The 67,183-nt window shown below is 47.2% G+C and overlaps 2 long non-coding RNA genes across 2 annotated transcripts; one reads left to right on the forward strand and one right to left on the reverse strand.

Moving 5' to 3' along the window:
* The first annotated feature begins 8,979 nt into the window (after positions 1-8,979).
* Positions 8,980-21,379, forward strand: LOC142564972 (uncharacterized). Its single transcript, XR_012824720.1, has 3 exons — positions 8,980-10,570; positions 10,772-11,693; positions 19,555-21,379. It is a non-coding gene; the product is annotated as an uncharacterized LOC142564972 (long non-coding RNA).
* An 8,624-nt stretch (positions 21,380-30,003) lies between these two features.
* Positions 30,004-56,998, reverse strand: LOC142563106 (uncharacterized). Its single transcript, XR_012824301.1, has 3 exons — positions 56,575-56,998; positions 31,584-31,704; positions 30,004-31,490 (listed from the first exon to the last, which is right to left on the reverse strand). It is a non-coding gene; the product is annotated as an uncharacterized LOC142563106 (long non-coding RNA).
* Positions 56,999-67,183: the final 10,185 nt, after the last annotated feature.

Consider the following 67,183-nt stretch of genomic DNA (forward strand, 5'->3'; position numbering starts at 1 on the left):
ACTCTGCAGCCGGAATTAAAGTGACGCCGCGTCGAACAGCCTCAACAATTATCAACCACATCCATGGCTAGTTCGCTATGCGGCTGTACGCAACGTCAAGGTGGAGGAAAAGAATCATTTTTAGTAGACGTTCCCTTTAGAAATTGCTTGTTCCAATTATAAACATTCCCTGCTGTGTCCATATATCCTTTAATAAACGTTCATCAGAACAATTAAAATTCACGATTCGCTTTTGCAAGAGTTTAGGTTAATCTTTATATATTTTTACCTGCTCTTGTGTGAGCTTGTCTACCCCACCCGGTCCTTGCCCACTAACTCACAGGCTGAGTGAGTGAGTGCTAATTTGCACAAGTACCACAACGTCAACAAAGTGAGGTCTCAGGCACCACAACGTCACACAAGTTGTCATAGATAAGTCGTGTGATGCAGCTGCTTCAGTATGTGTTGGCAGCGGTTGATTATATATACATCTTCACTGTACGCAACTTCGTACCGCGCCCTCTAGCGCGACTACTTCTACTGCTGTGGATATAAAGCAGAAGTTAAACAGACTCGGGACACCAACGCAGCACCGACAAGGCTACAGTTTAGTGCAGCATGTGTGGCACCTGTACTGGTTCGCTTCTCTCTCTCTGCTTTAGTCAATTGCATTTTAGTTTGACACAGTCCTCGTATCACGCCCGGATCACGCGGCAGACACGTGACAGACGCAGAATCGCGGATTGTCTCTCCACACGCAGTCTCTCCGCAGAAGCGAAAACAATAGAATACGATGCTTGATACATAAGGTCAAAAGCCCCCGAGCTGACGTGGCCTGAGATCCCTCTCTCTATATTCTACGATTTCGCGAACTTCGCTCTCCTCACACCACCAGAGTCGCTTTGTAATGTCGCGAGCAGCCTTGGTGCTTCATATTCAATTACGCCCCTGCAGAATGCACACTGAAGGCAACAAAATGCCATGACAACAAAATGCTTTACAATTCTTGTAAGGGCCACCAACACGGACTCGCGGGCTATACCTAGCAAAATATAAGGCCGTTCTTGCCTTTGTCATTGCAAGCTGTTACAAAAAAAGGAATAAAAATGCAGATGGAAACGCTTATCAAGACTGTCCTAGAGAACAGATCACGATTCGAAATGGCTAAGGCAAATGACCTTCTTTCCGAAACAATTTTGGCGCTAGGCAGTAACACCTAGTTTGCACCGCAATGGGATTCGGAGAGAACAAATAGGCTTTGGCGGTTGCCGCGGATGTTCAAATCTCCCTTAATGGACAGAGAAACATGTCCCATAAAAACAGTGTTTCCCGTGTTTGCATACGCTCTTTATTTAAAAGGCAAGCGAAACACTACCAAAATGTCGAGACTAAGCAATACTTTATGGCGACCGTCAAATTAAGGAATGACAGCGGTGGGGAGAGGGACAAAAAAATAAATCGTTTAGTCGCCTCGTGACACATGGAAGGTATCTCCCTTGTATTGCCAGTTTCCATTCTCTATTGCTTTCAATAATTCGCCATGCCGCCAACCAACATATCTTTGCACAAAAATATTCTTATCGTGTCACTCCTCTCGTGGGGACGGCCGATGGGCATGAGTAAGCTAACTCGGCACCGTGAACTGACATACGCTAAGCGGGGCGCCAGACTCGATAAACTACATTCACGCACGGCGTTCTGTCGGGCACATCGTGTCAGGACAACGAAGATGTCCCCTATTGGCTCCCAGCTTTGAAGACCGACGATTCGATTCGAATTAGCAACCCAGCAAAGCAGCAGTTTGCGTGTTCCCTTGTGTTTTTGTGGTTCTTGTGCCCATGTACACAAGCGTCGTGCTTGGGCTGGGGCACTCGAGGCCTCATTTGCAAATGTCCAATTTTATAAACATTTATGTAGCGGGAACACTCTATAGGTTCTGTACGCGACCTTTAGAAGCGAAGCCCCTGTGTCATTATTTTTTTTTCTGCTAATCGTTGTTCGTGTTGTGACGATGATGCGCATAACTATCGTGGCAAAGAAAGAGAGTAACTGGCTCCACATACAGGCACCAACCTCTGTTTAAATACAGCTAACAATGCATTAAAGTCTGGGGTTTCCCGTGCCAGAACGACATGATTACGAAGCTCACCGTAGTGGGGAACTCCGGAATAATTTTGACCACGTGGGGTTCGTTTAAGGTGCACCCGAATCCATGTACACGAACTTTACTGCATTCCACCACCATCGCAACGCGGCAGGCATCGAACCCACGACCTCTGGCTCGGCAGCGCCATAGCCACTGGCTACCGCGGCGGGTTTAATCAAATACGGTTAGAGACAATAAAACAACGGCCCGGTCGGAAGCAGTGTACCACCGTCCGTGCAGGCGAGCCCAGACTAGACGCAGTGCTGGAAAGGAGTAAACGGAGAGAGAATGACCCGCGCTTCGAGAAAGAACGAAGGGGATAGAGAGAGAGAGAGAGAGAGAAGGGTTGGCGAAAGCAGCGCCCCAAGAAGTGCACCGGGAGCGCGCCAGCCGAGAGCCTCCTCCTCCTCCTCAACTTCTGGCGGGACGTCCGACGCCGGGATCCACTTCCAACAAGTGTCGCGAACACCCCCTCCCCCCACCTTTCCCTTCCCCCTCTATTTCTTGTCCCGGCAAAAGCGGCCCTCCTCTTTTTTTTCGTGCGCAGCAAGCAGACGGCCGACGACGACAGGGTCCCTCGCCTTCCCACTCTCCTTCAATCAAAGATGGCGCGGAGCGTGCCCGGCGCCGGCGGCAGCCACGACGGCTCGCCCACACCGATCACGTCGGCGAAACTCAGCGGTCGGTCAGCGCGGAAGCTCGCGTCCCGCCTGCCCATTCCCTCGAGTGGCCTTCGAGATCGGAACATCTTGAATCTTGGAGGCCGGGCTTTGCTCGATTTAATGACAAAAAAAAAAAACGTATACACGTGCGCCGCGGCGACTTCGGAGCCGGTGCGTCAGCGAGGTTTTTCCAAGTCGGAACGATCGGGAGGAAAGCGGTGACCAGAGTTTTCCCACAGCGTTTCATTGGCAATGCACTGCCGGCACCGCGTGGGTGCCGGCAGTACGTGTGTATATTTCTTTCAAACGGGATAGCATTGTACACAAAAAAAATTAATATAACCATCCTTGGTTGGTGTCGACGCAAAATAATGCGCGCCGATCCAGAAAGAAGTGTAATATAATTTAGATTTGATTTTAAGTGGCATCTGCAAAGACTTCCATATAGTGAAGCAGCATGCTGTCAAACGTTACCAACCTTGCATCGCCTCTCAGACAAATGCCACAAGCGTACTGTGTGCACAATCAAGAATGTCACTTTTGTCTCTCTGTCTTTAGGCTCTAAGAATGTCACCTTTTAGGCACTCTCCCGCTGGTTTCTGTTTAATACTTCTTTTTATTTATTGTGCTGCCGCCGTCACATGGACCCTGCCGGTGGTCATTTAACATGCTGCTTGTTTGGTGTGGCGCAACAAATTAGCCCAAGTACAAATAACGGGTTCAGAATGCGCATGCGCAGAACGCTGAATAGCTACCTTTCGGATCTAGCGTAGCGGGCAGTGCGTAGCTCGCGTAATAATATGGCGGCGCCGAGGTCGCTTGCTTCGATGCGAATTCGGCCTTGTTATTTGCTCTTCGTCGCAACCGCAAAACATATGTGATAAAATCTGCTTTCCTTTAGTGCCAGCTCTCCGTGAGGACAAAGACGTTCCTGTCGTCATCGCCGCCGTCAGTCGTCTGCTATGAGGCTGTCACGCTAAATAAAAGGCGCTGCCGCGAAAGTGCTTTGATTTTCATATACCAGATGGCGCCCAAGCGGTTGACGTTGTCGATCCGATCACCGTGGAGAACTCTCCCCTAAGAGACTTATCGAGGACGTACGTAAAGGGTGGCGGCAGACTTTCCGAACAAGACGTGATTTTATGCAGTCATGCACAAGTCAAGCAACGGACGCTTCCACCTCCCCACCTCGTTCTTCGAAATTGGTTGCCCGTGGTGACAACCACGGGCAAAGTCCCAGGAAACTGCCGAACCCGCTCCGTGAGTCGAACTGAGGACTCCGGGGGGCACACAGCACCACGACGAATCCACTGGCTGCCTTCAGAATTCCACAGAACTTCTGACCCTTGCCGTGGAGACCAGTTTTATGCAGCTTGGACTTCTCCTGGAAAGTGACACCGTTGAACGTCCGCATCGGACCTGCCTCGTTCCTGCCGACGATGGGACGCCCAAAGGGATTTAAGCCAGAGCCGGCCCATTGTTAGGGGGAGAGTTGTGACCAGCCGCCCCGTAGGTATGGTGCGCTCTTCGGCTTCGCTACTTGTTTGCTATTGCCTGCTGTATGTAAATATTGTATAAAGAAAGCTTTTCGTCTCCTCCTCGTCCGCCTCACGTCTACGAGCCCGAGTCGCAATAATTATGCATTTCAATATTTTTTTCTTGCATATAGTATCCGCCGCGTCGAGTAGGCCACCCCGTGAACTAGAACTGTGCCATCTGCCATAGACAACCTTTGAGAATTTTTCACTATTCGCTGAAACACACGGCATATACATATATCAAAAGCGTTCTCCATAAAACAGCATATCACAACAGAATTACGACACTCCAGCTTCAGATTTCTTAAAATCCACGACGAATGAGTTTCGCAGAATACGTTCACTAATGGCACCCTCCATATGATGCCATATCGCTATGCGAACGCGGCCGACAGCTCATGTGGCCTTCTCCAAACAGCTCCCTGTTTACTAAGCACAGCGCAGCAACACAATTAAATGACCACGCGCAGAAAAGGACGTGCCTTCGCTTTGGAGGAGAGTCGCACCGAGGGGCAAGGTTAATGGCATTAATGGATAAATGCCTCAAAGTTTCCTTAATGCCATTACATCCGCAGAGCCACTGCCGCAGGTTCACATTGTCTGATCAAGTGCCTTAATGGCGATACTCGCATATGGTCGATGCAGCACTTGGATGCGAAATTGAAATATTAATAATAGTCCTGCCATAAAGCACCCACCCTCGTCTCCTCATTAGAGGTGTGCGCGATAGCTTATCACCGTTGTGGGAGCACTCGGTTTCTTTATATACAAGAACTGCGTGCTGCAAGAAGTGTATGCACTGAGAAGCAGCTGCAGTCGCATACACGGGCTTAACCACAGCTAATCAGCCTCTGTGAATGACGCATCGCCACATGTTGTACGATTTAACATGCACAGTCGGTCGGTCAGGTACTACGTCACACGTTTATGAAACCACCGCCGAATACGGGCCATACGAACCCACATTTTTTTCTCGTTTTAGTAGCACCCTTGAGTTTTCCACATGTACGTGAGGTTTACAATGTGCAGCGAAGAAGACGTGGACAATGAAACTTTACCAGCCCCAGCTTCCGTGTCTGCGCTAGCACACAGGCAGCAGACACTAGAAGACATACAAGCAGCTAGAGTGGCACACAGCGCGGACAAAAATCTAGATATAAACCAAAATGTGATAGAGAAGGCAAGTGTAAGAATAAAATTCTAGTTTAAGCGCATCATCCACGTGGGATGCTGCAATAAAACCAGAATCGCCTATTCACGGGACCACCATCTTAACATTGGCGTAATGGTATTTTCTGTTACGGTCTGTCGTATTCGTGGCACTCTTTGGCTAACGATGTCTTCGCACCAATAAAAGCTGTCAATCATCCCAATAAATGAAATACAAAGAAAACTTCAAATGCCTCGGTGGCTACGGCCCGCTCTGGTTCAAGCGCTGGCAGCCATCAGAAACTTAAACCGCACAATATCTGACCATCGCGGCAAATTAAAAAAAAAATCCAAGAATAATTACATAACGAAGCGTACTCTCTGCCATCTGTGTTGGCTTCCAGAAACGCATTGTAAGCCCGCTGCGTTCGCCACAGTTTGCTTCAGCGGGGACAATACAGACCTATCTATCATAAACACAACAATTTCTATTGCACACTATCTGCTGTTATAGGGAGGTCGAGCCCCCTCCAGTAGCGGGTGTTTGCAAAGCGACACTAGACGTAGGTGCAGCAACCGTTTTCAATGGCAGCTGCAAAAAAAAAAGGAGGAACGAGGCAGGGTTTTTAAAAAAAGGTGTTTGGCCTTTAGAGTTCTTTGCCTTTGGCTGACCATCGGAACAGTAAAAAAATGCGTTTGTTTCTCTTTTAAGAGGAAGTTTGCAAGGTCAGGTGACTCATAAATTTCAAGGCGGCAGCCTGGAAAGATGCCCCCTCCCGCTAAGCAACGAACCGAACAAGCAGACGATGTCATGCTGCACGTCTGTTGCGACCTCCGGTGATAAAAGCTTAAAACCTTGAGAAGTACTATCAGAATTTATTCGAACGCGAACAATTTCGAAACTACTCCAATGCATCGTTTGGTTTCCAGGCCAAACTACATTCTCAAAGCGGGTTAATTCAGGATCAAGAACGTAACACTTAGGACTGCTCAATACTTATAAACCGGCAGCGTAGCTAATACACGTCACACTTCCATGTAATTATACGTAAAATGTGTTAGTTCTTGTTCTCGTTTCAATTTATGCGGTTAGTGTATTATAATAATACCAGAACTGAGTTTCTTTCTTGTGGTCCGGCATTGAGGGACGTCCAGGCCGGAACATCCAGATACAATCCAGACCATTCGGGGTTAAACTCGAGCGTACCTCGGCCATTCCTCGCAAATCCGCTTACCGGTGGGGTAGCGAACCCGGGACCTCATATTCAGGAACAGGACGCCACTGCCACTGAATCAGCGCGGCTGGCGCACTACAGTCAGGGAGGCCCCAACCAGTGAAACATTCGCATGCAAAACAAGACAAAAAATGAATAACAGCGTAATACAGGAGGGTCCTACTGAACAAATACTAAACCTGTCCTAACGATCCATTAGCTGCTGGCTCCTGACTACATGACACGAAGTCGCGCATTCGACTCCCGACAACGGCGGCTCCATTCCGATGGTCAGAGAGTGCAGAAAGACTGGTGTATAACGGTAGAACCGAACGTTCGTCGAAGGGGACACAGATGGCCTGATGAACACGTAGCCCGCCAACACTACCTCCGCTCCTGACTGAAACAGACGTAACACTTGTGACACGTAGCCCACACTATCACTATGTTACTAGACCGACCACAAATGGAACACCAAACGACAACTCTGCGCTAGCTGAAAAAGATATCCACGGGCGATAATTCCACGAGCAATAAAACAGCACGTCATCACTGGATAACCCCGATGCCCACTCCTCACAAGGTCATCGTCAAAAGAACACTCCCGAAAGCCTTTCTTGCCGTCTTCCACAGGTCGTCTGCACGGGTTCAAGCAACCGGGAACACGAACCCGCAGAAAAAAAGAAAGCTAAAAAAAAGGGGGGGGGGGTTTAGACCAACTCAAAAGCAAACAGAGGCAACGAGGGGGATCCAACGCGCACTGCAAGAGAAATGTGCACACAAAAACAAAAATAGCGTGGCTAAAGCGAGCGTGTCCCGCACAGAGTAGTGCGGCCAGCAGAGAAGCGCTTTCTCGCAACCTCGCCAGCGCAGCTGCCGAGGCAGTTGGCTTGCGTGGGTGCAGACGGCAGCCGACTCGTCCTCCCCCCTCCCTCCCTCCTCTCCCTCGGACCCTCACTTCCAGCCTAGCCGCCAACGAACGTTGGGGGAGCCATAAAGACAGCACGTCGGGCGGGCTGGCGGCGCAGATAGTCATCGCCCACGGTTGCCAGGCAACGGGTCAACAAACAACCCGACCGAGAGACGACGCCGCGGCGACACATATGAGTCTAGCAGGTCAAGACCCCAACAGTAGCTTTTGTGTACGGTCGGAAGCGACTGTATAGAATAAACGAAAAACAATATACAAAACGATCCGACCACGTCCGTCCTGGGTGTACGACGGTGAATACCACCACAACGGCACCGTACGGCTGAAGTTTCACGGTCAGCGTGAAAGAGTACGGTGAAAAGTCCCGCGCAAGGCTGTGGGCCCCGAGAAACGTTGCGTAGAACGGGCCCAGGAAGGCCGTTTTATGCGATATATAACCGGCTGGCTACCTGGAGGGGGTACCATGAAAACATCTTCTGTGTACTACAAAGTTTGTGTTGCGATCAAACCGTAAAACATTGCACTCTCCGTTAGCGGCTTGGGCCGACAGACTGCAGTGATTCCTTTAGATCGGTTATATTCATTTTTTATCAACCGCTCACAACTGCACATTCGCGGTGATAACGTAGACGGATCGCCGTACGGACCATAGACGAAGCGCGAACAGGTAACGAATTGGAATAACATCGCTACATTATCCCGGCGCTGAATGCGATCGCTATGAGTCAACATGGCTGGGCAAGCTTCTTCAAGCTGATGATCCAGGGCAAAAGTGACGCTTTGAACTCCAGCCTCTCAGGGCCCTTTGCCCGACGGTGTACCGTAATCGTCAGGGTTAATGTTGGCGACCGTTGGGTTACGTCCCGTTGAGTGGACGCTCCGCGCTGATCACGTGCAGTTCAAATCTTGTGGTCGACCCGAAGCACTGCTTACAGGCAGTAGCAGAAGCGACATCCCTCGCCCCAGACTAGCGTTGCAAAATAAAAGAACCCTCTCTCTCAGATTAGCAGCGGGGGGGGGGGGGGCTACGACGACTGGAGGCACGAGGAACCGGAACTCTAGTCAAGGTCTTCTCTCTCTTTCCACCGCAATCCCGCGACTCGCCAACCCTCGCCCGATTACCGTATCGCGCAAACTGTTCTTCGCACTGTGCCGCCCCGTTGCTGGCAAGCTACGGGCGCGTGATGTCACGATCGCCGAGTGGTTATCGCACCATTGTAACCGCGAGCGCGCGCGAGCGAACAAGCAACAACCAATCGCAGAGGGAGGGGGGAGGGGGGCAAGCGACAAAAATAAACAGCCGACGACGGCAACACGCTCGAACCGAGCAAGCCTTTCAGTCTGCGCAGACTCCGGTGCGAACCTCCCAGCGATGGCTGCGCCGCTAGCAGACGCCACAGACCGCGTTTTTTTAGCAGACGATGGCCAACAAACGAGAAAGACCTTCCAGTCCTTTACTGAGTTGTACGAGTGTCTGCAACGGTCACTAGAACGCGAAGTACTCGGTCAAGGCGAAGTCCAACTGAACTGTTAACAGCGGGTGTGGATGCCCCAAGTTTGCAAGCGGGATTTGGAGAAAAAGAAAGAGAAACGTTGAGGACTCACCTCACTTATAGCAGGCGTCAACTCCGGTAACCAGAGGAGGTCCGGTCCTTCACTGTACGACGCGGCGAAATGAGGAATACAGAAGGTGGCAGCACACCAAAGTGACGCCTGTGATGACAACAGTCGAGGTGTTTTCCTCGGAAGGTAGATCCAGCAGAACACAAAACTCACGAAGGAGAACGATGAACACAGGGGGAAAGAAAAGCCAGCCGGCCACTGAGCACTGAACAACAATCGGCCACGGAGTGGGGTCAGAGCGATTTGGAACTGAAGGAACAAAAAGCAGCGTCAGCACTCAATTCAAAAACGTGGAGAGTTGTCGTCGACGGATCACGTAAAGTCCAGCGGTCCGTCCAGAGCTAACTTCTCTTTTTTTTCGGTGGCGGAGAAAACGCGCGTACACACACCAGAAGAGCTCTCTCTCTCCCTTTTTATCGCTTTTGCTTTCGTCAACGGTGCCCCCCGCACACACACACACACAAACTTCTCTTTCAGATGCGGCGGCGGCGGCCGTAGAAGAAGAAATCGACGGCCACAAGAAAACTGGGACGGACAGCCGGTCGACGGTTCAGGCAAGGGGAAGGCGAGCGGCCGCGGCGGCGTTACGACGTCAAGAAAATTCCACGCACACAAGCGAAGCGCGCACGGACCGGCGCTCCTCGCACACGCTCCGGCACAGGCGGCAGCTGCTCCCGCGGGCTTGGAATGCGAAGTATGGCACAAAGAATCCCCAAAACGCGGACGGCGGCGGGCGCCCCTAGTGCGCAGCGGCGCACGCGCATGGGTGGGGCGTAACGCGTCACTTCCGCCGCTCCGCGTGACGTCACGGCATCAGATGCCGGTAGTTCTTGCAACGTTCCAGGCGTACATTCGCGGCGTCGCTCGCATTTCTGCTCCAGGAGGCCAAGAGCACCCGTCGCGACTAGAGAGGAGGCGCAGCGGGTTGCTCTGCCCAATCAGGAAAAGAGAGAGAGACAGTAAAATATAAACAAGAAATGGCGGGAAAGAGAGCGACGCCGGCGCTGTGACCAGGGTGTGCAGACAGAAGCGGAGGACGGTGGAAAAACCGGCTGCGAAGCAAGCGACGGCCGCCGGCGCACGCAGCGCCGCGTGGGGTCGGCGAGCGCAGTTAGCGTTTTCAACTGGCGGGCTGGCTCTGCGGAGAAGCGGTGTGGAGGTCCGTTGAAAGTGCTCGCTTTTGGACTGCACTATGTTCCGTTAGTTTTGCTCTTAAATGTTCAAGGTCACCGCAGAACACCAATAGGCGTGTATTGTGGAAGGGCCAGCGCTTGATTATTCCAGGTGCCAGATGATTTGGGAGACCAACACGCGCAAATCTTCGTGCTGTGAGTATCGCTGCGAACGTATCTTACACCGGTAGAGATATGTAGTTCGTGTAAAAAAAACTTCCTCCGAAGTCGCGTTTGGTGAGAATGAATTTAAAAGCCTGCAATTAACGGGGACGTGTTTGTGTGTGCGTGATTTGATACGCTTGTCCTTGTATTTTAGTTTTAATTATTCTTTAATTTTTGTTTGTTCTCCGGCAGGACCAGCAGAACGACTAGTCTACAAGCCGATGACCACAGGTCCAGTCCGAATTACGTCGACAAGTCAAATGAATCTGATGAACTGCAACTATTATTGTTATTAGTATTTTTTATCATGCTTTCTTCGTAATTTGACCTCTTCAGACAAGACTAGGCTCTGCGGCTTCTCTACCCTCGATGTCTGCTAACGTATTCCAGTTGCTCTGGCGGCAAATGTAAAGTGTCACACTAGAAGAAAAAAAAATCACTTTCTTCAGTGCGGCGAGCACAGAAGTCGCAGCTACGACATATTCGCCATGAGCAGCTGGGAAAATTTCGTGGGGTGGCTGCTTTTTACGAACGCTTTTCAAGCGAATAAAGTGTATCCGCATGCTATTTACATATGTGAAAAATGTCATTTCGGCGTTCAGAGTGCAAACTCTGATTCTGATTTTCCGGCGAGCAGATGTGCCCAAGTGAGACGTGCGTCATCCTCACGGCTTGCATGCAGTCCTCGACATATCATGACCGCTTTTAAGACATACTGCTGTGACATTCCTTCTCTGCAGCTGGGTTGTCCCTCCGGTCATTGTTTTCGTCGCGTGCGTTTGGAAGCATTATTGTCACAGCTGAAATGAACATTCTCCGTCTATTTTTTTCTCGTTCACTCCTCGACGGAGCTTTTCCATTGTCTTCGACTTCATACTACGTTGGCAGCAGCTGGAACTCAGTAGGTGTGTTCCTAATGCATCGAATCTCAGAACGTCAAAAAAAGAAGCTTTATAAATGATGACAATTAGAGGTCAGCTTATTGATGCATATTCGCCTTGCGTCCATGTCGTACTCTTATACCGTACGTACTTCTGTAAAGCCGGCACTTGCACTAACTTGGGGAAAATGTCATGTTTCAGTAAGAGCCACTCTCATAAGCCTGAACCATCGGGTAAGGCCTGCGTTCTGCAGAAGTTTCGAAAATATCAGAATTCGTTTTTTTTTTGGTTCCTGCAGGTAATTTTCATATTTACTTGTAACTGAATGGCACTACCCGAGACAGACCGCCTTGATTAGACGACATATCGTGACGTTCATTTTAGCCGATTGATGTCTCATGTATACTTTTCGTACAGTTAGGATGAAAATTTGGGTAGGTTGGTTTAGCATATCTATGTAATAGGGACGGAAACGACAGCACACATGAAGGGCCACTTCAAACAAATTCATTCAGAGAAAAACCAAGAATATTCACAAGGTGCTGTCACAGTGTCTAAGTGCGGAGTGGGGTTCGAATGGTACGGTTCTTTAGGTTCTGATGACATGGATGCTACTCTCACGCAACTCTTGCCTTGCACCCACTTATTGCGACTTCTAGCAACGACAGAACATGCGCCAAAAATTTGACGTGCACGTGCAATCTCGACTGCAGTCTCTGCCGTTCTTGAACTTGTATTAGTGCTGCCGTAGCCTATCATTCAAACGTTGCCCTGTTTGACCTACGTATTTCCAACTTCACGACGAAGGTATTTCATTTACGGCGCCCACTTGACAGCAGACTTATTTGCTCTCGTGCTTGAGACGCAAAGTGGTGTTTTGCGGGGACAAGAGTCGGTGATGCTGCGCACCCCAGAAAGCCTCAAAGTGGCAGAGATCGCCTTAACATCGGCTCTTTCTGCTTCAATGTTTCATGTGTTTCAAATTGTGAAACAAGGGGAATTACGGCCGCCTTTTCTTTTATTGAGGTTGTTCTACATTCAGTTCGCGAGTTCGTAACTTCCTCAATGGAAACTTGTTCTGGGCAGTCTGCCGCCTTTAAACGGTCAGCCCGTTTCAAAAGGCTCTACTATGCTCCGTGTGGGCAAGACTTCTAAAAAGTGTAAACAGGCACATGTTTGCAATGCTACGTTTGCCGAGCTTTGAATGGGACGAACAAAATGGGAGCAGCTTGTGTTAAGCTGGGCTCATACCTCCAACTGACATGGTCAGTAGATAAAAACAATCTTTGATGCAAAAAATAAAGACCTTATGGATGCGTCAACCGAAATTTCGTGAGCCACTTTTACAGAAGTTATAATCTTCTTAACGCTCAAGAAGTTCAATTAACGGCCAGATCTGTATCAATGGAATTCCTGTCTAAAAGCACTAAAAGATCATCCACAAAAACGAAAGTGTTTTAAAACACCGTTAGCCCCGAGAAGACTGAAAAGGTCGTGTCTGCACGAGCTAGAAAAGTTGGCACTTTTCCTTAGGCCAAAAAGGCTGAAGTTCAGTGAAAGCTGCGCGCTCACGAGACAGTCATTAAATTACTTTGACATTCGAATGCGTTGCCACTTTGTGTTAGTAGCTTTCTCTTCTTTTTCTCTTTTGTTTTGCGGTCGCCTAGACATGGACACTGGTTCTGCGTGGTTAATAGCAGGTTAGAACGGTCCTGGCAAGTCCATGAAAACAATTGAGGAACATACGCAGATTCACTGAATTACATTTCTTTATTTTAACACTTTAATCGACGAAGGTAGCTACATAGGCTTGTATATATGGTGCCGTCCGCTTTCTTGTAGAGCGTACAGAACGGGGGGGTCACGGAAAGGCAAATCAGACAAATACGCAACGCTCATTTCCGACGACGGATTTACTTCCAGTTCTTGCAGGCGTACTTATGCTCCTGAAAACGTCATAAGACACTTGTGCTTCATCATCATCATCAGCCTGGTTACGCCCACTGCAGGGCAAATGCCTCTCCCATACTGCTCCAACTACCCCGGTCATGTACTGATTGCTGTATTCATATAGGAGGTTGTGGCCAAGTACTGCACCAGGGTGGCCAATCCTAATCCGGTGAGGGAGTGCGTTACCGGTTCTGGTCACCGGGGTCATGCCGCACTCCAGGCCTGTTTGCACGTGTGCATTGACACGTGTGCATTGCTCGGCTAATATGAACAAAACCGGGAGAACCGCACGTGGATACTTTTTGTCGCTACACTGATTATTTAGAAGCGTGTCCGTACAACGCGAACAGAAATAATCGTGCTGTTTTACTGTTAAAGAAATTGATGGCTTACTGGTGCGTGCGCTTGAATTTTGCTGCCTTAACGCTCGACGGTCGTCGGATTTTTGGACCCATGAGCGCTCTAAGGCTTTCGCCGTAATAAATCACTTAAAATTGGGGCTGTGCAAAAACCTCTGCAGATGCCGCTTATCTACAGCTAAAGGCGACTGTGTAATTTAACGCATACAGAAGTGACATAAAGTTGGAGCATCGCCCAGATTTTATCTTTCGCTATATGGTATCGCCATGTTGAAATGACAGGGAACCGTAGCTGTCAGTGCTATCATGGACACAGTGAATCAACTCATCTTTTGGCAGAGTTGTTTCAATACAAGTTCTTGAAATCTGTCGAAAATGCTTCTAAATTCACCCTAGAATGCTCCGAAAGAATGTCTTCGACGGAATATTTGACCATTTAAGGATCACCAATCAGGAGAAGCTTAAGCCTTTCTCGCAGGTAGAGCTCGAGCCACTTCTGCCCCGTACCTGGCACAATTACTGTGAATTAGCAGCTTACTTTGTTGGTCTTGGCACTGAAAAAATTGAAACCTTCAAGTGTGCTTCCTTAACTTGTCTTAATATCCCTCTATAGTTTAGAAAGGTCAAGTTTATCACACATATTCCTGGCCTAATTTTTTTTCATATCTTTCTTGAGACATTTTCGTGACAATGAACTACTGAACCCAAAGCTTAAAGTGCTTGCACCTTGTGCTAGTCACGTGGTAAGACGGCCAACCCACGTACCTTTCTTTGTCCGGTGGTAGCCTTCAGGCACGACGTCCCACGATGAGCGGCCGCAGGACAGCTGCAGCTAATTTCATTTTATTATACTGTCAGCCTCATTTGGGTTATAACAGGGGTGGACAGGGGTTTACACACTCAAAAATAAGCGCTCCTTATACAAACAACTATAAACATATAACAATGATTGACAAAGGATAGCCAAAGCTCTGTACTCTGAAGTTTGTCTCGGGGAAGGACATCTACTCCATTCGAAACGCACAGATTTGTTTCACCGGCAAGATCCAGACTTGAAACGCTCCGCACCATAGAAAGCAGCTCTGGTGCTGTGCAGTTGGTGGCTGCACTGCGCATCTCGATCCCACAGCGAGAATGTCGTTGTCGTCTTCAGGTAAGGCAACGTCACCCTCCGCAAAGGTTCTGTCCTGTGGAACTTCGTTTTTCTTAGGACGGTGACGAGCTCGTAGCTGTGACACAATGTTCTTCCACAGGAACTCTGTTGTCCGGTTCGCAATACGGCTAAACCCCCTGAAGGTCCGCTTCGCTCGATGCTCTCCGACAGAACTGACCAGCAGTGCTGTCTTCCAGGTGCGTTCTGAAGCGGCGAGCTTGCCTTGACCATTCCGACCTTAGGATCCTACAGATGCGGTTGCCTTGACCTGCTGACGGGCCTCCGTACAATAACCGTCACGTATTCAGGCTGCTTAAGCCGAATGCAAAATAACAGCAGGCGTGCTTTGCATGTGGCGACTCCGATCAACGAAACTGTGATGTTTGGGTTTGAAGAAACAGTTACACGAGAGCCCGATACTATATAAATGTGAGACGTTAGGATGGAAATTTAGGCAGGTTGGCATTGCATATCTGTCTGACAGGCGCGGAGGCGATGACACACATATAGACTGACAAACATGAAGCTTCACTCCCAACAAGCGCACTAAATTTTGGCGCATGCTCTGTTGTTGCTAGAAGTCAGTCGCCATTTGTGGATGAGGTTGGTAATGGAGACAAAAAGAATCATTGAAACAGGTGAGAGTTGCGTGTGTGTAGCATCCATATCGTTATCACTCAAAGAACAGTGCTATTTGATCACGGCTGTGTACTGACGGGCTGTTGCAGCACCCCCGATAGTGTATATAAATTTCCCGAAGAATAAATTTGTTGTAAGTGATGTTTTGTTTTTGTCGGCCTATATGTGTGTCGCCATTTTCGCACCTATTGCGCAGATAAGCAATTCAAACAGGTTACTCTCTTTTCTAGAAGCAATGACCCCCATATTGGAACAACTTTTCAGAAAAAGGTAACACAGATTCTGTAACATGTTTTGAAATCCAGCTTTTGTCATGACCTTTTTCCTGTATACGCATTATCTTCATGTTTTTATCGATTCGGTTTTTCCTACATTATGCCCGGTTAGGCTTGCCAATTCATGTTATTCCACGTGTAGACCACTCTCCAAAAGAAAGGAAGGAAGCTTGTATGGAATCACGGTGTCTTAAGTGCACAAATGAATTTGAACTATGCGCATGTCCGCTCTCGCAGATGCTGCTTGTTGGAAGTGCCATAATTTCCCTCACGCATACAAGTATGCAGTGTAAGTTATTAAGCGCTCATTGATTGACTTTAGGCGACATGTGGCCGTTCCTGACTTCAAGTGGACTGTATTACCTTCATACTCGATTAGGGAATTTAAGTTAAAGTTTCACGTTCCATCCGGCCTCTAATTAAACGGCTGCACGCTTCATGCCCGCCTATATGGCTTGGAGCAGCATTTTCCAAGGCGGTGCTCTTTTCTAATAGAATGAGAAAGTAGCCCACCTTGTGACTTTTGTGGATGCAGCAAGACAATCGCGCATCTTCGCTGCGACAGCACTCACTTCAACGAGCAAAGGGCAGCGCTCTGGTCCACGTTAGACCGGCTGGACATTCGCCTACTCATCACAGAAACCAACCTTCTTGATGCTGGCCTGCATGGACATTAGTTGTGCAGCCAGGAGTGGTGGTGGGGTGGGGGCTGACCGGGTGCAGTCCCCCCCACCCCCGAAAGGCCGGCCAGTTACTTCCTTTACGAATGGCACGTTGCCTTTGAACAAACGCGCATATCCCTCTAATGTTCGCCCCACACAAGTACAGGTTGGTACACGTGTTCAGGCAGACCAACGGCCTGCTCAGGTAATAGTACAGTAGTATGCACCAAGCATGAGAAACTTAACAGAGAAAAATGGAACCTTACGCTCCCCCAACCTCCTAAATGCAATCTAAGCCCCCCCCCCCCCGCCCTCCCTTCCCCCGAAAAAATCCTGGCTACGCGCCTGACGGACATCAGACCGAGTGGCTATGAAGGTGCTTCTGCACTACCTGAAAGAAAGAGGTGTGCCACAAACTTTGACTGGGTTGCACAGTGCACTGTGTAACGTTGTTCTTTCTGTACGTGTGTGGGACTGACGCTGTGTGCGACTATATGTCACCTCGATAAACCGTGACAGCGCTCACACAGGTAAATGTATTGTGAATTTTCACTTCTTACCTTCTTTTTACTCTCTCGTATTTAGCATATCGCTTCCCGCTTCCCAAATAATTGTACACTCTTATAAAATAAGGACGAAAAGGTCAGTTACTCTTTTTGTAGAGTAACTGACCTGCCACAACGTTCGTCCTGTTACTCCCTATGCGGTTACTTATTCAAGGACAAACAGTTGCCTTTTTTCCGATGTTCGTCATGGAAGTAACAGTCATTCTTTTGAATGCACTTCAAATAAGCAGTTAACAACAACAGCCATTTATACGCTGACAAAAAATTATTCCGCGGAAAAGAGCTCCCAAATGTAAGATTCGAACTCACGTCGTCACGTTCACGAGCCAGTTACTCTAACCTGTACACTAGGGCAATTATTTTTTTTTCTTTATTGCCTCGCTTGACACAAAGTTTACGAGCTCAGAAGAAGCGAATGACAAGATCACAGTACGGAGAACAATCAGCTGTTTGCTGACTACAAGTCATCAGTATTTCGGCATTTGCAACAAAATTTCCAATCTTGGAACTCACTCCGGTACATACGTCTGCACCTTCTGCATTTCGACAAAATGGGACACCGATTCGCAATTGTGTACAGCAGTCCGAGTTCGCCATATGCTGTGCAGGCCCAGGAGCATAACAATATCACAAGGCACGCCTTCATCGTTCTCGACCGTGAGATAATGGATTCCATGCGGACTTAATGGCAACTATTTTTTTAAAGTTCTCTGTAAGATGCCCCCCCCACCCCCACCCCCCCAAAAAAAGAAACACCCCACCCCCACAATCTAAAAACACATGCTCAATTGTCGCTGGTTTTTTGCATAATAAACAATGAGTAGCCCACGGAACCAATAAATCCCTATCTTCCAACCATGTTTTAACAGGTAAGGTTCCTGTGTGCAGTTTAAAAAGAAGTTTTAACCCCTGGCACGACGAGCCTTTTTTGACGCGTTTGAACACATATTTTCTTTTTCCTGCACAGTGTAATTCACGGTGCAGTGACACAGGAAATAACTCACCAACAAGGTCTTTGTATAGTCTTTGCATAGTATAACAAGAAACGGAAAGATGAAACCACTTCTTTTACATATCCCCGTACTAGTCCTTGCAAACACACCGATGACACAACAAATTCCGGTAGCACTTTACCCAGCCTCAGTTGAATCAGAGTTCTCAGAGAGGTGTCATCTACATCTCTGAGAATTCTGAGAAAGACCAAGGCAACTCAGTTAACGAGATAGAATAAGGCGAGCATGTTAAGAAGCTCAACCCAGGTGCGGCAATGCAAACGAGACTCGACATTTTGTGTATGCTATGCGGGGAGAGCCTAAGGTGGCCTGATAAGCGGAGATGTAAATAATGGTTAACGTTCCTGTCTTTCATATACTTTCATCTCGTGATAGACACCAGTTTCTATATATCAGACCACAAAATACATTGGCAGTCTGCTTACTTGTGGCCATGCATGCGAGGGGAGAGGGAGGAACTATTTTTGGGAAAATATTAGCTATGTCTATAGGCAGCCAGTAATATGTTTAAAAAAGCAACGGTATGAAGCAGCACGGTTCCTGTAAGAAAGTGCCACTGGTCAAATGTCACTGGCATCCTAGCCAAACATTCGCGTTCGTCAAGCACGCATAGAACAGCAGAACGAGGATAGGTGTACGATGGAAAAAGAGAAGAGGGCCAGCTTGTTAACCGGCCTCGACTATACGTATAAAAGGCCATAGTGGCATATTCAGGGATCTGGAAACAAGTAGCTCGATAACTCGCAAAGTTAAACCAATATTTGCGGAAGAAATAATAGTAGTAAGCCGATGACAGGGGGCAGTTGGTAAACGTTCACGATTACGTCGCGTTGCGTTTTTGCTCTTCGCCCGTCCACGTCCTTCTTCACTTCTTCGTGACCTTTCTGCCAGTATAAAACTGAGCGAAGCGTAATCACGAGCAGTAGCAATATTAAGCAGAAAAAGCACAGAGGAAAGATATATACTCCGTTTTATTTTTCCTGGGGGACACTTTATGCAGACTACATGACATAACCATTTATAGCGGTTGCAGGTGGACACTTCGCACACAGTCTAGTTCTCGACGCGTCGTGCACGTGGAATCAACCGCCGTGGTGGATTTGTTCTTCTGGTTGCTGAACACGAAGTCGAGAGTACGCTTTCCGATCCCCGCGGTCACATTCAGATAGGGGTAGAATGGAGCATTGCGAATGTACCTAGCTCTAGGGTGCGCGTTGAAGAACCACAGATGGTCAAAATCTATCTATCTATCTATCTATCTATCTATCTATCTATCTATCTATCTATCTATCTATCTATCTATCTATCTATCTATCTATCTATCTATCTATCTATCTATCTATCTATCTCTGTCTGTCTGTCTGTCTGTCTGTCTGTCTGTCTGTCTGTCTGTCTGTCTGTCTGTCTGTCTGTCTGTCTGTCTGTCTGTCTGTTTTTATTGCTTCTGATACATATAATGGCATGTTATTTTTGACAGGTTGGACCCGAGGACCCTTTCAATGGTTGTGGATTCCTATCTTTATGAATGGTACGACTACTTATGGACGCAGTGAAATTACGCACGCTGCCTGCGGTTCATAGTCGCATCTTAAAACGATGTCCCACTCCATGTGGTTCATTCTTGAAATCGTTGACTGCACTTCAAACCCCCTCCTTAAAATAAATAGTGGGAGGCTGAAGCTACGAAGTTTTGAAGAAAATGGCTCTAAGGATTTCATAAGAAGACTTGCCTTGGAGCACTTTACACCGCAGCTCTCTACATCGAACCTATTCCCGTCGACCACTTCAGGGGACGTCGCAATCTTCCGTCATGACGCTTCACTATATTGGCGGGCATCCTATCAGCGTACACGATAGTCATGTGACCCCAAAATGAAGCGAAATGGAGGCGTACCTTATTTCTTTTCACGCGTCAACTTTTGCAGGTTTCGCCATTCGACGAGCTCTGAAAGTGATGTCTCCAGAAGTGTAAACTGGCTCCAGTGTTGGCATATTTTTCTAAACAACGGGCATCGCAATTATGCGGCAAGAGTGACTCAACATCACTACCGGCTCTACTATCGCCATCAGCGATACAATTGTGCAACAGAGGAGGCACAAATGTTGAAAACTGTATTTTCTTTTTGGCCCAACAGCTTTATTTGGGAATGAGAAAGAAGTTTACCGTTACTTTTTGAACAACCGTCGTAATAACAATATTTTTATCGCGTCCGTGTCCGCGGTACAGAAGCAGACCCGTACAGAGACCTGCGCTTCAGGGGTTGCGGGTGCACGCGGGAGTAACTGCGTTTACTCCGCAAGTTATGTTTACTCCAGATGAGAGCACTCAGAGCGAACGCGCTCGGTAACGTAGTCAAGAACGATCGAAAATAGGGTACCGTACAAACCTGGCAGTTACTCCTCCACAGAGAAGCGACCAGGACTCCCTTTCATTAGACTGTAGCAGAGCATCACTTTATGTTGACGAAATAAAGTTGTTACCACCATGAAAAGAGGTATCACAATCCAGCTGAAGACAGTGTAAAGTTGGCCAATCATTTATGAGGGAATAACTGTGTTCACTCCACAAGTTACTCGTGATCCGAAATGGCTGAATCGAAGTGAACGTACTCGGCCAGGTCAAAAAGAGCTCTTGAAGATGGAGCCAAATATTGACCGGGATGTTACTCCTGCGCAGAAGGAGTTGTCAGCACTCCCTTTTCTAGAGACTCGCATATCATCAGATTAGGAAAAGAGGTATTATAATCCCCTTGTAAACAGTGTAGTATTGGTGAATCCTTTTAACTCCACAAGTCATGTTTGCACCAAAATCATAAAATTGGAGTGATCGTACAGGTTAACAAGAACTCTTGAAAATGTAGACACATATTGACCGGGTTTTTGACCGGACTTTTTTAGAGTTTGACAGAGCCTCACATCTATAAAACGTGTATATATAATAAATTTGTAACGAATGTAGAGCTGGTGAATTGTTTATGAGGGGGCAAAACCCGTTTACTCCGCAAGTTGCATTTCCTCCAAAATGACATAATCGGAGTCGACGTATACTGGTTCAGGTCGTCAATAAACTCTGGAAAGGAAGTCATATATCGTTCAGGCAGTTACTCTTGCACAAAAGAATATTATTGCTTCATAATCCCTTTTCGCAGCCACATTTACGGAAAGAGCTACAGATAATCCAGTTGAATGCACGTCACCAGATTTTGTACAGTTTTGCACATCAGTATAACTGCACCAGGATAACTATTCAGCAACACTGCGGATGAGTTACAACAAATGATTGAGAGGAAAGGGGGTTAACCGAGGGACACGATTTTTTTATTAGTCATATCATAAGAAGCCAACAAACACTTACACCAAGGACAACATAGGGGTAATTACTTGTGCTTAATAAATGAAATAAAGAAACGATAAATTAACTGAAATTAAGGTGGATGAAAAAACATGCCGGAGGTGGGAAGCGAACCCACAACCTTCGCATCTCGCGTTTATTACATAACGAGGGTCTCGAATCCGGCAACATTGATGCCTTCAGGTAGCATATGTGGGTTTATTGACCAGTTGCCGTCACCCAAAAAGATCACGTTCTCGTGACGCCTGCGGCAAGAAGGGCGTTCCACGTCCGCCGCCAAGGTCTGCGAGTGGTGGCGCTGGCTAACGTTCCCAGGGTTCTACTAGGACACATAAATACCCAAGAAAGTGGATGGGAAAACGGCGCCGTGGTAGCTCAATTGGTAGAGCATCGCACGCGAAATGCGAAGGTTGTGGGTTCGGTTCCCACCTGCGGCATGTTGTTTTTTCATCCACTTTAATTTCCGTTAATGTATCGTTTCTTTATTTCATTTATTAAGCACAAGTAATTTCCCCTATGTTGTCCTTGTTGTCAGTGTTTGTTGGCTTCTTATGATATGACTAACAAATGATTGAGGACCTTAACAGGGCGAGTGTAAGAGTGGAGCTGAAGATTAATATCCAGAAGACAAAGATAACGATAAATAACCTGGCAAGGGTACAAGAGTTCAAGGTCGCAAGTCAGCCTCTAGAGTCTGTGGAGGAGTACGGTTACCTAGGTCAACTAATCACAGGGAATCCTGACCATGAGAAGAAAATTCACAGAAGAATAAAAATGCACTAGATCGGGCATACGGCAGACATCGTGAGCTCCTGACTGGGAGCTTACCGTTATCATAGAAAAGGAAAGTGTACAATCAGTGTATTTATCCGGTGCTGACATACGGCGCAGAGATTTGGAGACTGATAAAGAAGCTTGAGAACAAATTAAGGACCGCGCAAAGAGCGATGGAACGAAGAATTCTAGGCATAACTTTAAGAGACAGAAAGAGAGCGGTTTGGATCAGAGAGTAAACGCGTATAGACGATATTCTAATACACATTAAGAGAAAAAAATGGCGCTGGGCAGGTCATGTAATGCATAGGTCAGATAACCGGTGGACCATTAGGGTTACAGAATGGGTGCCAAGAGAAGGAAACCGGAGTGAAGAGCGGCAGAAGACTATAGGCGGGGCGGGGAAATTATGAAATTCGCGGGCGCTAGTTGGAATCGGTAGGCGCGGGACAGGGGTAATTGGAGATCGCAGGGAGAGGCCTTCGTCCTGCAGTGGACATAAATAGGCTGATTATGATGACGATGATGGGCATCACAAAATATTTTTTCTTGCTTCTCTACCTAACCCAGCTCTGTAAGCGGTACCAAATCGCAGCGCCAGCATGTGGCTCAGTGTGCATACGCAATAAGAATTATGTTAGTAATTACGAACTATCACTAGAACTAATTTAGCGAACTTACAACGGAATGGCAAATATTGGCATTTTTATGGCTTAAAACGCATTTTTTCAGGTACACGCTGGAAAACGTAGTTCGTGTTGTAGATAACAAAAACTGCTATACTAGAACGTCCCCCAGCTTTACTTGAGCGGGTATTAGACAACATGACTATACATGATTAAGGGACGTTTATCGACGTTCAACTTGTGTACGTCGCTTTTCGTGTGCTTCACGGTTTGCCTCACGCTATTTTCCGAGGCTAAATTATGCGCAAATGTCTGCTTTCTCGCATAATTGCCTCGTACATATAAGGATTGAGTATAATTACGATAAGCTTTGTCTTATTGTTGAATGTTTACTTAACGTATGTTTGAACTGGGATGTGACTAAGCGCTGTACTTTAAAAATCCACACAATAGTTCCAAATTGGGCTTCTCATGTCCGTGTGCTTCCTTACGCCGTCGTCGTCCTTGTAAAATTGCCGTTATCACGTAGTATGGTCGTCAGGTCGCATAATCATCCCAATAATCTTCGAGCTCGCAATGCTGCGAAGAAAAAAAAAACCTTGCTTACCGACGCCATTGGGATTCAAAATCACGTCCCTGCGCGGGGCTTGGCGATTTGTGCGGGGTTCCCGCACGGACTCTGAGAGTGGCGTCGTCTGTGCGTGCATCTCGGAGGCCACAACTCGCGCCACTGTATCGTACCAGGAACGATGTCGTGCGCATTTCGAGGAAGTTATTAAAAAAAATGGCGGGTGTTCTGCTGTGTGAGCTTGCTGCTGTCGCACTGTGAGTTCACATCCGCAAGCATTGCTATAGTATGCTGACTTTTTTATCTCCTGAGAAAGGGGGCAGTGAGGGGGGGGGGGTTAGAGGAGTTTGTATGTTTGCCAAAGAAACATGGTGGTTATAAGCATCGCGATAACGGCTGAGACAGACGGCACGATTTCATAGGATGCGTGACCTCCAAACGGTTATGTTTGCAAAGAAAAAAGAAAAAAAGAAAGGATGGTGCCACTGCACCGCACAAAACGGGAACACGCCGCCCGATACTGTTTTTGCATTAGCCGTCAATTAGAGACAATGTCAGTAGGGAACAAATGTTACCTACCAGCAAAGAAGAGAAAAGAACAACGTGAGGCTCATTGCGTGGACTCATTCGTTAACGATTAGGAATCTGCACGCCCATCAACAACTGAGAAGGAAAAGCTACGCGCAACTGTAATCGTATCGACACATTCTAAATGAGCCATATAACCTCGTTGGCAACTGGTCATGAACCGCACCGAGGCATTAGAAGCGGCGTTCCCCCGGGACTTATAGCGAAGTAGGTTATCAGGTTGTCGGAGTTATCGAGATACATATAAAAACGCGCCGGCCGGCCACGCCGCGCCACAATGGACTCGCGCATAGTTTATTTTTCTCCACGGTCGAACAGAGAGGCGAGCGACGAAAAAACAAGTCGCCGCGACCGCCGCCCGCAAGTGTTGCAGCTCTGTAATAAAGGTCGCGGAGCGTGAAACAAAATGGATCCGATGATCCTCGCGCAAAATAACCCTTGGCCTCCGTCCACGCTCCTCCTGCTTCCCTCGACCGTCGCCCGCGTAACAAAACAACGATAGCGCAACGGGTTCGTGACTCATAAAAAACCGCGATATAGGCTCGCGCTAGCGCGCGCATGCATGCAAGGCCCGCATCCACGAACAATGGGTCCAGCGGGCGCGCTGAGAGGACATCACAAAGGACTCCGAGAAAAAAAAAAAGTTGCGATCAGCTCCCTCTCGAGAAAGACGCAAGGGGCGAGGGCAAGGGTTTAGGTATGGCGATGGCGCCTAGGAAATAAAGGAAATAGACCCTGCAAGCTCTGCGGCCGACAAAAGATGTGTTCAGCCTGGCGCGAAGGGCAACAACAGAGGAAGCAACGGGTAGCCACAAATCACGGCCGCTCGAAATCACCGCCCCCCCTTCCCTCGAGCCAACCCACCCACTCCCCCTCCATATCTTCTACACAGCCTACAGGCCAGCTTCTGGATGAGAAACTAGCCTTGTGTATCAAAGCAATGACAGCGCTGTGCTCGCCGCGGTGTGCGCCTAAACTGCAACGCGGCCGGGGCCCTGCAGCCTTTCGTTCCAGGCTCCCAATCTGAATAATAACAGTCATCAGGCGCATTACGTCTCAAAACAGAAGCGGGCGTAATGCGACTCCGCCGCTGGTCGGGTCAGCAGCGCCGGAGGGATTCACGAACGTTCGCTGCTCGTGCAGGTTGTGCATTGCGCTCCCCGTTCCTGGACTGGAAGTGCGCCTGCGCTGTGTAGTCTCTGTTGCGGAGAGGAGAAACTTGCGTAGGTTTTTTTCTTAATGATTCCGGGATGAGCAGCGCGGGAAGCGGCGACTGCATAAAGTTGCTTAGTTGAGCTTTTACTAAAAAAGGTAATGAAAGAAGCATATAGCGCAGAAACCGTCTGAGGTTGGTTGTCAAAGCTGTGTCTTCGTGGTTGACCTCCATGGGGAGAGTTATTGGTTAGCTTTTTTTTTGCCTGATTATGTGAGGCGTGTGGGGGAGGCAGTTACGTTGCGCTGCCTCCTGTACTGGCCCGCGTTTCAAACCACAAATAAAAGCCTTCGGGGGGACACATATCATAATCCGCGAACTAAGACCCCACCTGTGATTAGACTGCCTCAGGGATCGGGGCCAGTCTACTCGGTCAGACAACGGCTCGCGCAAAGTTAGCAGAAGAGCTGAAGAAAGCTTGCCTTTCAAACCTGGCGTCGCACGTGATCAGAGTGAAACCAGCCGACGCTTTTGAACACGATTGAAGCCAAACGAGTCGGCCCGACACGTGACCAGCACGTAAAAGCGCGCGGTAGGTTTCAGCGCTCGCCCTCTGCAGGCAGAGCCACGCTGGAACAGTCGAGCAGTGCGCATCGATTAAAAGCTGCCCGGAGCGAAACATTATCGGCTAGTACGCTGAGTCTCAGGGGTCACGTGTTGGGCCGACGTTTCGAGGTTAAAAGCGAAGGGGACGGCTTAACGGGCAGTTGGCTTGTCAAGGCTGGCTGCGTGACGTAATTCCCTCTCATCGTTTATTTCCTTCCTCCATGGTAAAACGCCTGGTAACTCTCACTAGTGACGCCTCGGCCGAAGGCATCTTGACGAGGTACGCGGGCGCAGGTCCAGTGCTGGGCCGCAAGTTAAAAGCGATGCCTTTTTTCCAGTGCAATTCCTTTCCGGGCCTCGTCAATAATCAAAACGACGTTCGATCCGCCCGCACTATCTACGATGTCAGCCAGCTGTGAACGGCCGATGATAAGAGCGACATGGGATCGAGCAGAAGGGCATTGCTACGTAACCTCCAATGCAGAGCGATAGCTGCTCTTGCCGAGTTGAACATCGAATAGCAAGTGCGGAGAGAGAGAGAGAGAGAGAGAGAGAGAGAGAGAGAGAGAGAGAGATAAGACTGGAAAGGCAGGGAGGTTAACCAAACGTACGTCCGGTTTGCTACCCTGAACTGGAAGAAGCGGATAAGGGGATGAACAGAGAGATGGAAGAAGGAGAACAGTTTCGTGCACAGTAGAAGGTTCGCACCGAGTCTACACACGGTTCCCAAGACCCGTCGACTTGAGGTATTTCAAGAGTTTTTCGTGGCTTTCTCTGCGGAGAGCGTTTAATATCATCATAAAGGTAGCGAAATACTGGAGGCCCCTTCGCGCGAACAGTCACTTCAGGTTGCCTCAAGTGCTCGCTATGCTTTCAACGTCTGGCTCCTGACTCGGTATAGCTGTGGCGGTCACGTGGACGCAATCGTAATGACCACTGTGGACGTTGTCATCATCTCCGCTCAACGGCGGTCCGCGCTTAGACGAGTTCTTCACACGCTCTACTCGTACAATAAAAAACAAACATGAAAACAAGAAGTGCCACCCTCTAGGTCTCATTTCCTCCTCGGACAATAATCGTCGCGTACGCGCACGTCTTCTGGGCAGTTTCTTTCTTGCGCGCTCGATGCCTTTAGGCCACGAATGCGCACGCTTGTCAGCGTGACGTATAGGGTTCCTGAGAGGAAAGTATCGGGTCGCGTTGGTGCCATAGAACGGAAGCGCACAGAAAATAATGACGATTATTTGCTTGCGGATGGGATAACTAAGCCAAAAAACAGTGCAATAAAATTTTTTAAGACGTAGTAACTCTGAGCGATGTGCCCAGAGTTGTGATCCCCGTCCGAGAGCTCGAATGCGTCCTCTTCGCGAAACCAAACAAAAAAGTGGTGGTGGTGGGGGGGGGGGGGGGTAGACTCGCGCGACTCGGAAATCGAGACAGACAGCTGGAGAGATATACGGAACTGGCCATACCCACCCGATTCTCTCTCCCTCTCCACTCCCCCTCCACCCACCGACTGGGGACCGCCGAATCACCCCCCCCCTCTCCGCTCCCTCCTCCTTATTCTGTACAAGTACTACCGGGCAGGCCAGCATCTTTTCTGCACGCACCGCTGATTCCAACGTCGACGGACTGGTCGAGAAGAAAATAATTGCGCATAATACGGGAGCGACACACGCACACACGCCCGTGCCGTGTGCGCCACACATAGACATCTGCGCGCGTGCGCGTGTGCGCATAACGCGGCGGGCTAATGTCGTGCGCCGCACGTTGTTTCGCCCCGGCTCGGGGCGTACCGTTATTACTCGAACGTAATGGTGTGTCCTCGGGCGGTCGCTCCAGCGGTGGCCTATGTGCAGTTATTAAACAACTGGCCCATCAGAAAGGCACGTAGGCCTCATAACCCCCGTGTTTATAAGTATTATATATACATATAATATGAATATATACAGTATGCAAATTTACTGTATCCCTTGAAAGACGTCGTCCACCGACAGGAAATGTTGGGTAAATAAACCAAGGATAACCGCGAAGTTGTGCTTCTCATCTTTCTAGATATGTTTGGCCCATTGGAAAATGCAGTTATATATATATATAACACCTAGCAGGGTTCAGGGGAGGCATTGAGTAAAGGGGGCAGTATATATACCATATTGGTTTTTCATACACGGCAAATTAAAAAAGATACAATTAACGCTATAAAGCTAGTACACCTATCAAATAATGAATAATAATCATTATACTAAGTGCAAATTATAAAGCTCACGTATTCAAAGAACAAAAACAAGGATAGCATGCAATAATACCGACGCGTATTTGAAAAAAGAAAAGAACAGAACGAAAGTAAGAATATACAGAGTCCTTATAGTGCGACGTCATAAAGATGCGGCTTCGCTGCAGTCGCGTGTCGTGCGGCGAAAGAAATAAACAGAAGCCCGCAATTTCTCTGTAGACAAGATTACCTCAAATCACCGAGATTTCAAAGGTTACTTGGCAAACATTAGAGAAGCAGAAGAGTGGCGTAAACCTAGTAGGATTGCCATGTCTGTAGTATATGCCTGCTTGTTTACTAGCTCGCAGTTCGTGAAGAGGAACTCATGTGCCCGTATGAGTGTTTATACGTTTTTTTGTGTAGACCATGCAGAAAATTTTAGACTTTCCTGCAGCAAATAGGGTAACTGTAGTGCTTAAGCTGGAATACACGAAACACCGGCCATTACACGCACTGGAAACCAAAATCGCAATCGCGTAATAACAGAAGTTAACAAAAAATCTTTTGAATTATTTATTTAACGGCATGTGATGCAAAGTACGAATCGTAGCCGGTGAGTTTCGAATTACTTCTAAGGGTAGCATGGGGGCTTCTAGATGTGCGTCGTGAAACTTGCGGTAAAAGTGCTTTATTGTTCCGCTTACTTTTGTAGGAAAGCGTCGATTTAAGCACTGAACCGCGAAAAGTAACTAAAGCGCCCGCGTCTTTCGTCGCATACTTTGGTAAAGAATATCTTGAAATTGGTGCCATCCTGAAAATTATTTCCAATTCGATACACTTTGCGGTCTAAGCGGCCAGAATTCGTAAACGCAATTGCAATATGTACCGTAAGGCAATTAATGTTAAAAAAAGTTGTGTAATAATTTTTTGGTAATTACTCAACTCTACATTTCCATTCTTCGTGCAAGTTATGTCTGATTCTTTGAGTATTCCAGCTCAGTAACAAGAATTATGCTACAGGCTATTTTCAAAGCATGTATTGCCGAACAATAAAAAAGCCGGTATATTGAGGTTAAGAGCCATACATATTTTTTATCGGACAGTTCTTTAGGGGCAGTGTGGGCAAGATCACCTTTCGAATTTATATCAACGGCGCAATAAAGTCTGCGTTAGCGTAGAGGTTACGTCTGTCTCCTTTATTCTCATTTTCAGCAGTTATTTCGTCCCGATATACAAAGCTAACTAGGTCCATGTCGTATGTTGCAGCAGCATTCAGGGTTTATTCTGGCAATACTCTTACAGATACTTATTTGGAGACCACATGGGAGTTTTACCGACACATTACTGCACTGTCTGTAGAAGCTGTACAGAAACCTCGTGGCCTTCCACCCTTACGAAAATTTCATGATATTCAGCTGTGTATGTAAGAGGGTTTATTGAAGGCAAGAACAGGTCAGCAGGAAGAAAAAGTATATTGTATGGGATCACTTTTGCAAGAGCCCCTTTGTCTGCAAACTTATGGTAAAAAGCTCATTTGGAGACATACGAAAAAAATATAGATATATAAGATAAGTATGAATTCTTTATTGACTTACGGCTACGACAGCCTGCATAGGCTTTCTGTAGGCAAAATAATACTGCAACAAGGCAAAGCAGTCTGGTTGAAGCCTCTAAGCACTCTGCAGACTTTTTGAATGGCTCTTTATGAGAGCAGGTTAGTTCTCGTAGCGAACAATCGCGCTTCATTATAACGAATACACATATGGCATATGGTAGCGATAAAGTTCATTTGCCTTTCTTGACGACCGTTCGCTTAGTATACGCCTAGCCGATATACATGCCCCTCTAATTTTATGTCTCCTCTCGCTAAACTCAAAACTAGATAGTTTTAGAAATTAGAAAGATTTAGAGGGCCGAATGGGGAGGGGTTGGGCGTAGGAAATAACGCAAAATGTGTGCAAGAGACCGCAAAGAAGGTACAAAAGAAGGCAAGCGGGGTTTGACCTTTCGATTACGGTAAGAAGTTCGGGCATGCTATATTTTGGAACTCCCTACTGCGTATCCAAAGTTATCGTACGCTGACCGTCATCCATTCCAAAGAACCCAATGCGAACTCAGACTATGCGCATGCGCAGCATAGCTGCACTTTATTGTTTCGTTTGGTTACGAATTATGCCGCTTTGGTGCGCCGCTTCTGCAAACCTATTGGATTGTTTTGGATTAGGCTTGGATTGCAATTTGGATTAGACGAAAGAGGCTCGCGCCCCGCTTGCGTGCCCAAGCCGCTCGTGTTCCAGCAGAAATTATTAAGTGAGATTTTGGGCTTTTGGGCCCGAAAGCCACCTGCATCTAAGACAGTTGGTTATATTTCGCTCGTTAGCGTTGCAAACAGATTTCGTTTTAAAATTCATAACTCCCACGCGCGTCCAACGAGTGGTATCACCTCTCATCACTGTACCACTACTGAAAATGACGACGCCTATTATCATTATTACTATTTGTTTTGAAAACATATATACACTGAGACAGGAAAAGGAGAGTGAGGAGCAGGCTGGCAACTGCCACCGGAAGGGGAATAACGTCTGCCTGCTATTCAGGAAGGAGGAGACAGAAACGTAGAAATGGAAGATACGAAGAAGGGGAGGTAAGAAGAAAGAAAGAGCTAGATGACAAATCTCAAAGAATAAAGGAGAACACATACGGTACAGGTCGCACACAGTAGGGCCGGTCAACGCATATGCGCAAGTATTAGCTTCATTGTACGGTAAGAAAACACCCTTTTTTAAAACTTATACTACTGTGTTTTGACATAGTCAAATATTGAGTGGTTATGAAATTTGCGCATTTCTTTATCGTTAAGTTTGTGTTCTTTTCTAGAAGAATTTTATTTTACCTGTAGCACGACACCTTCTTCCGTTTTATAGTAAGTTTTCTTATAGCTATGTTGTGTAATTACTGCCCTTCTTAGTGTATATTCATCTTGAGTGTATCATAAATAAATACATATATAAATAAGTAAACCCTTGAGAGATTATGCGTAAGTCGGTTTGGGGAACGGGGGGTGTCGAGGCACAAGGGTGCCAAGTTATGGTGGATGCTTAAGTACGAGAGAACGCGGCATTCCCTGCCTGGGCCGCCGTCCCATTTGGGAAGATTTACCCCTAGCCCGGCGCCGCGCTCCGCTTGGCTCTTGATGGAGCGCTCGTACGCGCCTCTGTGTTTATTGATTTAATCGGCCGACGCGCTTTGGTCCCGAACGCCGTCGCGCAGCGCCGTCTGGCGGTGGGCTGGCGCACTTGTGTCGGGGCGACGCCGGAGCAGCTACCGCACCGCGATATACACGGCAATGACGATCCGTCTCGTGGCGACGGAAGGCTCAAAACGTGACCTCCATCTGCAGACATTGTTTCGACGACGATTGGTAACGTTTGGTTATGTATAGTTTTGCGGACGGAAATAATGCAGGCGTCGACGTGTCGTCCGGTCGTTGCTCCTGAGAGATTGCTGTTGCTGATGTGTGTCAACGCTGCGTTCCTGTGGAAAGAAAGAAATGAGCGCGCGTTCATTAGCTCGGACAAGTCACGATCACAGTCGCAGATTAAGCTGTCGTTTGACCATTTCGCTTACCGCTGTGGAGAGCTGTGCGTTGTTGATAAGAACGGCAGAGCTGGGTTTAACACGACTTTTACAATGAAGCTGTTCGTTGCGAACCCTTGATCAGGCGTCACCAGAGGGCTTCCCGGATGCTCTAATTGTGCGAGCAAAGCGAATGCTTCCATTAGATTTACGAAAACGGTCTTAGGTGAAAACATTAAAATACAAGAAGTTAACATGCAGGTCTAAGCGCACGACACTTAGGCGGCTTTGCACACAATTTTCGTGACGCAGTGCACATCTGGAATATAGCTTGTGAAAATACTATATGCATTCTGCGAAGTTATCGTAAGCTGATGATCATTTCCTTTGGCTTGACTCGGCGAGTATTTTAAAGCATCAGGTGAGGATGGAGGGGGATGTTTGCCGGCTGTTTGAATAAATGTGTTTTTTAGGTTTTTGTAGACTAGGTAAACTTATGCGAGATTTAGGCGACCGAGAGGACTAGGTGCAATGGTCAACGTTCTGCAAAGTTTAGTTGACTGGGCAGGCGGTAAACTGCTGCACAAAAATTTCGGTGGTGGGCACGCGCCTGGTATGATACCCCCCCCTCCCGATACGCCCATGACTACTACTACTACTCTCCTCCTGCTGCTGCTACTGCTGCTACTGCTACTACTACTACTACTACTACTACTACTACTACTACTACTACTACTACTACTACTACTACTACCATAACACAACAGAAACTACTACTGCTACTACTACAACTTCTGCCGCTACTGCTGCTGCGGCTGGTACTACTACTTCTACTACAACGACGGCATGAGCAACGGTTTGTTTTCGTAATTGCAGCCTGAATATGCGCAATCCCAAACAGAGCGAGCAAAATGCAGATTTGCACCACAGTAGCAACCAAAACAGGAGAGTCGGAACATTTCTTTTTTCCTTCTTTTTTTTGTTGTTTTCCCGGGGCCGCTTTCCATCGGACGTCGAAACGCTCGAGAACCACGAGTAAACAGCCGAGGTTTGGCTCGAGGGCGTAGAAACGTATACACAAGTGCTCGGGGCAAACAATATCCCTTTGCTCTTTTATCTCTGCAACTCACGTTCGTGCCTGTACAGCTTCTGTCGAGTCGACAGCCACGCGCCCTTTGGAAAAGAACTCGCCCTCTTCGTCGAGTGCCCGGCACTGCCACGGTCGCCTGGTGGACCCGTGTCAAGGAACGATAATGGGCGAGCGGATCGTGTTGTAAGGTGCTCAAAGGCGAGACACAATCGGCGATACGCGGACGTTTTGCGTACTCGCTACTGTCTTGCCACGAGTCTTGAACATCACCTCTGCCGCGAAACTCGGCATTTAGCTTTATGACCGTAAGCTTTTCGATGGTTTTCTATGAGTGTAATCTTACAATGGGACGGAACAAGAATATTCGACAAAATGCAGGCTTCGAATACATAATTCCGAGCCGAATGTATTTATGCTTTTCGCAATAGTTCAGATCAGTTCAATTTCACCTTCATCATCTTTCACTTTCCTAAGAGAGAGAGAGAGAGAAACGTTTATTATTCAAAACAGTGAGCCGAGCGAGGCCCGGTATCACCCTAAGATGGGAAGGTTCTTTAGTCCAGGAACCCTCTATCTTCGACTGCCCTCTTGGCCCTGGCGACGAGTTGTCGTTGGTCTTCCAGGTACCCTAGCAATTTTTGGGGTGGGGTGGGGAGGGGAGGGCTCCTTCAGACGGTAAAAGCTATCGAGGATGGCTTGAGGGGTACCTGGAAGCCCATACACACAACAGCTTTCATACCAGCTTAAAACAAACATGATTCAACAGTGTTAATGATTAAAAAAATATGCAGTCATGAAATGGTGTAAGCCGGTGCAAGATAGGGGTCATTAGAAATCGATGCGAAAAGGTTTTGCCTTGCAGTAGACATAGAAGGTGCTGCTGCTGCTGCTGGTGATGATGATTATAGTATCGAAACTCTTGTGGAGGTAGTTGGAACAACAGATTAATTGGCTAGTTCCTGGGTCATTGCAGCTGGCATGCGTAGTCAACCTTAGAAATGCAAAAATTAGCACTTATACAACATAGAGTACAATAGCACATTGCTGTAAACGAAATGTGGATCACAAGCGGCAAGCAAAAATCCCCATGCCGCAACATTTTAACAATAAATATCGCAAAATATCTATGCATGATATAACATAATATTATAAATTAATACGGAAAGGAATAATCATTGATGTTGATGATTATGACGATATTGATGGTGTTGTTACTGAAAGTAATATATATATATATATATATATATATATATATATATATATATATATATATATATATATATGATATGATACTGGTCCAACCAGTATATATATATATATATATATATATATGGTTGGACCAGTATCATAGCTGGTGAGTTCTTGATGCAACACTGAACGCACGTTCGTGAGCCTTGGAAATGCAAACTATAGCACTCACACATCACAGTACTAGAGCACATCACTGTAAACAAAAGACAGGTCACAAGCGACGTGTAATAATCGTCACATGCTACACATTTTTTACAAAAACACACACAACATCTTATGCAAGATATAACACAACAGTAGAACATGGATACAAAGAGCCTGTAGAATGCATTCTAAAAACCCTGCCAAAATTGACGTTTCGTGTAGCGCACGCGCACACACACACACACACACACAAACACACACACACACACACACACACACACACACACACACACACACACACACACACACACACACAACAAAAGAGGCGGATATGATGAAGAACCCGGAACAGGACGTCAAGAACCAGCGCGGCTTCTCACCAAGACCTCCGAAATTGTGCTGTGCGCGCGGGGCGATGTACATCTCAGAGGCCATGTTCAGTGACGTCAAGAACCAGCGCGGCTTCTCACCAAGACCTCCGAAATTGTGCTGTGCGCGCGGGGCGATGTACATCTCAGAGGCCATGTTCAGTGACGTCAAGAACCAGCGCGGCTTCTCACCAAGACCTCCGAAATTGTGCTGTGCGCGCGGGGCGATGTACATCTCAGAGGCCATGTTCAGTGACGTCAAGAACCAGCGCGGCTTCTCACCAAGACCTCCGAAATTGTGCTGTGCGCGCGGGGCGATGTACATCTCAGAGGCCATGTTCAGTGACGTCAAGAACCAGCGCGGCTTCTCACCAAGACCTCCGAAATTGTGCTGTGCGCGCGGGGCGATGTACATCTCAGAGGCCATGTTCAGTGACGTCAAGAACCAGCGCGGCTTCTCACCAAGACCTCCGAAATTGTGCTGTGCGCGCGGGGCGATGTACATCTCAGAGGCCATGTTCAGTGACTTGCGCCCGTTAACCATCAGGTATCCGTGCCGCTGCATAGATGCTGCTTCATGGCTTTCAGTGAGAAAGTTGGATAATTGCTTTCTCTGTAGCTTTGGCGAGGTAGCTGCAATAATGTTACTATGTTATTACCAATTTAGACGAGATCAAGTTTTGTTATAGTTGGCCTTCAGGAAGCATCTGTAGCCTGGCTTTTTTTGCGTGTCAGCTGTTCACCGTCTGTTGAACTCTGAGCACCAAGATGTACAAGCCTTAAGACGAACAAGTGAGGGTTCGATTTAATAATATGCCCGTTGTCGCGACTGGCTAATATTTGCTCTTGCAGCTCTTCCAAAAAATTGTACAGTAAAAAGGCTTTTTATGCATTCGGCTCCTGGTATTTATTTGCAAAAATGCTCACATTAAGTTTAATAGAATTGAGAGGCGCCCAAGAGAAAGATAAGAGCGAATGATTTATGTGGCATTGTGCCTCAGGCATGATAAGATAGCCTGCACTCCAAATCCACGTAACTGCCATTGTCTGAAAACCCATCTTCGGTTCAACGCTCCTACACTGCTTTAAGAGAGAGAGAGAAAAAGAGAAAGAGAGAAAGTTCTTCTTCATGGAAATGGCAGAGAATTCCGCCTCCGTACATGTAGGTGATTCCATTCTACTCTGCATAGGGAAGGGTATCAGAGACAGACAGGCACCAGGAGGATGGGGAGGGTGGGAAAAGAAAAAAAAGCTAGAAAATATATGATCATGGCATTTACAAGTGAGACAGGTGGGATGGTGTTGACGTAATCAGTCTAGAGCTTATCAATTAAGCCAATGTCACCAGGAATATTAGAAGAAAATTTAAAGCTAGACTGTTGCATTTAAGAAGACTTACGACCTATGGAATTCTTCCTAGGTCTATCGGTACTTCAGAAGCAGAGCACGTTCTACTGAAATTACAAGTTCTATCGTTTCTGTAACCTCCATGGGCATTCCTCGACAAAATGGGTTTCACTGTTTCCAAGGCACCGCAGTTATCGCAGTACAGATTGGCGGCCAGTCCAAGTCGCCACTGGCAGAATGGGGCGTTCATACGAAATCGATGATACATTGTCTCGAGTTGTCAGGGAAGATCATGTGGCAGTCTCTTTTCTTTAAGGCGGGGCCAAATTAGTGGAGGAAGTGATGTTGAAGTGACAGACTGCGCAGATGGTTCCTCTCCACGTAGGTGTATTTTTTGCCATTGCTGATGCGTTCGATTTTGTAAAATGTATTCGCCCTTCCTCTAGCAAGATTGCTGCCCTTCGAAATACCCAAGAGCGTGCCAACAGTGAGACACGTGGCGACATGTTTGGTTTGAACAGTGTCGACGCCAGAACCGCTGGCCACCGTATTTAAGTATGTATAATGTCAATAGCTGGGGCGTGTCTCCCTACAAATGTAGTTGTGCCACTCTAACATTCGAAAGCTTTCTAAAATTTAAGCCTACTCCAAAAATAGACGCGTGGATGCACAGCTGCAGTGCCATTCGGAATAGTTGTTCGATCGTGGCCGACGAAAACGTAATTCTATTTCTACGCTTCCGTATTTGCTTCATATTTGTGCATATTTATTTTTGCTTCACACTAGGTAGCTATACATATTCGGCCTATATAAACTTATTATTCCGTAGTCATCTGTAGAAGCATGTTTAGTTCTGATACTGCTATACTTCGAAGGACACCCAGCTAAAGGCTTCCTGCGCTGCCTACGTTTGTAGTTTATTCATCAGCACTTAATCACTGCAGTTGAATTTTAAGCTCACGCTTTCCTGCGCTACGTACACCCAATCGTGGCAGCTGACTTTTAAGCACTATGGACGTAAGCGATACCAAGCCCTGGCCGCCACAGTGGTTTTGTGGCTATGGCATTGCGCAATCAAGCACGTGGCTACTGGTTCGATTACCGGCCGCGGTGTCCTCACTTTGATGGAGGTGAAATGTGAGAACGTTTGTGTCCGCCGAAGAACCCCAGGAAATTAAAGTTAATCGCGAGTCTCACACTACGGCGTGCCTCATTATCATGTCGTGGTTTTGTCACGTAGAACAAGGCAGTAAGTTGACAGCATAAGCCGTTCCTGCAGTGGGTGCGTACATTTATTTATTGTGCATTTTGGGTCACCCTTAAATAGAATGATGCGCCTTTCACTTGCGTTAGCGTTTGGCTGAACATTGCATTGCCCTTTCGTTATTGTCACTTTTGTTTGTAGGAAAGAACATTTCATTTATTTTATTTTCTGCAGGCATTTATGTCACTAGCGTTATGTTTGCATGATGTTGGAATCTCAGCGCTGACACCCGTTGTTGCAGATGGGTTGCAAGCCCCAAGGGTAGCGTTGGCCTGGCGGCCTGGGGCACAGCTGGAAGCATCCGAAGGTCCCGGCAAAGCATGAGTCGACTGCTAACAGAACAACTGGTTTACTTTAGCATCGCAAAAGAGCGGGCGGTCAGGTCGACCGAAGTGGAGAGACGGGAGAGCACGTAACTCAACTGAAGAAATCGGAGCCTCTCTCTTGGCGTGCGGGGTAGCTGCTTTTATACTCTCGCAGTTGAGGGCAAGAAGGAACGCCTCGTCAGAGGGGCACGTGATGCGCCGCTCGGGCACGTTGAGACGAGTAGGTGACGCATCCGCCGGGCCGGCGCCGGTCAGACCTCCTCGCTTCACAGTTGGGGGAGCTCCTCTCCCCGGCTGCCGCGCTTTGACAAGCGTGGGCACCAACATGCACACACACACACGCGCACACGAAGACACGTGGCATTGGAACATGCCTGGACGCGCTTGGCGGGGAGGCGTAGCGGCGGCGCCGAACGGGCCAAAAATGTCTGCCGCTTTGAACGAAGTTCCGGCGTCCGTTGCATCCGCGCCGGCTATACCGCGGGTCGTAGGCGAAACGTAACAATGACCTTTGCTTTACCATTTGCGCAAACATCCCCGAAATCTTCGCTTGACAGCGGAACCCACAGAAGCATTGGATACGCCCATCATTTTCACAGTTAAGCTGTCAATGAATGGTTAGGAGCACAGGATTTCTTCGCGGCGTAACGTCGACAGAAAACTATCATCATCAATAGCTCAAACCCCTGACTGCAATGGCTCAAACCCCCGCAAGCCAGAGGGCTACGAACACTCAGCAAAGTGAAACGAACAGTGCATCAATTCTTTGGAATCACGCATAGAACATACAGAACAGCAGAAGAAGAAGCTTACAGAAGAAGCTCAAATCAAGCATTCCAATCACATAATTGATGATAACGCACTCCTGCGTCTACGTGCAATGCGAAGCACGTAGACGCAGGATTCCGCTTAAGATTCCCGGTATAGGTTACTCTTGCGCAAGCTGCCGCGGCGACGGCAGCTTGACTGTAGCATACGAAACAGGAAGTGACGTAACTACGTACACTTTCGTGCTTAAAAGAAGAATCCGCCAAACAACTGATTTTTGTTGCGACAGTGCTATGGGAAGACCACGAATAGTGCGGACTCCTGAAGCGCAGCGTACAGGCGAGGAGCAGCGAAATTCTCTCCTGGTCCCCTCTTTGTAGGGGCACGATGTATCGGCTCAAGCCAAGTCGCAAGCCGCTGGAACGTCTTAGGCTAACAATTAGGTAAAGTGCATGTGAATGTCGCCCCGTGAATAATTTCCAAGTACGTCGCAATGGGTAATCGTTCTAGTTGTCGTTTACAGCTTCGCCATCCAAGCACCTTAGCAGCGTGGATTGGAGACCATATTTTTAAACAGTGCGCTATAACTGTGTCTCACGACCATATAAAGCCAGCAGGCAATGAAGCCAAGGCAAGCATAGGGGTAATTAGTTGCGGTACAAATTGAAATGTTGAATATAGTGAAGCTTAATGCGAAGGTTGTGGGTTCGGTCTCTACCGGCGACAAGTTAACTTTTTGTCCACTTCAATTTCTCCTTTTCTTCGTTATTTTCTACATTTCAATTACAGCCACAGATAATTACCCTTATGCTTATCTTGGCTTCATTGCCCGCTGGATTTATGTGGTCCTGATTAACAAAACTCGAGCCCATCTGTTTCCTTTCTCCTCGTTCATTCATAACTTTGTATGTGAAGCCTTATGAAGTGTGCGTGTCTGTGCACGCATTGACACGCGCACAGAATGGTGGAAATTTGGCAATGTGCGCACGTGATGTTTGCTCAGCATGAACAAAAAGACACAATATGTGCGACACGAGACACAAGGTGCAAAGATGATGTAATATTCTGCTTATTTTTCTTGTCATTCATTTTTTTCTTCTCGCTCGCCAGATCAACACAACTCCCGAATGTGTGCCGCCCAACTAGTACCCAGTTTCGCTACCACAGTGTCCCCAGACGCGGGGGGAAAACGAACTCAAATGAGTGCTGCGCAATCTGATCGCCCCTCGGGCATAGCTCCAAAGTTTATTTTGAGAACTGAGACCGCTCCTTCAGCTGTTCTAGCACGAGCTAGAACTTAGCACAAGCTTAATGGGAAAAATGATATCCGTTGGGGGAGCCCCCTTTCCCCCCCAAAAAAAGAAAGGTTGCGATAAACGAAGGAGCAAACGAAATCATAAGCGGAGAAGTACAACGTTTCGGAGAGCATGTTAGGAAGTGTGGCTTCGCAGATTGGGGAAATGCACACCGTTTGAAAGCGCAATGAAAAATGCAAAATGACAAGAGGTCAACTCAGCATAGAAAACCATGTGATCCTCGATTACCCTCGGCGAAGAAGGCGAAATTCTCCGAAGAATGTTTTCATCACGAGGGACCCACATTACTGCATTTGTTTGTTTTTCTTATCGATTTAGAGTCATTTGGTTAAAGGAACAAGCCATGTAATATCACCACAGCTGTTCACATTATCATTCCAAGCGTTCGACTTCTGGGTCCTATAGGGAAAAATTGACGTCACTAGTTTGTAGAGTCAGCTACTGCTCTCAATACGATCACATTAGATCTGCTCTGATTTCTTCAAGAGATTCACGATACCGATATCGGCTCCTATACTTTAACAACGGAGAGAGTGCCGGAAGTTGAATTTGCGCGAGCAACTTTTTGTTTTCAATTAAAATAACTGGGTGGCTGGTTCGGTTTAAGATATAGATAGAGCGCAGATGACATCTATGTATATAAATCTATACATGAACTTATCAGAAATGATAAAAGATCAATAGGAAAAAGATTAAAATGTTAACACAACATCCGATTTTATAGATAAACACTACGAGTTAGATGCGACACAAATTATGGCTTTCAAAGTAATTCGATTATAATACCTCATACCTTAAACGCTCATTCAGAAATCGATTTTCCAATTGGGCAACATTCAAACCCTCCTTCTAATCGTTGAAACAGTTTATTATTAGGAGACATTTAATACCAGTATCGTAACCTTTGTCTTGTTTTGTTCTTCAGTGATCTGATTATCATTTCTCTATCTATTGGAGCAGTTACTCCCGTGCGCAGCAGGTGCCAAGAACTACTCCATTACTTTTAGAATGTAGCTGCTTAAGGAGCTCACCTTTACTTAGAAGTGACAGCTATAGATAGAGCGTAGCGCCAACGAATTGATCATGAGTTCTAAACTAGAACAAGAACAGTGTAAGCAGAAAAACGCAGCAAACGGTGAGGGGTGAAGCGATATGGGTCATAGTCAGATGCGCGTCCTCCCTAAAATAATAACTGGTTGGCCGCCTCTGTTGACTTCGTACAGACTTCGCCTGCACGAGCAAACCATGCGAAACCTGAAAGAAGATATATAAGTTATTGACAACGAGGCAAAAGAAGCAGCATAATTAACTTATTCATTTAGTTAGCTGTGCACGAAGCAGTTGTGTCAGTTTTTAAAGCCTGGACAGGAGTTGTGCACACAGGGTGAAAACAAGCATTCAGGAAACAATCAATTGAAATCCCCGCCAATGCCTCTTTCGTCTCTGTTTATTTATTTATTTGTGTCTGTTTTCTTCATGTCTATAAACACAATAATCATATTACTGCCTACTGATCGAGCTGCGACGTGATAATTTTAGTCCTGGACCGATCTTGTAACCATGCGAACGCAAACTAGGAGAGAACCGTACTATTGAAATGTAGGAGATGTCAGGTCGACCTTTAAAGCGTACTTTTTTCGAACTTGTGACGTCTTATAGCTCAGAAGAAAGCGCATTGAATGCCTTGCACATAAGAAAAAAAGAAAACACGAAAACTGCGATATTATACGCTTGCCTTTGACCGTGCAGGCGATGAACACACACTCCTTGTGCAAAAAGGCGAATGACTGCAGTAACTGGGACCGTCGACGCGGCCGCCTACTACGGCCCCGAATCTGACAGTTACAATATTAAAATTAACTTTCTTCAACGCCTCATTACCGTCTACTTCATTCCCTCCTCATTCAGCGTACGCTGCAGCTTAGTGTTTCTTTCTAAAATGTACTTCACCTTAGTCGACAATTTCGGTGAAACGCACTGCCGTGGAGGTTCGGTGGTTACGGCGTTCAGCTGCATTAGGACCAAGTTTTGGGCTCGAATCCCCTCCGCTGCGGTACGCAAATGAAGGCAGAGCGCAATGTATCCGTGCGTTCAAATTTAGGCGCTACAAGAACACACACACGCACACACACACACGCACGCACGCACACACACACACACACACACACACACACACACACACACACGCGCGCGCGCGCGCAATCAAAGGCGACTCTCAGCCGCTCACTAAGGCATCTGTCAAAGCCTGTGGGGTTGGGTTAGATGTTGATTTAGAAAGGGAAAATTTGTCAGACAGGTAGGTGAGTGTATATATATAGTTTCTGCATTTTCAATCGACCAAGAGTGTTTCGAAAAATGAAAAGCGTAACATTGCGGTTATCTTTGGTTTATTTACTCAACAGTTTCGGTCGCTGGACCGACCTTTTTCATATAACGGTATTTGGCGTTTCTTTAGTTCAAAGTGTGTGGTAACACCTTCACAATGAACAATAGTTGTTGCTCGCAACAAATACACTGGTATTGCACTTAAAAAATTAAATTATGGGGTTTTACGTGCCAAAACCACTTTCTGATTATGAGGCACGCCGTAGTGGAGGACTCCGGAAATTTCGACCGCCTGGCTGGTATTGCACTTAAACATCGCAATACCTTTCTGAAAATTGCATGCGCTCCTAACGCCGGTCACGAAACTTTGGCGTTACATAATCCACCCCACCAGAAACGCGAGTGAGTGAGTGAGTGAGTGAGTGAGTGAGTGAGTGAGTGAGTGAGTGAGTGAGTGAGTGAGTGAGTGAGTGAGTGAGTGAGTGAGTGAGTGAGTGAGTGAGTGAGTGAGTGAGTGCCCACTAAAAAGCGGTGGAAGGTCGCCAATCCTGCTCACGACGTGCAAGACGGGTGCCGCGCAGAAGCTTGCTGTGCTAAACACAGTGATGGAAATTAAATAGTTATTCCAATTTTTCAACATTCGCGGGATAAATGAGTGCAGTCAAGCCTTTGTGCAACATGTGTTAATGGCGACCTTTCTACTACGTTGAATTTAAGTGCACAACGATGATTACTATTAAACTAAGCCAGCGTGGCGAATCACGGTCTTTATATCCATCGCGACCATTATTCCATTTTGGCGTCCAATGCTTGAAGAAGGCATCGAACAGCAGGAAGGAAGGAAGGAAGGAAGGAAAGAAGGAAAGAGAAAATCAGAAGGTAGGGAGGTTAACCGGAATAACGGCCGCTTGGCTACCGTACGCCGGGGGAATGGGAAAAGAGAAAACGAAGATGACAGGGAGAGAGAGGAGGGAAGGAAAGAAGGAAATTGGGCATCGAACAGCAATCTGTGAATACGCAACCACCTCGCGTCCGCCGACGCTCTGCTATTGCAAATTTTGCAATTTTGTCATGATGAATAATTGTATACTGTCCTGGACTGTGTTTCTATCCCCCTGGCACTCATTACGCACAATCATAAACAGTCGCCTATAATTGATTATAATAATCGTTTATCCATTGCACTCGTTAACTCACCTTCCTAACCTTAACTGCTTCCTTTCAATCGCGAATTCAATATCGACAAAACCAGTTCCCTATCTGATCTTCTCCCCTGTCGTCCTGACTCTTTTATGGCGTGATGACTTTCTTCTTTTCGTTGCACTGCTTTTTCGGTGGTCATTGGCTTCTCAAGCTTGTGTGTTGAAGCGAAGGCTTCTGTGTCTTCGCTTCGCTTTGATTCAGCATGCCTATAGGGCGCTGGTTTTGTCCTCCGATGAAGCAGGCGCTTTCACTTGTGATTGGAACGCAGTGACCGGACAGACCGCCTCCGAATTCTAGACCTTTCCGCAGGAACTGCCTAGCGCCGTCTGCTGACACCTTAGCGGTGGTCAGCAGTGGAGGAGGGAGAAGGGGGAGTGCAAGAGAGGAGCTCTGACATTCCACGTGCCTCCACAAGCTCGTTAAGAAACACTCTGCCCTTGCATATACCACAACTCTGGCTCTTTCTCCTTACTTCCATCATTATAATCATCCCAATCACCAACGTAACAACTACCACGAGATATAAAACGCATCATCCCCAATAATGTACTCATCATAAGAAATACTGTTAATGATATTAACGTCGACAAATCATCTCCAAATAATGAAGGCACCGACAATACTATATATATATATATATATATCTTTTAAATCAATACTATTCTTTTTTAACGCTCGTTGCGAACATTGAGCGACACCGACGATAGCTTAGGCGCAACGTCGATCGTACCAGTCACTGACTGACGAAGTGCAACACAAGAATGCTATTCTGAAAGGGCTCGTTACAGACTACTGTCCTTATAGAGCACGTTTATTCCAACCTCCTTTTTAAAACATAGGTGGTGTCGCTGAGAGTGCAAGTAAAAGCGCGTGAAAGGTACTTGACAAGGCCTTTGCTTCGTTTTCAACATCACACAAACGTCGCACCATTGACGCGGTAGAAGTAACACGAAACGGCTTAAACAGCATCCAAATGACGCTGCGATGCGTACGTATGTCGAGCTCTTGCGCATGCAACAATATAATTAAAAGGAATAGAGACTTTCGCAGTTTAAGTGGTTAATGCCTCGTTTCATGCATTTCGCGATGTAAATATTTACCTGTGTATCTCGTGGCACATGCGTGCTAACTTCAACGTGCACCGGGTACCGTCACGATGGTTAACCCGACGCTAAACAGCAAGACTATAGAGTTAAGTTTAGCGCGGTGATGTATATTAATAAGACTCGCTTCGCAATTAACCTGCGGAAGGAGGTCGGTTATTCGCAGTAAAAAATGAAAGGGAATGTCTCTTTATTTTGTTTTTAACTTCACGAATCTAATAGCAGCACCTGTACGACGTTAGCATGACGTCACAGACTGGAAATTATAGTCGCGTGTTTACGTCAGTTTTATTCGCAGAAGTTTATAAATACTCGCTATAGGTTCAGTCTTTCATTCATTTAGAATGTAATGCAATCCTTGCTTAACGATCAACTGCTAACTAATAATATTTGGGGTTTTACGTGCCAAAACCACTTTCTGATTATGAGGCACGCCGTAGTGGAGGACTCCGGAAATTTTGACCACCTGGGGTTCTTTAACGTGCACCTAAATCTAAGCACACGGGTGTTTTCGCATTTCGCCCCCATCTAAATGCGGCCGCCGTGGCCGGGATTCGATCCCGCGACCTCGTGCTCAGCAGCCCAACACCATAGCCACTGAGCAACCACGGCGGGTAACTGCTAACTATGCTCCCCGAGCAGGTGAAGTCGATCGCGTGACGTCATATGAAGCTAGCACGGGAACTTCAAATCCACATTTCATATTTTTGCCTTTTCGTGCTTGTCGAAACCCCGCCAACAGTAAGACTATCGCTTCTGACGTTGCAGACGTCTTCTAGTTCGCTGATCAGATTAACTGAATGTGGCCCTCTATAGTTTCTTTTTAAGTAAGACAAGTTTATTTAAAAAGCAGGGAACTGCGTTAAATATGTGCTACGTTTTTTAGCAGTGGTTTCTTAGCGCTTGACAAGATTTCAGAAAACGTGTAAGATACCACGTTGGCTAAGATTAGTGCGGTGCACTCCACCACCACCACCACCACCACCACAATAATAATAATAATAATAATAATAATAATAATAATAATAATAATAATAATAATAATAATAATAATAATAATAATAATAATAATAATAATAATAATAATAATAATGAGCCTGGTTACGCCCACTGCAGGGCAAAGGCCTCATCGCGTCACTACCACGGTGATGTGCTAATTGTGGGCATGTTGTCCCTGTAAACTTCTTAATCTCATCCGCCCACCTAACTTTCTGCCGCCCCTTGCTACGTATCCCTTCCCTTGGAATCCATTCCGTAACCTCATAGTCTCATAACCGAAATGTTGCTTTAGGATGTTAAACCACGTTAAAAAAGTAAAATGCACCAGCATTCTAGCCTTCCTATCAGTACTCAGTCTTCGTGTTCGCCTAGAAACGCCTGGAATGGTATGTGATGAAATGTCCCTGTACTTTTCTCTCTCTCTCTCTTTCCGAGAAACATGACCCGCTCTATATGGGAATTAACACAAAAGCTGCAGGGTCGAGTAATATAACATTTGCAACGTGTATCAACATTAGGACAATGCGACCACGTTTAGAAAGACTAAGTGGATAGCCCACTATGAAAAATAAGTGCATACAAGCCGACACAGTTTCTGCGAGAGTAGTTCTCAGCGATCGAAATATCTAATCCAAACAATATATACTCCAAAATCCGTCTTTGTATAGGGATTCGAAGGACATTGCCCGAATTATATATATATTTTTTGGGAAGACGCCCAAATTTGTTAAAAATGTGAGCAAAAGGAGTCTGAAAGCCGGTAGCCAACTCTGATTAGAACGCTGCCTTGCTCTATACGCAATGGTGAAAACAGCCTTTTTGTTCGGCACTTTTTCTTGCTTTCGATTAAACTCGCCCAGTGGCAACGAATGCTGCAATCTATCTAGGCTGCCATGAAATTGGACAGTGGGAGAAGGATCGAAAATGACGATATATATGTCGAGGAGAAGTGGAAACTGGGTGAGTTTTTCTTTATGTTGTGCGTGCTAAAAACACAGCCCTGAGGTTTACTGACGGATCACTGAAGGTTACGCTTAAACGAAATGTCTGATTCGTTAGCGAGAGCGTACATGAATGCACCAGTAACTCATATTCTCCCAATATCGACTTGCAACACAGCAATTAGGTATCACAAATTTTCACTACGTCTAGATTTAACCGAATCAGCAATAACGTTCTCGAAATAATTTGAACATCAATCAATCAATCAATCAATCAATCAATCAATCAATCAATCAATCAATCAATCAATCAATCAATCAATCAATCAATCAATCAATCAATCAATCAATCAATCAATCAATCAATCAGTCAATCAATCAATCAATCAATCGTTTATTTCAGCCTTTTGCATATTTGAGTTGAGCATATTTTCAACATAAATATGCTCAACTCCACAAAGGCATATAATATGCGATACTGGCATGTCAAGCAGATAAGAACAGATAAAAGCAAAAAAAAAGCAAGAAGGAATTGTAATCCAGCTTACGATAAGCTTGCGCAGCACAGAAAAGCAGCGGTGAACATGAAAGCAGCCTAAGAAATACGCTAAACATAAAAGAGGCATGTAGCATAATGCCACGCAGTTTAAAACAGAAAAAAAACTAATATAACTTACACGAACGTCTGCAGAGGACAGAAAAGGACCAAGTTTGCAAGCACTGGGACAATTCGATATTTAAACATTTGTGCAGATTTAGGTCAGGTTCTAGGTAATCTCTACGTTTCCCCAGAAAAATCAGCTGTGCCCATCACGACAATAGGAGGGCACGATTACTAGGTTACGTTGCCGTTTTCACCGTCTAAATACTGCATTTACGCAGACGTGGACTGCTCACTTTCAGCATGGAACCAATGAGCCTCAAATCCACCCACGGATAACACTGCGCCGGAAACATAAGTTAGGCGGCGTTTTCGGTTAGTTAAATCATTTTTATTTCTTGCACTGCCGCGGAATAAGAGAACGCAGCTTTCATAACCGAAATAGATGAAGATAGTGAGTCTCCCACCATTAGCGGGAGGATGAAAGTTAACAGCTCGTGCAAATGTATGCATGCATGTATGTATGTATGTATGTATGTATGTATGTATGTATGTATGTATGTATGTATGTATGTATGTATGTATGTATGTATGTATGTATGTATGTATGTATGTATGTATGTATGTATGTATGTATGTATGTATGTATGTATGTATGTATGTATGTATGTATGTATGTATGTATGTATGTATGTATGTATGATGCTTTGAAATTTTACGCATTCTTAGAAGTGTAGTAGAAGATTATACTTACAGGACGTGTAACGTGTTGAAATGAGAAATTTCTGTGCCGTCGTTCTCACTCTGCCTCGACACGAGTGCGCGTCTGATTTTACTTCAGATTGTGATCGGAGAAGAAAGCTGAAGAAACACTCTTCTTGTGCATGTGTGCTTGGTAGTGAACTCGTATTCCTATATTTATTCAGGTTTAATGCAATTTTCGAATAAGTTATGCATCTGGTTAATCAAACAAACAAACAGACAAGCGAACATACGAACGAACGAAAAAGAAAGACGTGGTCCGAGAAGTTGGGGCGCTGGACACTTTGCGGCCGCGTAAAGCATGAGATCGTGCGAGCGCGTTTGAAAACGTGGGCGGTGGGACAGCCTTGATGAGAGGGCTTGAGAAAAAGCCTGTGGCTGGAAACGGATGGAGAAAGGGGAGGGGGGCGGGGGGGGGCCTTCTTAGTGAGGTCCGGTGCTACATAACGCGTAACAAAATTAAGGCACCACGCGCGGTGAGGGAGCGCGCTAATCTGAAAGTTCTTTCCCAATTTAGAGCTCATTTTCAGGATCGCTGTCGCGTGAAATTTAGCAGGGGCGATGGAGTAGTGCGGTAGAAGGGAGGGGGGGGGTTGAGGGTGCGGGCGAGTGGGTACGAGAGGCGTGCAGAGTGCTCCGTGGTATCAACGTCATATTTAGTTAAAACGCATCGTCCGAGCCGGACGAAAAACGTCTCCCTACTCTTTCTCCACGTCGCTTCGTTTATTAAAAGTTCAGTCTTGTTTGTATTTGTTTCTTGCTTTCGTTTATTCTTTTTCTAATTTTCTGATCAAAGGGCCTTGCAAATTAAAGCAATGTGGTATGATTACATTTCGAGGGCTATACGCTTCCACTCGTCGCTGAGAAATACAAAAATAGAGAAGAAAAATATAAAGATGAGAGTAATGAGGACATTGAGATTCTAGCGAGGTATAAAAGAAAGTACGGACCGCGCCGTCTGGTTTTATATGGCCGAACACGAAGGGGGCCGCGGTATCTTGAAGCTCTTGCTTCTTTACTCTCGGAGGTGCAATATAGCTGCGAACGATAATTACTGCTTCCTCTCAGATGCAATTAAGTTTCAGAAGTTCTGCCAGCAGCTCGGACGGAGTGCTCACTTTTCGGGGGTCCGTATAGGGTGTTTCGGAGCACAATTTTTTTCTTTTTTTTTGCTTTCCTCCGATGACGTCGTTTGAGCCGCTGTTCATATATGCACGGCCCGCTTCGCATTCGATCAGGAGAAACTTCGTGAGTTGAGAGAGAGACACTTAATGCAAGCTGATGTGTCGTAGCGTCGAAGAGCTCGGAAATCTGACGGCGAACCGCGCTTATCACGAAGGGTGTCGCAAATTGTACAAAATAAAGAAAAACTGTTTGAACGATGGAGATTCTTTTTTTTCGACTCTATGTATCAGTGCCGCTCTCGCACTAACCATACGCAAAACGAATAAAACACAAATACTAGCGAAAAAAAACCCCGCAGTTCTCCATTCTTCATTTGAGTGACTCTAATGTAGTAATGTAACGAGATTATGATTATATACGGAACCTGTATGACTTCTACCTTATAGTCACAAGAGAGGTTGAAACATTGCGTATCTACTGCTGCTGCCTACGTGATCCTGACTACGAGTCTACAACGTCAGTTATGGTCAACCTACGCACACTCCTTGCTCTTGATTGTTTTTTATAAACGAAGTGTCTATACGTCAGAGCTTTCGCTATGCGTCATACCATGGAGCTTTCTCTGTCGCGTGTCTTCCTACGTCCCACCACTTTATCACCTACCCTATTCCTGTTACCTTTCTCCCACCCTGTGAGTTGTCCTAGACAGAGGGCATACCTAGGTACATAGCGCAAGGCAAAGTTTTGATCGGGGGAATGCCATCGCATTAAAATCATTGTGAGTGCACAAGTCATACACCGGTATCGGGAGTAAAGTATCCGTCATCGTCCCGCGTTAAGAAGCCACGTACAATGCCAACGCCTCAGTTTCGATGTGTATGGTGTTATCGCATTATATGTGACAATTTGTATCCCTGCGTTCTATATATAGTATCCGCTGTTGAGGCAAAAGAAGGTAAGAACATGTGAGTATACGCGAAAAGTCGGAGACTATCTACGGGAGTAAAATGTTGGCCCCAGTACAACTCGGCTTTAAGGATTTAAGGAGTACTTGAGCTTTCCCCAGCCGTGTCTTCGCTGTGATAGGACGAATTGAGAGTAAACATGTTCTAACCTGAAACGCAGGGACGCTTCAGGTGGAGGGCAATTTAAGTCAAGAAGTTGCTCCTGCCGAAGAGAGTACTTACTGCCAGCGCACTATTCGTCAAGTGCACCACATGCAACCGCAATATTAGTCAACATAAGCTACCGTAACGGGAAAACTAAACCCGCGCGAAGTGTAACGTAGGGCGTGTGGTCACACTATTGCACTTCATCGGTACCGCATGTATACGTACCTCTTATTTTTCTTTATTTGAAGAGAGCGTTAACATCGAGAACGTGGCTTCTTGTGGATGACGACGGCAACACCAGCCCCCAAACTATCTGGGCAGAGTGCTCTGGTATCAGCGCAGGGGTTTGCGAATGCGGACATCGTGACACATACGTCTGTTATTTAAGGCGCCGAGTGAATCCAAGAATAGCGTGATCGAAATTTTTGACCGTACTATTCTTAAAGGGACGCTAAGTATAGACGCCACTTCCCTTTAGACTGACTAAGTTTTTTTGTCGAAACTCTTTGTCGTTTGTCTCGAGGTAATACTTGATTGCTCACAGAGGAAAATGAAGGCCAAACTTTCATTTTTTTTTAATTTCGCGCCGATACGTCAGCGCCGGCACGTCATTGTGACGTCACTAAGATATAATCATTTTTCTCGTATTCGGGCCGTTGTGACGCCCTGAAATTTTTCGAAACTTGCCACGTTCACTGTTTGGCTCTCTTAGAACACAATGTAATCCGTCTTTACCGAGTGGAACCTGTAGATAGGCTCAATTAGATGCTATCGAAACGCATGACGTAAGAGCGAGCTAGTGCCGAAACCTCAAAGCAGTGTCGCCATCTGTATTTCATTTTAACACGATAGCGTCAAGGGCCCCGTGTCGCAAAAAAATATCCGGTGTAGGCGTCTAGTGTCGGACGTCGTCTCGCGAAAAATAATACCGAACAACAACCACGCGTGGCTTAGAGACGTCACTGAACTAATTCAATTTCCCAAAGGGAAAGGCGTCAGAAAAATCCTAACGTAGGACCTAAACACAACCTACAGACTTGATAGCGTCGGACTGTAATTTGAATACACCAGAAAACACAACTTTGTTACGCAGAAACTCAAGCGCAAACCCCCTCTCCCGCATTTCTACCATTCACGCAACGGCAAGGCCCGCTCGATTCCTTGCAACAACACCATCCAGGTGGCGCTCGCCTCCGCGCATCCGCAAGAAAGCCGCGGTTGCCCGGGTAGCGTGACAAGCAGTCAGAGTTCTTTGAATGCTATCGCATTTCACTCTTAAATGCGAAGCTTAAGCATCCTCCATTTTTTTAGACTTCTCCGGCTTGTCGAGCTGCTCTCACGGTAGGAGTGGCATACTCGGTACTGCAGAAGGGATTATAGCCATGATGTTTGAAGTTGATTTTCACCGCACTGGCACACGCTGAATTTGTACGTGAGGCGGTAAGGATGGGGAGAGAGGGGCGGGTGAGCAAAGTGCATTACGGCAGCTTCACGGGCCGCACAAACCCTAGAAAACCCAAAGGCAGCAGCAAGCAACAGTGCTGGGGTTTACATGTAACGTCTTTCACGAAATACACAATGCAAACATCCAAATATCTTACAAGGTTCGCCAAACATCTACAAAGTTTACAAAAATAACTTCACAAACAGCTGTTGTTTCTCAACAAGATCCAAGAGAGTTGCTATACAGCGCATTCGACACAGCATTTTCAGTACATAATGTTCTGAAGGGGCACGGAAAGATTCGTCAGTCAATCGAAAGTAGGCTGGGTAGGGAATATTACAGCAGTTGGGGGAAACCGTTTAATTTCACAAATGCAGAATCAGGAGACAAATGAGGACAGTGAAGTTTTCAATCCCAATCAGTGTTAGAAACGATGCAGTCCATAGTCCACTTGCACTGGGCTCCCGTAAAAGTACGCGTTTCACATTTTGAGACGTTTACCGGTGGGTAAAATCCTTGTATTCTGAAATTACTTGGTGTGGCAGAAGATATTTCTGCGAAGACGAGACGAGGCACACTGGATTCGATTTCCTCTTGTTGTCTTTCTAGAAGTTCGTGCTTTCTTATCGGTTTTAAGTCTAACCTTTGTTTACCTATTCTCCCCAGATACCAAAGCAGCAGCGAGGTTCGAGGTATGGAGTTGTGCACAATATCTAATGCTAAAGAGGTTTTTAGAAATATTTCTATGGAAAACTGGCGCGCTCGTTCTGTTGAATACCGGAAACATGGGACCGCGGTTTCTCTTAGGCGAAAAAAAAGAGCGGCGGTGTCGGTTAACCGGTTATGCCAAAAAGACACCTCTAAACATAACACTTATGCTAGTTGTGAACATTCTTCGAAAAGCTTGTAATCACAGCGTAGCTTTCTGTAGGGGAAGGGAAACCTTGGATACTTTGGCTACAAATATTGTTCTCAAGAAACAGTTCGTTTTCGTTTAACGTGTAAAGATGCTTGGGAAAGCGCTAATCCACAGCGTAGCTTTCTGAAGTGTTCAGCGTTGGTGCTTTAACTATATATATGTTAAAAGAATTAACTTCTTCTTGTTTAACATGCCACTCTCCGTCCACTTGACTGTCCATCGAGCAGAAGATGACATATGGCTTTCATTGCAAGTACACTCATGTAATTTCATTTCCAATGTTTCCGTCGATCGCTGGAGACCAAATTTGCGAGACAAGCGTAAAGAAGAGAAACCGGTCGTTAAAAGCACCGAGCGCGGAATGCAATAATGGCTCGACCGAGCACTAATCTCTCCCGGCAAAAATTATTCTTCTGCGGAAAAGAAGCGTTCAAGCGATGCACATTACGCTCGGCGCATAAAAATGGATACCTGTGCACGTGTTTCAGATATAATACGACAAGCGGGGCGTACCGAAACCAAGAGAACTGGGAAAGATTTTGAAAACAAACATCAGAAGAGGAAGAAGCTAATACACTTGCGCGTCTGCTTTCATCTTGCACGAAATTAGCAGACGGCCCGCAATTGTGTTTCTCGTCTGCCTTTTAACTGCCGGCTCTCGATATAACATCATTCCGGCCCGAAATATGCGTTTGACTTCTCTTTCTCCAACCACGTGTGCCATCTCTGCTGACTTCAAACAACGGAACAAGATCGGTTACGACGTTCCCAAGATGACGAACAAGAAAAAAAAAGACAATAAAACAAAGAGGATTCAAACAATAAGCCGTAACGGCTCGCACTCTAAGCGCAGAAGAGAGCAGACGAGAACCGTGGTCGCTTCCTTTCCAGATGAGAACAAAAAATAAAAGAAAAGAAGCAGACGACGGGCGGAGTGCGGAAACTTAAGTCTCGATATAAAACGCCGTACGTCGCGGCTCACTAATAACGGCCTGCACTTAATGAAAACTGGGCGAATGAAATTAGCAAGCGAGCGGGCGGGCGAGGAAAGGAGAACAAGAAGCCAGGGAAATCTACACGTTTAGAGGGAGGATAAGAAACTCAAACAAATAAAACGTGAAAGGAGAGGAGACGCAAGCCAAGAACGAAGCACCCGCCTCGTCACTACAGAGGGATTCGGAGTAAAAGTAAAAGCATCAGTGAAAACGGCGTATGAATGCTAACTTCAAAAGGAGCGAAGGAATCTCTCTCGCTACAGCGACGGATGCGCTCTCATCCGAATCCCTCGCTACCTCTGCCATGAAATCGACGTGGGGCGGCAAGGCTCAAAAGAAAACTTATCGGCCGCACCGAAATTGCGATTCGGGCAGTAAGAACAAGATAGAAGTGATTGGAGAAGCGATTGAGGAAGGGAGTCCGAAAAAAAGAAAGCTAGAAAACTGTGAAAGGAGCAAATGAAAAGAAAAGAAAGATAAAGAGTAGACTGCGAAAGACCCGCTATACGCCGAGAGGAACTGCGAAGCGGAGGGGAAAAAAGAGAAGAGCTGTTCTAGCGTCTGATGCGGTCCCTGCTCCCGAAAACTAATTAGAAGTCGTATCATTACGCAACCGCGAAGCGTCCCTTAGAGTCTTCGGCGGACTAAGCAGAAGGAAGGGGAGGGACGCGACGTCGTCTGCTTAAGGTTCGCGTACGAGCGGCTGACAGATGGGCAGAGCGCGGTTCATGGTGATCTGTAAACTCCGATTCGTACATAAGCATGGCAACACACGGGTAGCTATAGGGCGACTACTATACGCATAAAAACGTGACAGAAATCAATAAAATTGACAATACAACGCGTGCTGCGTGATAAGCAACTGTGTGAAAGGAATGCGTTAAGGGCGTGACGAAACAATGTCTTAGCCTATGCTGCAGAGCATCATAAATTTCGGAATACTGGAACACCGGAAACAAGGGACGTCTGCAGCAGTCCCAGAGGCACCGTTCTGTGCCGCCGACGCCAAATGAACACACACACACCCATAACCGCAACTATTACGTTATACTTGTCTGCTCTGGCAAAGTATGGGTAGCAACGATATTAGCCCCTGCTTTGGATAGCTATATTATTTTTATTTCGATCCCATCTTCGATATTCATGGCGCTACACGAAAGCGTTTCCAAGGCGTGGTGGTTGAAGAAAGACTAACAAGGTGGCGCTACCAGCGCTGCTACTGCCATCGACGTCACTTGCGTTTCAATATTCCGTAAGATATCATAGGTTTCGTAGGTGACGGGATAAATGCGTCGTGACGGTAACTGACGCAGAAGTTGTCACATATAGGGCGTCGCAGATTTAAACCACTTCACAACGAACACGTGGTGTCGTGATAAGATCTAACGATAGCACTACTCGAATAGCTTCTACAGCGTGGCCTGCTATGCATGAAGCAGTGCAGAGGTGGTCATAATGGTCTGTAGGTAGTTCTTTTAATAGACAATTGAGTGTGGCTGTAACGAGGGCCAGGTTTAAGTGGCTCTTCAAGTTCAACCGTTGTCCCGTTAACGCGCAGCTGTCGTGCAGGGCTGGCGTTTCGCGGTGCATCCTGTTCTGCACCCCATTTGTGTGTTTCGTTTTCCGTTGACACGCCCAGCATTAATCGAAATAGTACGGGGGTCGTTTGTGGAGATGCAGGAACGAAAAAAATAATTTCGCTCCTCAGCGAAAGTAACACTGGTGCTGTCACTGTCCGAACTATAGGCTAAACGCCTGCCTCGTACACGACAGATTGCACAGCAGCTTCTCCGTCTTAGCCACAGATGGTGCGGCCGTTCCCGCAGTATGAAAATTACATTTCTTTTGGCATCACTACAAACGACGCCCATGTACGATTTATTCCCAACGAAAGAGGCCAAGCACTTCGTACGAACATGCTACAGTAGTTACAGTATCAATAACTTCGCCGAACTGCAAATTCCGCAGTATGTGGTCATTTCTGACGTTGACTGGACATTCCCTCAGTGTCAACTTACCGCGAATATGCGCTGTGTAGTCTCACTACAGGAAGAAGTTTGAATGCGCATGATAGCAGGAAAGTGCTTCTGTGGTAAACCATACAGATTCGCGAAGTCAACTTTGTACAGTTGACGAGAGGGCACCCCCCGCATACTCCTTTGGGCGGGCTACAAAGACAGAGTTGAACCCACCTTTGCGATGGCATGTAGACATGGTCAGATGCGTATGTGGATTTGATCATTTGACAATGCTGAAGCTGACGGAGATGCCGTTGGCATGTTTCGCATCGAAATCAGTGCTGAGTGTCCCGCCTGATTGCTTTTGGCACCCATGATTTTTTTCCGCGCTGTTTGTAGTCGCCATGAATAACCAACTAGCTCAGCTAACCACATTGATGAGATAGGGCCTGTGCAGAATTTAGCCAAGATGCACTTGATGGTTCTCTATTTAGTAAACGACGTCATAGTCGCAGCCTTTGTACGTATCGTCCTCGTAGACAACGCTAAATGCGCCTTTACCCCAGGGAATGCTGGAGGCATTGCCCATATGCGCATCGCCTGCGTCTGTTGCTGAGCGACGCACTGAAAACGGGCGCAGCAAGGGTACCACAAGACAACGGACTTTTCTTTCACATTCACGACGCACTGCTAGCAGCATGACGTCATTGGGATTGTACATCATGGGAGCTTAGTGCATCGTCCACGAATTGCGTCTAGGTTGACATGCAGCACTACAGCAGCAGGGCCTTCCGTGAATTCTCACGTTGGACGAATGTTTTTAAATGGAGCCGGGGAAGTTGCTGACTCGATTTAGCACTGGCAATATCGTGGCTAAACGCACCGCGGCCAGTGTGTCGGCGCTTTTCGATTAATACAAGCTTCCCACCCCCACCGCAAAAAAAAAAAAAAAACAACACACACAATAGCAGCGCTTAGTATTTGAATAACGACCAGGCGAGAGGTGAGCTTTATTGAGCTCTGTCAACGACGTCGAAAGTCAGGTCTGCGCACTTGGGGCTCAGATGATGACGTTTCGAAGCAAGCCGCAGTAGGGCATCCTCGCGGCACTCCTTCGGGGCTTTTGTCTACACGGCACCCCTCCGAGATTTAGTGTTGCGTGCGGGGACGACGTTCCGAAGAGAGCTAGCTTCGGGGAACGAATGCTCCATGTTGGAAGGTCTCGTACGGTAACATGATCTTGGATAGTAGCGCGAAGTGACACGGACAGAGACTAGAAGCAGACAGGACGAGCGTTCGTCCTGTCTGCTTCTATAGTCTCTGTCCGTGCCCCTTCGCACTACAATCCAAGATCATGTTACCGTACCAACTCGCCCAACTTTCTGTCCTTTTGCGTTACATTTCTCCTACGGTGTCACTTAACGTGCCAGTGCAAAAGCGTACACCTGACAGACTTGAGTCTGGTATTATTGCCTATGGCGCTGCGCTGCTAAGCTCGAGGGCACGGATTCAATCCCGGCCACGGTGTCCACATTTCGACGGGAGCAATGCAACAACGCCAGTGCACTTAAGTTTAGGTTCACCGCACAAGGTGGATCGAAATTAATCCAGAGTCCCGGCCCCCTACAGCATGCCAATTAGAACGTGATTTTGACGCGTAAATTCAAAAATAATAACTTACTTTCAATATTGGATTTCCTGGATGGATGTGCGGTTTCTCTGTGCCAAACGATCGTTGCGGCAGTCACCTCTCCGGAAATGTCACGTGTGTCATCCACACGCATTATCACTATCAGGATGAATGAGCTTGGGGAAGACGCCTGTAGCTTAAATGACCCCTAGTCCCAGACGCTCGAGTCACACGTCGAGGACGGCGACAAATATGTCATCGAAAACCCGGCTGGAAACTTCCCCATGTTAAGAGGCGTTGATTTGGATGTTTCGCATAACCCAGAGATTTCCGGCTGTTTCTTTAGACGTCTGGCAGGGTCGTGCCAGAGGCGCCGATCGTCGTGAAAGTTCGTGCCAAGTTGACGCGAAGACTAACGTGACGGTGGACAACGTGCTTGTGGTAAAGACAGCGCGGATGACTGTACCCGGCAGTGAGAAGGGGGGGGGGGGGCATTCGGGCACAAAGCTCTCAGTATTGTGCGGCCGTCGTGGACCGGTTGACAAGAATTGTACTGAGGGCTTTTTAAGGTGTCAACCCGGTGACAACGTGCCCGACAGGTGCCCGTTCTGTCAGCCCGCGTAACGGATGACGGAGTGCTCGGGCGACCAAGTCGACTCGCGGACTGCGACCTCCGTGTCACGTGCATGTGCTATATGTGCGTGTGTGTTGTCACAATGTCACAATATGTCCAGCTCCTACGTGACAGGTCCTCAAACACCGGAGAGCATCGTTTCGCCAAAGCGATTGTCTCCGTTTTCGTAATATTCGAGTCACCTTGGCCACTGTGAATCCTCCCCTTTCCCCTTCATAACATGCACTAACACAACTACCTCCACCGCTCCTACACCCCGTCCCCATGTCCTCTTTCTCTTCTAAGGGTCAAAGACTTGTACCAGGGCTGCTGCAACCGTATATCGCACGCCCGATATCTCAGTGCACTGCACTACGGCTGATGTGAATCGCTATTTTTGCCGATGTTGACTCATGCTTAGCATCGTTAGTATCGACAAGAAACATCCATCGCAAGGCCTACATGGTATCGAAACATCTTCCCACTGATTCTGATAGTATATACGTGTATAAAATGCAGTGATAAACACACACACGCACACACACACACACACACACACACACACACACACACACACACACACACACACACACACACACACACACACACACACACACACACACACACACACACACACACACACACACACACACACACACACACACACACACAAACAGGCGCGTGGGCGTGCGTGTGACGCTGACACCTCACTGACCCTACAACATGACCTGTTTTTGTTGCTGAACAGATTCGAAGAAAAGTGAAGTGAGAGGGTAAATTGTTTAACAGGACCGAATGAATGAAAAGCGCATATATAATCGCGTTCCTGTGGATACTTCAGGATAGGGTCGAGCATTCGTTGCGTTTGTTCTGGCTGCCCACTTCTTTCCGCTGCCGGACTCTTGAGAGGTGGTAGGGTTTGCACAACAGCGCCACCAACAATGCGTAACCATGACGTCCAAAGAGTGGTGAAATAGGAAAACAAAGAGGAAGGGAGGGGGCGAGGGTGAGCGGGCACATCACATAACTTGTCCCTACTTCGCCATCAGTCAAGTTGTGGAGAGCCGGAGGAACAGCGACAGAGAAAGAAAGCAGAGAAGGCGTCAATGGGGCCGACTTGCGAAAAACGATGACGGAACGGCGTCCAGTCTGCCGGGTAGTACGAACCCACAGCGGGGAAAGAAGAAAGGCTGTGACCGTAACGAACACACACACACACACGCACACATGCACGAATGATGCGGGCTGTTTGAAGACGGAAGGGTATACGCTTGGAACTCTTCCAAAGGGGCTTCCGGTTCTCGAAACACTTCTTGGCGCGGTCTGGGCAGAGCGCGGCGAAGGGCCCCCCTCCTTTTCTGCCGGCCGGTTTAACTTTGGAAGCTGGCAGAGGAGACATACTGCAAAGCCGAAGCGGCATGCGTTTCTGGGATACGAAACGGGGTTCATGTACACCGGCTGAACAACGCTGTCAGGTTCGCGACGGTTCCCGATGTGTCTGGTTGACGCATCCTTCGCGCGCCCTTGCTCGATGTGATCAATTTCTATGGTACAGTGTATACATTATTCCATATGAGTAGGAGATCGGGCATCCGTATCTTCTACCGACTCTTGCCCACCAGGTTTCGAAATTCGTCGATGCGAAGGACTGCGCTATAGCAGAGGAATGTCTCGGCTTAGTCCCGTGGTTGTAAAAGGGTCGCGGCGTTGTCTCCACGTGTCTGCCGCACTGGGCTGTCCGAGTTCAGTCGAGGATTGCCCGAAGTCGCTGTCGGCCCGCTATCGTGGTGTTGGCGGTTCTTTTGAGTGCAAGAGAAAATGTCGCCACACGCAGGTTTACCCCATTTTCGATCGCGTCTAACATAAGCTCACAGAACGAAAAATCGTTCAGCAAGAGCTCACCAAGTGAAAAGCCTCCGAAAGAGAGCTCGGTGTTTACTGGGGTGCCGGAACATAATCTCGTCGCCTCCGAACCTCACAGGTTTTGAGACCGACGACAAATTTTCGTCCAGGTGTTTCAAAATGAACTGTGTTTTTCCAGCCAGTGTTTGTTCGTGTTTCGATTAAATGGCGAGCTCCTGGTCGACGAGTATTTCTGCGGTTAGCACCTGTCCGTGTCTGCTAAACAGACGGTTAACTTTTGTTCACTGAGAGTTTCTCCGGATAGCTTTCGTCCGTGTCTGTCGAACAAGTGTTGAGGAGGACTTTGGGATGAAAACTTGGATGGTTTATTTACATTATTTACAGTGAGACGACCAAGAAATTAACAGACATAGAGTCATTACGGGCCGGCAGCAACTCGGATGCTGCGGCCTGCGGCAAGAAGCTCGAAAGAGAAGAATCAAGGAATGCTCTAGGAATGCTCTCGGTCTGTGTCTTTTAAGCCCTTCGGTGTCTCGAAGACACGTCACGTTCGACCAATGGGCGAGCCCGCTCAGGTGACGCCATTTTCGGCCAATCGGCGAGCCCGCTCAGGTGTCGTCATTTTCGGCCAATGGTAGGCGCCCGTGCGATTGTGTCACACCCGGCGAAGAGAGTCGCTGCTTGGTCCCCAATTGTCCGAGGGCTTACTTCTCCCTGCGGTCTTGCCTTGCTGACTTGCAATGCGCCGTCACAATAGGCGGGTGGGGGCGACGCCGCCAGGGTTTCACGGTGCATTGCACCCGTCTTGCCTCTTGGACCCAAGTTACCTGGAACAGTGCCAGGCTCTCGCTTCACTTTCAGGAAGAGTCAAGCAGGGAATAGCTCCACCTGCGGCACACGAGGTGGGGGCCGCCAACTTGTTTGCACGTGCCGCGCCTCTGGAATGTGGTATCCGTGCTTCTGCGCTTCTTAATTAGCTGTGGCGCGGTTCGATGTGGTCTGGTGAATTCGAAGTAGGCTAAGGAAACGGTCCCGTATCTAACAGCTCGTCCTCGCCCCGGAAGTTCGGAATGGCCGGTGAACTCAATTCGCTGGCCATGAGGAACGCTGAAAGAACCTGCAGGGTACTGGTGTCGAGCCTCGTTTGACGAACTTCGGGATCCTGGGCCCTGGAGAACGTACGTCTAACAAACAAAACAACACAGCGCCGCACCACGTGTAAGCGCAGGCTCTTCACCCCTGACACGCCAGGCTATTACTGAGTCAAAATGAACCCTGATCTTTTATTTCCCCAATTTTGACAAAGCAGTTCCAACCACCTTTCCAAACCGCTATCCATTTCTCCCCGAATGCCGACAAGGCCAGAGTGTCATTGTTGTAGTAAAACAATGGGTCGTTGCCGTTGCAAACCAACAATGAAAACAGCCGAACATAACTTAAGTGGCCTAACTACTCGAACAGCATGTTTCCAACCTATCGCAGTGGCGTACTTATCGCACGCATTGATGCCACTGAACGGTCTGGTCAACTTCACAAGTACGTAATCACAAGCGCGCTAGCCTTTTGGTCCCTAATCAGAACGCGTACTTGCGTCGTAGGCAAACTTTTTATTACGCTTACTCACGTTTCTTCCTTTAGTCCCTACAGGACACGTAACTTACGCGAGCAATTAAACTTGCGGGGCTTACGCACTCCGCAGAAACCTTAAAATGATGCGTCTCCCAATAACTCGTTCCACGAATGCTTATTAGAGAAGGCAGAATACGGCTGCCCTCAACACACACGAGCAACCGAGTCATAAATCTGCTTCCTTCCGTCCACACAGCACACGCACTAATGGAACTAAGAACGCTTCTCATTGCAAATGATGCACTTACTGAAAACCTACGCGGTTAACCTTAGAAAATAAGGAAACGCTTATAAAAAAAGAAGGTTAGCTAAAACAAACGCGCGCTACGATAGGCCTCTCACCGATAACCTTGACATTCAGGTTACTCACACACACAAAAAGAAAGCCTATCTACTTATTAATGAACATCTTGCGAAACTACATGCTTACATAAAACTCATCTTTCCAATCTCGGAGCTTCTCGAACAAAAACACAAACAAAGCTCATACTTTTACATATTGAAAGAAACTTGAATCGCGAAAGTTATCCGATGCTCAAAAATAAAACAAAACAACACCTTGCGCTTCTACGGAAGCTCTCTTGGCTTCCCGTTTCAAACGTTTTACGACTGACGCATACTTTGAGCCGTTCCCGAGGTGGTCGCGGTCCGAAAGCTACTCTGGCTACCGAGGAACAACAAAAGGGCTGACTCACTATCAGCTGCCCCAAGACTTTACAGTACCCTGCCAATTTGCGTCCTGGCGCCCCGCTTTCATCACGACCTCGATTGACCGCGTCGCTACTCCCCACCTGGTCCCGTCTTGCCGCCTTGCGCTTCTTTGTACTACACGCTGAGCTTCGATAAGAACGATGGAACGACGAGGAATTTAACTGCCCCGTGCCCTTTGTGCGCATCCGTGTAGAACATGCTTCTCGGTCCCCCTTTGACCGGTGGCTCGAACGTGTTTGATGCGTCAACATCGTTACCGACGACCACATCTTTCTTTTCCTCGCGCCTGGCCTTTTTGCGACTGTCGCAGTCTCTGGCTGCGCTACATTAGTCACCGCATTCCTACCTTTACGGCACTTCTTTCTGTGGCGCCTTTTCTTTGTGCTTGCTTTCATGCCGTCGCCTCGCGCCTCGTGCTGGCCGTTACACATCTCCTCGGCCCAGATTGGTCTCTTACCCGCACAGTCTGAGTGATTAACTAGATCACCCCTCTCTTGGCTACCTAGACTGGCGGAGAGCCGCACCGATCCCTGAACAATGCAGTTGTTCTCTCTTGAGCTACGCAGCTCGCAATCCTGAGAGCTGCCCTCAACTGCATCGTTCAGCTCGCACTTCACTTCGGCACGCAGATATGGCTCGACATGGGTGCTCGCGTCTGTCAAGTCCGCAGTATTCTGTACCTCGCCAACGACCTTGCTAACATTACATGCGACGCACACGCGCGGTGACTGTGCCAATTTGTTCGCAGCAGGCCTAGCTGTCTCTACAGTGCTCCTACAGCACCTCGTCGCTTTCACTACGGCCTTTAACGGCCTCTGTTGCCACTAAGGCATCGTTAGCAGCTAGCCATTTCCCTTTACCTATGAATGTGCAGCCAATCTCACAGGCAGTACTCTTCTCGTCGGCTTTTGGCGAAAATTCGGTAGATACTTCCTCATTCTTTTGCTCTGTACTACCTACAGAATTTTCAGAGAGGCGTTGTCTTTGTTCCTTTAACTGCTCAATATATTGTATCTGTTTTTCCAATGCTGCTATCTCTTTCTCGTGCTTTTGCTCACGCTCACGTTCTTGATACTCACGTTCGCGTTCATTCTCGCGTTCTTGACGCTTACGCTCACTCTTACGTTCACGACGCTCACGCTCCCGTGGTTCTTCTATCACCTCCCAAGCAATCTCAATGCTTTTATAATCATTGTCACTATCTTTACACGCCTTTATGATACCTGGCGTTTTCATCTGTTCGTCCACCTCAACTCCAAGGTCGTCGCACACCAACAACAAGTCTAACCTCGCCAACCTTCTAAGATCCGTGGCAGCTGCCCCGACTGGTGGTTAGAACTGTTTTCCTTATTTAATTTGTGCAAACGCACAATGCAACAAATTCCCGATGTCTAGAACTATCAAAATGAACACACAACATTTGAAGTCTGGCGAATCAAAAGGAAAAAAAACCACGCGCTCACTTATGGTTGCAGCACCCTGCCATCTGGTTCATTGGTCCGCTGTTCCCGGTTCCTCAGGACTCCTTGGGTCGAAGGCTCGCTCTCCTTCGCTACTCCCAGTTCCTCAGGCCTACTTTGGACGAAGGCTCTCTCTTCTTCGCTGTTCCAAGTTCCTCGGCACTCCTTTGGACGAAGACTCTTTTTCTCTGTTCCGGGTTCCTCAGGATTTCTCTCGACGAAGGTTGATCCGTAGCGCTGCCACCAGTTGTTGCATTTGGAGGCGATCCCACCGCTGGCAACCAGTTGTACGAGTTGAGGAGGACGTCGAGGTGAAAAATTGGGAGGTTTATTTACATTATTTACAGTGAGACGACCAAGAAATTAACAGTCATAGAGTCATTACGGGCCGGAAGCAACTCGGATGCTGCGGCCTGCGGCAAGAAGCTCGAAAGAGAAGAATCAAGGAATGCTCTAGGAATGCTCTCGGTCTGTGTCTTTTAAGCCCTTCGGTTTCTCGAAGACACGTCACGTTCGGCCAATGGGCGAGCCCGCTCAGGCGTCGTTATTTTCGGCCAATGGTAGGCGCCCGTGCAATTGTGTAACACCCGGCGAAGAGAGTCGCTGCTTGGTCCCCAATTGTTCGAGTGCTTACTTCTCCTTGCGGTCTTGCCTTGCTGACTTGCAATGCGCCGTCACAATAGGCGGGTAGGGGCGACGCTGCCAGGGTTTCACGGTGCATTGCACCCGTCTTGCCTCTTGGACCGAAATTGCCTGGAACAGTGCCAGGCTCTCGCTTCACTTTCGGGAAGAGTCAATCAGTGAATAGCTCCTCCTGCGGCACACGAGGCGGGGGCCGCCAACTTGTTTGCACGTGCCGCGCCTCTGGAATGTGGTATCCGTGCTTCTGCGCTTCTTAATTAGCTGTGGCGCGGTTCGATGTGGTCTGGTGAACTCGAAGTAGGCTCAGGAAACGGTCCCGTATCTAACAGTGGGCAGTGAATTATCCTGTGAGCTCCAGTCAGGAAGGCATAGAGAACCCAACGATATCACGTCCCCAGTGTAGGGTATAGCAAACCAGGTTTTCAATTTCATTTATTCTATTAAGGTAAAAAACTGCCGCTAATGGGGGTATTCAACAAAAGGTGATATAGACAAAGAAGTAAAAAAATATTATTGCAAGTATTCTACTCAAAAATGAAAATTTACAGCATTTAAAATTACGACAGGCAAGGGCTTCTGGTTTCTTCTTTCGTTTCTGGTTGACCTCGCAGCATTACTCATTTTCGTCTCTATTGCTCTCCGAACTATTACAAACCGGTATCATGTGCCAACACCGGGGTGAACTCGACCACTTGATAGCCGACGTCAGCTACAGCGTTCGCAAGGCTATGCACTGTGTTTTAATGAGACACGAGTAAGCAGTTCGTATGCGGCTCACACAATCTCTCCGGACTTCAGACTCCTGCGCGGAAAGCGTATGAAAGGGAACGGACGAACCAATACTGCGAATTTGATCGTAAAATCGAGACGGTACGACGCGCCACCAAGAAGCCGAGGTCCGCGTAATACGCGAGCAGCATGCTATTATTGTCTCCCGCACCCAACACTATACTGAGTAGGCACATTCTAAAATAAATGACATTCGTGTGACGCAAGAACTGGCCTCCATTGCTCGAACTGCGACACTGCTACATTTCGACGTTTTTACGATATTTCAGAAAGAGAGAGAGAGAAAAAGAAGAATCGAAGATAAAGGGTCTGAGTGAAAGTCAGCATTCTTCTTTCTTTGCCTACCTTGCCGGGTCTGGGGTGGTTACTGCAGCTGTTGGGTCGGTTGGTAGCTCGGTGGGTAGATTTGTGCATAGCTACAGGAACTCTGCAAGTGTGCCGAATACTCGTGCCAGTAAACAGGCTTACATAATACGTACATGCTCCCCGCCACAGTAGTGTCAGTAAGCGTACTTCTCTTCTGCGTAATGAAAAAAATGATTTCCTATAAAAAAGCACGAACATACAACCTCAGCTCATAGGTGCGGGCTTTTGAAAAGCCCGCCGACCTCTTAGTGCAATGGCGAATTAGAGTGAACGGATTGTTCCATTTATTAGATGTTTTTGTTAAGCCGTTCTGTATGTACCACTGAGTACAGAATGTCCTCCAGAATGTGCCTTTGTATACCATAAGAGGTACATAATGCTTAAATGTAGCAAGATATGTACCGTATTGCTGTTACCATTCTTCTCTCGACAAGCGTCATGCATCACTTTCGTTATCGTGGCATCGGGCCATGCTTTCTCATAATTTGGTGTTTGCATTTCGGCACAGTATGTGAGAGGCGTAGAGCATGAGCATAAAGATATGCCGCGACATTAACGGTGTGACCTTTGTCGTTGATCAACAGTGCATGAGGTTGCATGCCGCATATGATACCAAGTAAACACAATCGCAGGCGTCGTCCATAGTTGTATGTGATTTAACACAAGCCGCTTGACTGAAACTTCGCTTTACGTACTACTGTAAGAAATGTCTGCAGGAAACAGAAGAGCATCTACTTTACATCTTGTTTTATGTATGCAAAAAAAAGCTGCATCGCGAATTGTTTTGCAGATTTCACTGTTAGATCATCATGATATGAAAATGACAGAAATATGTAGACCTTCTACACTCTACTGCACGTAAAATAGAACAGACACATGTGTGGGGAAGGTTATAGAAAAGACCTGTAAAATGTGTTGCTTTTCATGGAAAGTGCGGCTGTATGTGCCCCGCATATGAACATGGGCGACTTCGTCTAGCTTTCCCCTCTTTGCAAATTGCAAATCACAACGCAAGGCATTTTGTGCTAGATTGCTATGTAGGCTTTCGTCAAACGTTGCTGAAATTGACAGCAATTTTATACTGCTGAGGCAGATTATAAAGAGTCTGGAAAACAAAATGAATGGGTAAGCTTGTGAAAGAATAGGCAGATTATTTCGTCGAACAAGAAAAAAAGACATGCAACCTGGGCACTTTTTTTCCCAATACTCATCCGTGAATTTTCGCATGTGCGCTGTACATATATAAGTTTACTTTCGGTCTCGTATCTTTCATCACGAAGGGCATTGATGCAGTCTGCTCTGTCAGCTGCGATTTCAGCCGGGTGCTTTAAAGCTCCAGTAACAAAAACGGTTGGGTCGATTGGTGGGCGTATTAAAAAACGAAGAATAAGAGAGCGCTTCGCCAGAACACGACCACAGTACCGTTACCTCTTACGTTGCCATCACCTTCTGGCTTCGAGCGTTATGGCACGTATAAAACTCATCAGTCCAGCGCAGCGTCTCTCGTGATCGGCTTCTGCGAAGGCCTGTGCTGTGCGGCAGAAGCAGCTCGCGACAGTATGATTCCAGAGAAAATAATGGAATGTGAAAGACACGAAAGCGTCAATGAAGGTACTGCAAAGGGATGGAGCCCACATGCAGACGCCTCCTGGGGACTTCAGCAGGCACGGGCTACTCCGCCGTCACCCGTGAAATTTTGCAGCGCAGTAAGGCCAACCTACAGGCTCTGCAATTCGTCTACTGGAACGACGGAGCAAAAACGGAAAGGAGCCCATTTTAAAGGAGCAGCTCTTTACTTCTGATCCTTTCCGTTCCCTGTTTCACTCCTGCCTTTCGTTAGGTTGTATGCACATGACCGGAAGGATCGCGTAATCATTTCAGCGACGATTGTGATGCGTCTGAGTTGCAGCAAATCACGCTATATAGGTAATCCGCCTTTGTTTCATGGCGCGACGGCGCATGCGAATTACCCTGGCGGATTAGTCGCGAAACGGTTTGGAAGGGTCGCGCGCCGGAAAGTGACCGAAAAAAAAAGAATAACAGATAATTTTAAATTAGGGGAAGCAAGCCGCTTGCGTCCCCTAATCTAAAACTCTCTAATAGGCGCTCGGACGCACGCCGCTGCAAACACTCATGAGATCTACCGCGTTGAAATGGTTGAAACTCCTGTGGTATCACGACGTCGGTGCGGTGCTGAAAACGACCGTAGCGTAAGACTGCAACTCCACTTTAAAACAAAAAGCGGCCAGCTAGGGCTTCACCCGGGTTTTCCGGACTGCCCCGTTAGCCAGGCAGTTGCCGCCTTTCATTGATGGCTAGTAAATTTAACGAAAAAGCTGTGCGTTACACTTGGGAGGCACTTAAAAACATCACGTTGCTGACGAAGTCGTCTTGCAGCGGAGGCCCTCACTTGCTGGTGGTGGCAGCGCGTGCCTGACTTCACGTTTAACGCGCGGTGACACTGGGTCGACACGTGACCGACAAAACGCTCACGTCAACGATTGACCGACTACTCTGTACAGTGCGTCACCGGTAGCATTTTATCATTCCAGGCCGACAACGACGCAACCGACGAGCGCGAGTTGTC

Source organism: Dermacentor variabilis, chromosome 11, assembly GCF_050947875.1.
Source record: "Dermacentor variabilis isolate Ectoservices chromosome 11, ASM5094787v1, whole genome shotgun sequence".
In the NCBI taxonomy this organism is placed as follows: domain Eukaryota; kingdom Metazoa; phylum Arthropoda; class Arachnida; order Ixodida; family Ixodidae; genus Dermacentor; species Dermacentor variabilis.